Source organism: Homarus americanus, unplaced genomic scaffold (genome assembly GCF_018991925.1).
Source record: "Homarus americanus isolate GMGI-L3 unplaced genomic scaffold, GMGI_Hamer_2.0 scaffold14393, whole genome shotgun sequence".
NCBI classification, from domain to species: Eukaryota; Metazoa; Arthropoda; class Malacostraca; order Decapoda; family Nephropidae; genus Homarus; species Homarus americanus.
In genome coordinates, this window is record NW_024730271.1 from 504284 (window position 1) to 576372 (window position 72089).

The 72089-nt window shown below is 43.8% G+C and overlaps 1 protein-coding gene across 1 annotated transcript; it reads left to right on the top strand.

The window, feature by feature from the left end:
• Positions 1-3109: 3109 nt before the first annotated feature.
• On the top strand, positions 3110-53203 carry LOC121866935 (melanopsin-like). The gene is made up of 9 exons (XM_042366685.1): positions 3110-3653; positions 10739-10930; positions 24531-24633; positions 30411-30498; positions 36617-36740; positions 40799-40986; positions 41749-41848; positions 51356-51535; positions 52304-53203. Exons 1-9 carry the CDS (start codon positions 3233-3235, stop codon positions 52921-52923), a joined length of 2016 nt encoding a protein of 671 aa, XP_042222619.1. The 5' UTR covers positions 3110-3232; the 3' UTR covers positions 52924-53203.
• The last annotated feature ends 18886 nt before the right edge of the window (positions 53204-72089 follow it).

Genomic DNA, 72089 nt, shown 5'->3' on the forward strand with positions numbered 1-72089 from the left:
AATGCATATGCTACCGTTGGATCCTACAGACGCTTAGTGTTAAAACCTCTTCTAGAGGCTTGCTGCCTTCGCCGTTTTTGAGAGTTTGGCTCTGACGAGCCGAAGGTCGGTGTCTCAGTGGTCTGAGCCATGCATAGCACGGGTGATGAGGACATCACGGCAATCTGTTTCTCTGACAATGATGTAGTCAATGAGATGCCAGTGTTTGGATCGAGGGTGTTACCTCGAACCCTTGAACTTGTCGGCTTGCCTAAACAAAATATTGGTGATACTGAGGTTGTGTGCAGCACACTTGCTGAGGAGGAGTAGGCCGTTGGGATTACAATTGCATAGTCCATTTCTCCCTATGGTTCCCTGCCAAATGTCAGCATCTCTGCCAACTCTGGCTTTTAAGTCACCAAGGAGCACAACCTTATCTTCTCTGGGGACAGAGGTTAGCACTCTGTCGAGGTCGGCATAGAAGGCCTCCTTGATGTCATCCTCTGCACTCATTGTTGGGGCGTATGCACTGATGAAAAAGGCATGACATGAGTGATTCAGTGTGACTCGTTGATCCCAATAAGCATTTCAGTTAGCCTGTGTAGGATGCGTTGGCGGATGGCAAAGCCAACTTCTTAAATGTGGTTTTTCTCCGCAGCAGGCTTACCCTCGTTTTGTGAGTCGACCCTCATCTGGGAGCCTGGACTCACTAATGGCTGCTATGTCGATGTTATACCTCGCCAGCTCTTTTGCCACAAGGGCAGTTCTTCTTTCAGGACGCTCATTTGTGCCAGTATTCAGAAGGGTCCTGACATTTCATGCAGCGACCATAAGAGGTTGTAAAGTTTGTGTTTGTTTAGATCTGTGATTTTGATTGTGTTTTCGACCGCATAAGGATGACCTTTTATAGCCCCCTCCCCATGTAGGGTGAGCAAAGTGGCTCCTTGAAAGGGCTGCTCAGTAGCACAGATAGTACCGGGTTGCACTGCTGCCTAGATCCCAGTGCATAAACGACCATCTTATCTGTGCCGCACATGTGCAGAGTTGTGACTAGAGGCTCCCAGCAGTCATCTCTGCCTGTCCCCGTCGCCACTCGTCCGTCGCCATAGGACTTTTGAGGGTATAGGGGTTTTGATGATGACAGGTATGATGAGCTGGATGATGGCTGTGCGTGAGTTGATCTATGTGGTGAGGCAGGAGGGCAGGCTGAAACCACACATCTTGGCTCTCCCTTCTCCTGATCCAGTGGTGCAAGTGTTGCAACGACTGGGGAGAGGGAGAGTTGCAATGTACTGCCAATAGCCTAGTTTGTTGGGTTTCGCCTTCGTAGCGTGTCCAATCATGCATTTCCTTCAACCGCCGGTGTAGTCGCTGGGTTCCCATGGTGTTCACCTCTTCTGCCTATTCCACCGTTGGCGTCTTGTTGGAGCTCTGTAAGCATGTCTTCCTGATGCGGGGCTCCACCGCAGATTTTTCGTTCAGTGTTTACTCCCGTAGCCTTATACCTACCAAGGTTAATCCACAAGGCAGCGGGGCAATGGTTGGTAGGCACCAGGACCTGTCCACGTGCCAATGGGCCTATGTGCCGACCCTCTGGGTCCCACTGCTACTCTGAGATCCCCTGCTGTTCTCGCCTGGGCCGACCAGGCACCCAGTTACTGTGTGTTGCCACGAGGAGGCACAGCACACACACACACACACACACACCGTTAATTATTATTATTATTATTATTATTACACACACACACACACACACACACACACACACACACACACACACACACACACACACGTAGACACACACACACACACACGTACGTCATCATAGACTGGAGAGGGGACCCAGTTAAGTGATGTGTTGTCAGGTTGGAGGACTGAGATATCCGAACATGGAATCCCTAATACTTGAACATCTCGCAGTAGCCTCACCGCTCCTCCCAATATATCTTAATATCGATTTTTTTTTGGCTAAATTAAAGACATGTTCCACCAATAGTATTTCTCCATCGTGTACTTCTATAACGCCTGCGATTGGCTGATTGATTACACTCCCCACCAATGAAATTCTTCATTATCATCATCTTCATGTGCACTTGTGATTGGCCGAGCGTTGGTGATCGCTCTTGCTGGCGAAATTTTAATAGAGTTCTGACCTGACATGATTGTGGAACTTGTGGTGAGTTTAGTTGAGCCACCTGTTGCGTTTATGGTGTGATATAATAATAGAAGTTCACTGCTGTTTTAGAACACTTAACTCGAAATACTAGATTCACTGCCAATACCTTCCAGTATAACTAACTAGCAACAGTGTTTAAGACCTGTCAAGAGATGTGTGTTGCTACATCAGCCATGAGTTGTCTTATTGTTTATCACTGTTGAGGCAGTCGTGGAAATCAACAGTAAATAGAAGTTAATTTACTACAAAAAGTTTCACAAAATCTGCTTTTTGTTCAGGGAAGGTGAATATTTTTCCCTAAAGTGTAGATGAAAACAACTAGTGGGTTGTTCTTGGTTACTTAGTTAAACATTACATAATATGGTCCTTCGGTAAATGTCATTCAACATGGTCCAACAGGTTCTGCGCTGACCACGAGATGTGATGTTGGTGATGATCTGAGGACCAACCGTGACCTTTGATCCAGCAGCCGCTACCATGAGCAGAAAGGGGATGCCCATGGACTCCCCGTACCCTACATTGGGCTTAACACCCACCTCTCTGAGTTCAACATCCACGAACCTCAGCTCAACATCCACTTCCTTGGATTCAAGATTGGTCTCCTTGAGTACAACTTCCACGCCTCTGGTCTTAACATCGACAACTTCCGGTGCATCATCCATTCACCCGATCCCGACAACCACATCCACAAGCACACCACCAGCCTCCACCATCTCAACATCCATTAACATGAGCTCCATCAACCACTCGAGCCTGGCCACCTCTACCATGCTTTCCGCGCCCACACATGAGTCTCTTTCCACGCCCACACATGAGTCTCTTTCCACGCCCACACATGAGTCTCTTTCCACGCCCATGCCTGAGTCTCTTTCCACGCCCATGCCTGAGTATCTTTCCACGCCCACACATGAGTCTCTTTCCCCGCCCACACATGAGTCTCTTTCCACGCCCACGCCCACACATGAGTCTCTCTTCACGCCCACACATGAGTCTCTCTCCACGCCCACACACGAGTCTTTTTCCACGCCCACACACGAGTCTCTCTCCACGACCATACACGAGCCATTCTCCACGCCCATGCATGAGTTATCCTCCACGCCCACACATGAGTCTCTCTCCACGCCCACACACGAGTCTCTCTCCACGCCCACACATGAGTCTCTCTCCGCATCCATGCACGAATCATTCTCCACGCCCATGCTCGAGTCATTCTCCTCTCCCACACCTTCTGTACATAAAAATTGCACTCGCAGAGGCTGCCTCGTCCAGGAAATACACTTGTTACCCACACTGCAACATCCTCTCCTGCCGGATGTGGAGAATTCTCTGGACTACAGTGCCTCCAGTAACGTCCTCAGTCACTTCCTCCCTGTGGAGGTGTCGGCGGCACCCACCACCACGTCCCATGTGACGCCTTCTATGACGTCTCCGGCCGTGTCACCGCCAGCAGATCAGCCTATAGTCAATTCCTTGGTGGCCGCCTATCTGATTGTTGTAGGTGAGTGAAGGAAACTTTCTTACCTTAAGCAAAGTGATTTAACCCCTTGAGTACGATGTCTTGTTGATTAGGAGAATATTCCACCGCTCGTACTCAAAGAGTTACAATTTTATCAAACACGTACACGTTATAGGATCAGGGACGGGTGAGTTTGTTTGTTTAGGGATGCTGCTGCCTCCTGGTGACATCTTTTACATCTAATTCTTTTTGTGGTCTTCAGTTAATGGTTTCTCTTGTATGACTTCTGATGAACCTTACCCAGAACTACCCATACAACGGGCTGCCATTGTCAAAGTCATCTTTGGGTCTTGGGGCATTCCTTGGGCTATCTAATTCAAAGATTTCTCCCCAATAACAAACAGTGAACCTCGTCAGGTTTCTCGATATAGACACGACCCCTCAGCCTTTGTGTTTTTTTCCCTCGTTGGGAGCCTCTACACGGGTGCCCTCCTACAGGCAGGGAGCGTCGAAGCGGGGATTGATGCGACCAAGGTGCTGTAGATGAACTTCTTAAACCACCACCACCCACAGTAATTCCACCGTGACGACACGGGTACTGGTAGATGACTCTGATGTGTGAGAGAGAGAGAGAGACTTAATTCCATACACACACACACACACACACACACACACCTCACAGGTGAGTGAGGAGAAGAAATGGGAAGTTATTCGGCAGGTATAAAACTTAGCAAGGAGCGATGCATTTCGGAATATATTCATACACCCAGATCGCATGATAATGCAGAGCGAACAGCACAAAAAACACCTACGGTACTTGAGGAACGGGATCGGACGTACATGGGCTATATACAAGGGGAAGGTAGTGAGGCAAGCAGGCCAATACAGAGCCAGGGAACAGAGGCACACCCCCACCCGTTCTACCTCACACCCGGGAGGAGGCGAGTGCCATGTAAACAATGTCATCTGTGACCACACCCCACAAAATACAATGAATTTAGCAAACGCTGCAGCTGCTGAGAATGGAGGGAGGTCGGAGTCACTACCAAGATCAGAGACATTACCGAGAAAAAATTCCGGCTTGAAATTCATGCACACTAATACTGACACGTTCCTTGAGAGAGCAGAGTTTGAAACACCACTGAAGGTACATCAACCCGATATAGTAGGTGTTGTAGAACTGTTGAACAAGAGAATTGAGCCGGAAGAATGTGAGTTAAATGTACTCGGATATGACTCATTTACGAACCTTTCTCAAGCAACTTGCAAGAGGGGTGTGCATATCTATGCTAGGCAAGACCTTAGAGTCAGCCAGGCGAGGGTACTGGGGAAGGATGTTTTTGAAGAATCAAAGTGGTGTAAAATGAATCTAAATGGGAGAGATTTACTTATTGTCGGGTGTATCTACAGATCCCCAAACTGTAGCGTATTAAACCAAAGGAACTTAAGAGCCTAAATAGACAATACAAAGGTGCTCAGCCCTAGCCACCTGCTTGTCATGGGGGAATTTAATTATCGACTGGAGAAATAAAACCACGCCATATGACTTAAATAACCCCTCTACTCTTTTTGTAGAAACTCTGAGAGACAATTTTCTATTCCAACATGTTAGAGACCTGACTTATTACAGAGGGGAGCAAACACCCAAGCCTCTGGACCTCATCATAACTTACGAGGAGGGTATGGTGGCCAAGCTGGAACAACTATCTCCCGTCGGCACCAGTCGCCACATATCGTTGTCCTTCAGATTTAACTGTTACTTGGTTCATAACAAAACCAGGCAAAGGATCAAATTTTACAAGGGTAATTACGACGGGATGAGGGAGGAGATGAGGGGTATCCATTGGCCTGACTTGGGTATAAATATATACCCAAGACCAGACCCAGTGCCTTCAGGAATACAAGAAGACCGCTACGCATGAACCATGTGGCGGTCAACAAAGTTAAGAAAACCCAGAAATTGAAGACGTGGGTTAGGACAAACGATGAGCAGGACAGGAGGATGTATGCCAGATCCAGGAACCAAATAAAGTCAGAGTGTAAAAGGGCTGAAAAAGAGTTCCAGAGGCGGATTGCGAATGAGGTCAAGTCAAACCCAACAGCGTTTTACCGCTACGCAATATCGAAATTAAAAACGCGAGTAGGCGATTCGGACCTGTGGCTTGAAGATGGTATTTATGCTGATTCTGACCAGGACAAGGCAGAAGCGCTGAACAGTTTCTTTTCCTCGGTGTTCACAAGAGAGGATGCGAACAATCTTCTGCGTTTGAGGACAAATGGTTTGACACAGCGCTGACCCATATTATGTTCTCAGAAGAGGGTATAAGAAATAAATTGTCAAAGCTAAAGGTTCATAAGAGTCCCGGCCCTGGCATGGTGCATCCCAAAGTGTTTAGAGAGTTGTGCAATGAGCTTGCTGAGCACCTGAAGATCTTGTTCAGTAAATGCCTGCATGAGCAAAAGGTTCCCAGCGATTGGAAAATGGCTTATGTGAGTCCTATTTTCAAGAAGGGAATTCGTCACTCTACGAATAACTATAGACCAGTGAGCCTGACCAGCATAGTATGTAAAGTAATAGAGTATTATAAGAGATGTCACGATGGAACATCTACTATAAAACAACCTTGCAAACAATTGCCAACACGGTATTATGCCGGGACTCTCCTGCTTAACACAATTACTCAAGGTACTGGATGTTTGGACCCAAATTCCGGAACAGGGTGGTAATATCGACAATATATACCTAGATTTTGCCAAGGCTTTCGACAGTGTACCCCATGAAAGGCTGAGAATTAAACTGGAAGGGTACTGGATTTGGGGGAAGTGTCTTAACGTGGATCAGAGACTTTCTGCATGATCGCAAACAGTGTTTGGTGATTAATGGTACAAAATCGTTATGTATACCCGTGACAAGCATGGTACCACAAGGTGTGAAGGCAGTGCATTGGGCCCGTTGTTGTTGCTTTGTTTCACAAATGACATGCAAGAAGCTATACACTTCTCCATACAAATGTTTACGAACGATGGCAAGTTATTTAGGGAAATACGAACCAAACAGACTGTGAAGAGCTGCAGAAAGATCTCTGAGCTTCAAGAATGGTCGAAGAAAAATGGCTGCTAAGATTCATTGTCGCGAAGTGTAAGAGGTTGCACTTGGGATGAACCAACGGTAATGAGGCATATCATATGTTCCAACGGGATGAAGAAACTGCATTAATAGAGACTGAATTAACTCTTATAAGAAGGTCGTTCAAGATTGAGGTACTTCCCCACCTGGAGTGTCAGTTGATTGAAAATGTCCTAAGGAGGGCCACCAGACTGGTGTCTACATTTTGGCACCTTAGCTATCCAGAGAGATTAGAGCGCCTGCAACTGCCAAGCTTATACTACAGACGGACAAGGCGGGACCTAATTGAGGTGTATAAACATCTCAAAGGGCACTACACAGTCGAGTGTCCATACCTGGAGCTGGCAGGCACAAGGGGTCACAGCTCGAGGTTAAAGAAGCCACAAGTCCAGAAAATTTTGAGGGCAAATTTTTTCGGCGTTAGAGTCGTTAACTCTTGGAACAATCTGTCGGAGAATGTCCATCTCCCAGTCAGTCTTAACACAGCTTATATCAGTCTGTCTTAACACAGTCCATCTCTCAGTCAGTCTTAACACAGTAGGGTGTGTCATACGGAGGCGAATTTTTTTTTTGAGTTTGAAAAATCGGCCCATGGTATTAATGATGTAGTTCTATGTGCAGAATCATGTGATATCTTCAGATTTGAAAAGTTTTCATTTTTTGCTAGGTAAATTTTAACTTGAAACCTTATGAAAATTCAGTATTCCCACCCTTTTACCAACACCACTAAATAGCTTATTTAAAGTAAATAAATGTATCAGGTTAATTTATTAGGATGAAAATGATCCAGAATAGTGAAAAATGATCTTATTTATTAAATTTAATATTCCTTTAGAAAACAAAATCATCAAATACAAAAACCGGTTTTACTACTACGACCCGGTGTTGCTGCACACCATAGAGAACATGTCTTTCTTGCTTCTGTTTCTACTCATCATCTCCCTGCTGACCACCTGAGCTCGGATGTAGCCTTCCCTCCTCTCCTGGCTGTACACGTGACTGCTGGCCTCGCTCACTTGCTGTACACAACGCTCTATACTCTGGGTGTGCGAGGGCCAGGCAGGGACATGCATGGGGTTGTCCAGGAAAGCTCTGACTTGAACATTGGTGAGGCTGCAGGTAAGAGGGGCTCACTGCCAGCCTGGATGTTATCCAGATCTATGAGATCAGTGAGGGTCTTGGCACCTAGATTGACTTCAGGAGTCTTCCTGACCCTGAAGGAATCGTCACCAACTGATTCGTCATGCCCAGATCCTCTCATAAGTCTCATATCCAAGATCTTTTTGACTGCCACTCTTCTCTCCTCCTCATCCTTACTGCAGAGCATTGTCTGCAGAACTGCCTCAGGATGAGCATACCAGGAAAGATCTCCTCACAGTCTGCTCCACAATCTGAACAACCTTCCTTGGCTGACTCCTCAGGAGCTCAAGCTGGAAGAACATATGCCTCGGACCTTCGGAGAATGATGACTTGACCTTGGTGTTGAACCAATTTGGCAAAAAGACACTCACGATGAATTGGACAATAAGTCTCAGGTTGTGAAGCTGGTTCCCTTTCAGTTTATGATGAGCGACCCAAATTCTGCAGAACCTGAGAGCCGTTGTGAGCCCCCTAGAATGTGAGACTGGACCTATCTGCAGGTAAGCAAGTCTATCAGGCATGACCCCAGTTTTGATGGCACTGCAAATCATGTAACCATAGTACTGGTCAGTACTCAGGTCGTCAATGACAGTATATGCAAGCTCAACGAGTGGAGGGCCAACTGTGATTTTTTCAAAGCTCGGATTTATTTCTAACTCAGTGGCAGAATCCAGCATCTTGCCATGAGGACCAGACCATCTGTTGTTTGAAAGAGTCTTGCCATCCAGCTCCTGGATCAGATGTCTGAGTGGCAACTCGTTGGTGTGGAGGTCACAAACAATCCAGACCAGCTTCCTCCCAATCTTCCGCTCTATCCACTGTATGACCCCCCCCTTGCCACCCTGTGTTCGTGTTGGTGCTGTCCTCCAATGGCCTGCAGGGTCTGGTCTACGTTCCTCTCTGAGCCAGTTCACAATGTTATCTGCCACTATCTCAGCTGGTTTCCTGATGTCATCTTTCTCTGGAGTGCAATGCCACAAATACTTCCCTCCTGGTTCACTGCAGCAGGAGTAGTGTTCCTCTTCCTTTCTACCAAGTGGCAGGGAACAACTTGTCAGAATCTCCAACTTTCTGCGAACACTTTAGTGTCATCCCTTCTCCCATCAAAGAAATGTCACCATTCCATTTTCTTATCCCTTATCAAACCTCTAGGTTACTGACAAGCTTCCTGAGCTCTCCTTACTTTGTTATGATCTATCACCAGGTGAACATCATCAGGTGTTATCAAACCACCGCCAATCCAGGCAGTTGCTGCTGGCCTCCTGCAGTTTCTCTGAGACCAGTGGTGTCGTATGCTGGCTGAGCCATGCCTGGATATCTTTCCCATTTCTGAATCTTATGCCTGAAGGTTTGGGATCATTATTTTCTGCTAGGAATAAAGCCTATTCTCCTGGCTGCACCGATCAGCCATGGGAAGTCACAACCCCTGAATCAGCGACCCAATCATCGGCCTTTTTACTCCACCCTGGGCCTCAAGTCTCTTTCCTCGGCAACCCTCTTCTCTTCTGTCTCTGTGGCAGCCTCCGTCCTGACTCGAACATCTTGCTAAAAATCATGAGAGCCCCTATACTGCCGCTGGGGCCTTCTGTGCTTTGACAAATGCCAGTTCGATCACAGAAATCTTCAGTTCACGCCTGTAAATACAGGAGATGTGGGCCTCGGATTTACAGCTCACGATCGCATCCTAAACTCAGGACAGAGGAACAATTGCACTTGCAAGTAATTATGTCAAATAACTGGTCCAGTTGTTTGGCAAAGTTGTCCTAACTGCAAAAGTTTTCCTCCCAAGAGAGAGAGATATCTTGCTCTTTTCCCAACTGGCGCAGTCTCTCACTAATCTTTCTCTTCTGACTTGTTATGACTGGGAGGCTTGAACTGAGCGTTAGCCAGAGTGTACTGTGCCAAGACAGCTTTTGGTCATATCACTGGTAATGTCTTTGTTTGTGTGTTCTTTTTTTTGGTTCTTTTCACCGGATTTGCCTGATTAGCACCGTATCTCAAAGCATCTTCGTAGGCAACTCCGACTTCAGGAGCTCTCCTTAATTCAAAGATAAGTGGACTGATGGCTGATTTGGTTCCTCGTCCTGACACAAGCAGTCATCGCAAATATTATCAACTTATAAATGCATCAGAATCTGAAAACAGAAAAAAATATTGTTAGTTGGGTTGTTAAAGAATGAAGTCAGAAAGCAATGTTCACTATTTAATTGTAATGCACTAATGCAGCTGTACGTTAGATTTTCGATAAATTTCACGCTAAAATTTACCAAGCAAAAGGTTGCAAAATATTGAAACTGAAATTATTTTCTGTTTATATACACTAAAATCTACCAAAAAAGTGATGGGCCATTAGTTTTAGCTGAGCTTCCCTCCTATGACACACCCTATTAACACAGTCCATCTCCCAGTCAGTCTTAACACAGTCCATCTCTCAGTCAGTCTTAACACAGTCCATCTCCCAGTCAGTCTTAACACAGTCCATCTCCCGGTCAGTCTTAACACAGTCCATCTCCCAGTCAGTCTTAACACAGCTTATATCAGTCTGTCTTAACACAGTCCATCTTCCAGTCAGTCTTAACACAGTCCGTCTCCCAGTCAGTCTTAACACAGTTCATCTCCCAGTCAGTCTTAACACAGTCCATCTCCCAGTCAGTCTTAACACAGTCCATCTCTCAGTCAGTCTTAACACAGTCCATCTCCCAGTCAGTCTTAACACAGTCCACCTCTCAGTCAGTTTTAACACAGTCCATCTCCCAGTCAGTCTTAACACAGTCCACCTCTCAGTCAGTCTTAACAGCCCATCTCCCAGTCAGTCTTAGCAGTCCATCTAACAGTCTACTAACAGTCAGGTCCTCCTCAGTGGTGGTGTCAGTGGTTGCCAACATCGTGGTCGTGGTGGTACGTGTCTGTGGGAGGCGTCGTCGCGTCCGCAGTGGCCACTTGTGTACCCTGAGCCTGGCCGTGTCTGACGTGGCCTTCAGCTTGCTGGTACACACACTTATGATCCTGGCCGCTTTGGGGGTCGACCCTGTCATTCTCTTCAGTACGGCAGGTGAGTCAACTGCTGGCCTAACCTAACTAAATCCATAACCTAACCTAACCTAACCTTAACCTAACCTAACCTAGCTTAACCTAATTCTAGCTTGTTCCTCAACACGACAAGCAAGTCTTTTAAGTGAGAGTAAGAGGGATGTAGGATGAGGGAAGAGGGAGGTATTCATGCAAAACACTCACTCGGTATGGGACCTTGTATCTCCTGGTACTTACGACTTCAGGTACCACCCACAAGCTATGACCTGGTATCTCTGGTATGATCAGCAACTCTCTAAAAATCTGAGAATAGTGGAGTGATCTTACAGTGTTGCCTCGCCAGCGTTTCCCACCCAACGTGAACAATAGCGTAGCGTTTTTAGGTCGAAGTTCCTGACTTGCATAATATTTCTCTATGGCGGTTAGTCTTTTCCGTAAATAAAAATAATTAAAATAAATAAATTAAACAGGTAAATTATACAAATTAATTCTAAACCTGAAAAAAATAACTTAATGAAATAAAATAGATTAAAAAAAATACGTATTGAAGTGCACTGAGATTAGCTTAACTCGATACGTTCAGTTAGTTCCAGTTGAAGTTATATTTTTCAGTCTTTTATTTTCTTGTCTATTAACAGGAAAAGAGAGGAGGAAGATTTAGGAATAAAGAAGGGAGATAGGAATGTGGATAAGTCAGTACTAGGTTCCGGAGTTAAAGAACGAGAGTAAGTAATAAAACCTGAAGACCATTATAAAGGACTGAAATAACACAGGGATGAAGAGCACGGAGGCTATGACAGAGATTAAGGAGGAAGGGGGAAGGAGAGTACAGGAGAGGAAGGAAGGAAGGAAGGAAGGAAGGAAGGAAGATTAAACCAAATAATCGCCTTTGTTGTAATGGAGACACAAATACTATACGCTTCACCTAGACTACAACACCACCATAAGTCACACCCAGAAATCATTACCATGCTTAGGGCGGATGTTCGGCCATCTTTCCTCTCCAATACTTCATTCTTACGTGTCCTACACTTCTTGCTGGCATGGTTCATAAGTCTTGGAGGAAATACTGAGGTCAATCTTGAACGAAGCCCTGTGTGACTTGGTGTGGATTAGCTATTGTGTGGTGAGTGTATTGTGGACGAGATGTACCATAAGTAATTAATAAAGAAAAGCAGAAAAAAAAGAGACGTGCTCGATTACCTCCTCGCCTCTTCCGCCCTCAACATGTGCATAATCAGCAAAAATGTCTGAAGGAGGTGATGAAGAGGCTCACACCAGGGCCGGGATACTCAGAGGATCGGAGTCTTAGTTTGTTTTCTCCATAAATGTGAAGGTGAAATGTATCTCTGGCTCAACTAACATACAACAAGAAGTTGGGTACATTGCTACATCATAAGTTACGAAGAAGATTGGTTGTGTGAGCCTCAGTGGACGCTCGCTTGATGTAAACACCGTATCATTTTCTGTCATGATGTACAGTTTCCCCAGTTCGTGTACTTTGAGAGGCAGTTTGTCAGGTCAAGAAGCGTTTTTCTGCAGCTCTCTAAGCTTATTCAGTCGCGGTCTGACCACGTAAGGGGACAGACGTGTGCTCATAGGTGCTCCTGTCCTCCCAATCGTCACACAAAGGCCACCTCAGCCTCCACCTACCCCTTCGCCGGCAAGTGTTGCCAGCGATGAGGAGGCGGGGTCGACGTATGCGCCCAGAAGAGGTGTCCCCTCTCTCATGGATACAGACATTTCTGAGACAGATAGTCATAGTGCATCCCACACCCTGCAAGAGTCAGACCTCAGTGATAGTGACAGTAACAGTAATGTTCTATGGGAAACACTTGCCGGAGTGGCAACACCAATGCCAAGGGCAGTTCTCCCTTCGCCACCCACCCCTCTGCCAACCAACCAAGTAAATTACATCTGCACTTCCCCAAGGACTTATTGAAAACTGTCGAGGAACAGTTTAATTGGACAACAAAGTATTGGAGATATCACGGTCTCACCATTCAATTCCAAAAAGGTAAGAACCGTAACTTTATCAAGTGTCAGACACCCGAGGTCTATGAAACACTTAGTCCTGTTGGATTTGACGGCGTTGTCCTCGTGCCTCCACCTGCTGACGCAACGGAATGTTGCCACATCCTAGTTCAACAGTTCCCCCAATACCTGAAGTCGAAGATGCTCGACTTTATTCCACGTATACTCAGTATACGTCGACACTACCGAGGGAAGACCCCACAAGCAGCTGTCATAGTTAAATGGAAGGGGAGGGAGTGCCCAGCCACTGTTGATGCCCACCCAGTCCTCCCCCCACTGTACGCTGAACCCTATCACCCCGGGCCTGCTTTTTATGTCATCTGCTCCCATTGGGGTCACACCTTCACCGCCTGCTGCCGACGATAGTGATCGTCCCAGATGTCGCTTCTGTTCACGTAACCACCACTCCTCCGTCTGTGCCCAAAAAATCAAAGACCACCTCAATGGGGGTGGTGTGGGCTATATTGTTGACCCCAGGTGTTGTAATTGTGGTGGCTGGCACAATGCTGACTCACGGCAATGCCCCAAACGTCCGCCTGTCCCAGGAGAAAAGCCCCTCGAAGGCTGCGTCAATCTCAACCTCTCCCCCAGCCTACCGAGCCTTCTTCAACAACACAGGCCCCTGCCTGGCCTCACCTGGCTGCAACACAGCAGTCCCGGCCGTCTCCTCACTCAACTACTACTGGGCCTCCTCCCCGTCTCTACTCAGACGCTGTCAGACCTTGTGCCCCCCATAACCCCCCCTCCGGTGACACGACACAGATCATATCCCTCTTACACGAATTTACCAACCGTATTGAAAGACTCTTTGATACACTCTGTACTGCCATCTCCAACCTACACAGACTACCCCTGCCTCCAGCTGCTACCCAGTCACCCCCCTCTTCTGGTTTGACACAACCTGGTAGCCCCCCCGTGTGCCCCTCATGCTCACGGCTTACTCCACCGCCGCCTGGCATCACTGCTGGCGTCCACGCTTCCGAGCCTGCCCCGGTGTGCCCGGCTGCCCCCGTCCACCCACCGCGCGCTCGTGGACCGGAGGACACCACCCTCTGCTCCCCGTCCTCCACTCGCATGCCGGCACCTGGGGCTCATCCACTCCAGTTCTCCACATCAATTGACCACCATGCGGACGTGCTAGTGCACTACATATCTATGCCAAGAAGGACGTCCCTTACCAACCTCTCGACGTCCCCCTTGAAGCGTACACTACCGACGTACACGCCATCACAATCACACTAAAAGGTATGTCCCTCAATACTGTCAATGCCTATGGCTATGGCCTGGCACTTGACACTATTATGGACCTGCCACACTGCCATAAACAGATAAATTGTACCGGGAAATTTCCCCCCACACACTCATCATTCTGTCACTTTATGCAACTTGCTGACAAATCCCATGACCCTTCAGGCCTTTACGCCCTATAATGAATGAGTCATAAAAGCAAGCATGAACTCCGCATGCTTCCCAGATGGACGCTGTAAACGCTTCTGCGCTTCACCCTGCACAGGACGTAAGAGGGTGCCCAATAAACTAGCCCCCTCAGGGGCAATCTAAAAAAAATCTAAAACTAAGCTTATTAATGTACTTTTTATTCTGGAGTATTTTATTATTTTAATTAAATCCGTTTGAGTATGTTACTGCCTCGATGTTTACTGTTGAGTGAAAGACTTATACTATACTTCATGTAATCTAAGTATTTTCCAGGATTTTCTGAGAACGTTGAGACATTTTCAGTGTTCTAACGCCAAGTGATGAGTGAAATTATACCATATTTAGACATGAGGATCCCAGAAAATTATCACAAACATGAGTGTGGTTAGGTTAGGTTAGCTCGATCTTTAACCGCTGAATGCCAAAGATAAATAACCTAAAACATTTATCATAGATGGCAAAATTCACCCTTGCCTCGTTGTCAGCCTGTAATTCTGCTGAACAAAATCCAGACTCGGTAAGCAGCTCAGGGAATATATCATTGAAATTTGCTGCCATTTTTTGTCTGCATCCATGGGAAGTACAGAGTGCATTAAGCTGAGAGCAGTTCAGAGGTAGGAGTGTGAATTTTCTGCTGCGTAACGTGTCACCAGCGTTCGCTTCCCCTGGACTGACCAGACTTGACACAAGGAAAGTAACTGTATTATTCCCTTGACCATAATTTATGGTCCCGACTTAACGAGGCAGCACCTGTCGGCCACGTCCTTCAGTCCTTGACACCTGGACTATGACCTCTATGGGACCCCTTATGAAGCATCCCGCTACCCCGTGTTTGGGAACCACTGATTCTTCACTGGAATTACTGAGTCATCTGAAGAGTCACCGCCCTCCCCTCCCCCACCACAGTTTATTTCACCTGAAGAATAACCACCCTAGCCAAACAATACTTAGGAGGGTTAGGTTAAGGTAGATTAGGTTAAGTAATGTCCTAGGTTACGTCCCGAGTACCCGGAGCAGCCCAGGACCAGTAGTGGACACCTAGAGAGGTAGGTAGGGTTGAGGTGATGGAGGTAGATGGTGATGGAGGTAGATAGATGATGGAGGTAGATAGATGATGGATCAAGTAGATGGTGATAGGATCAAGGTCAGGACTGGTAGTGTGTGCATGGCCTCAATAATGTGTCGCGTCTTCCTCCCGCCCCTCCCGTAATGCTTACACCTTCGCTCTACTGTAATGATCTAAGATAAGTCACAACTGGCCAGCGGATATGTGATGATTGTGGCCTATAGTGGCTTCTTCTTCTTCTTTTTCTTCTTGTTATTTTTCTTCTTGTTCTTTTTGTTCTTTTTCTTCGCTCTTTTTCTTTTTTTCTTCTTTTCCTCCTCTTCTTCTCCTCTATGCTCCGCAAAACTTTTCATAAATTGTATTAAATTTCAACCTGTCCTAATGTTTTTTTAATTGATAAATAAATGAATTGGTAAAAAATAAATAAATGGATAATTAATTAAAATAAATATATATATAATAAAGGGAAATAGGTTAATAAATTAGTAAAAAAAAATATAGGTCTGGCGGGCAACTTTTCCTGTCTTCGTCTTTCTCTCGGTGAATAACATAATGAGATAACACTTATCAGTCTGCAATCACTCGCCCGCTACGTAACGCTCATCTGCCCTCCTCTGCCGTCTGGACACAGTTTTAATTTTGTGACAGCGCCGACATAGGCAATCAAGAGCGCCTGACGTGGGTTTCCCTTCAAAATGATAAGCTTTCGGTAATAGCGTAAGCACTTAGTCCCTATTCTATATGTACACCTGATTTTGTTAATGCTTTTGATTTTTATGATAATTACGACAAATATCATTTTGTTAGACGAATATAAAACATCTGGTTAAAATTGTATTCCCACGTACTAACCATCAACAAGACAATTTTTTCGCTAATTATCATAAACAAACCTGATAATTTGTCCATAAGATGTTGAAATTATCACAAAGAGTTTAAAATAATTGAAATGAGATTTTGCTTATTTTGTTTAAGTTCTTATATTGTTTAGTGTCGTAGTATCTGTGTTTGCCATGGTACTTTGTCTACATTGTTAACACTTCCCCATCTCTACGGTAGGTGAAGAGGAGCCATTGTTTGACCCGGAACGATCACCTTGATAAGAGACGTCGCCTGTGTGAAGTGTTTGGTTGTGGATATTAGTGTATCCGTTGTCTCCTGTAGGTCCACCTTCGAGTATAACCTTTGAGAAATAAGGACGTTATGGTGTGCGGTGGCTGAATAGGTACAGTTTACTCTTCTGTCCCAAGGGTTCGCTGTATCACTGGTTCGCCGGAAGTGAAGGCTATCGAGTGCAGTTGCCGGCCATGCTGCCTCCTTGTATCCCAGTGAGCTGCATCCGCCAGGCCTATGGGACCCACTTACACAACTCTCTCTTAAAACCCGAGAAATAGTATCCCCCAGCCAGCCTGGGGTGCCACACACTCGTACAACACATTAACGCTCAGCCTCCCTCCATCCCCCATCCCCTGGGGGCGCCGCCGTCACTATGGTCGAGGAAACTGTCAAAGTGCACAGCGTCTGAGATCATTCAGCCAACTTTAAACTTATTACTTCAAGCTGTCAGATTAGATTATATATATACAGATATTTCCAAAGGCTTGTACGATGGGTATTTCTCGTAAGTGAAGAACTAAGACTATACCTTTTTGGTTAACTTAAGTTAAACCACAAAAGCGTCCCAAAATAATAACATCACTTGAACTAAATGCGTTACTTTATCACCAGTTACAAACAAAGTGAAGGTACAGGATATTGTCTAGTTTATCTACCTTTATGCTGTCGCCTTAACTGGTGTTTAATGAATACACCGAGTTAATTAAAGGATTGCCAGTACAATGTTGAACTTGTTGTTGTGCCTTACCAGGAACACACATCGTGGGAACACTTCTAAACTGAGTACAGTAAGGTACACCAAATGTCACCCTGGAGATGTTTCGTTTGTGTCTACTCATAAATCTTACTCGTGGCTCCCTCCTTCTTTCCCTTCTTTCTCTCTCTTCCTCCCTCCCTTCTTCCTTCCTTCCTCCTTACCTTCCTTCCCTCCAACTTCCCTCCCTTCCCCTTTCCCTTTCTTCTTTCTCTTCCTCCCTCCCTCCCTCCCAATCTCCTATTTCCTTTCCTTCTTCCTCCCTCCTTCTTTCCTTTCCTCACCCTTCCTCCTTCCTCCCCTTCCTCCTTCCCCTTTTTCTTCCCTCCTTCCTCCTTCCCTCCCCTTCCTCCTTCCCTCCCCCTTCCTCCTTCCCCCTCCCCTTCCTCCCTTCCTCCTCCTCCCCTTCCTCCTTCCCTCCCTCTTCCTCCTTCCCTCCCCGGTCCTCCTTCCCTCTCCCCTTTCTCCTTCCCTCCCCTTCCTCCTTCTCTTCCTTCCCTCCCCATTTTTACTAACAAACACAACATGAAAACACTTGACTCCTCAAGTTAATGACGTTCTTGCCCCCACCCCCCACCCCCAGACGCACAGTACAACTATCGTAGACCAACACTGTGTGGCGGACACTTCATTTCACCTCTAACTTCTTCCACTTCACTCTACCTTTTCCACTTTCCCCAACATTAACAGCCGTGTGAACTATGTCCCAGGCAAGAACCAGTTACCTCTTAAGGACGCTGTATCCACTCGGCCACGGCACTCTCCACTACTACTACATTGCTGTCACTCGGATTCAAGTATGACGATCGTCTAGCTATGATACAATGATATGAGTTATTGAGTTATTAAGGATGTCATCTTCGTTGGTGAGCTCTGAGGTGACTCGCCTTTCCGGCGTTGGCGCTTGTCTGCCTAGGTTTGCAGTCGGGATAACTCGAAAGTATTGACACCTCATGTGGTGCTCCTCTCCTCCAAGCGTTACGGTGTGGCGTAATCGTCTCCCAGGTGAGGGGGGTCGATTTGGTACTTTTTCAGGTTTGTCTTAAGACTATCCTTATACCCTTTCAGTTGTCCGCCAGCGTTACATTTACTATTCGTTAGGTGACTGTAAAGTAGCTGCTTTGGCAGTCTACTGTCGTCCATGCGGGTAACATGGCCAGTCCAACGTAGTTGTTCATGGATGATGGTAACCTCGATGCTCTTACAGTTGGCGTCAGCATAAACAACATGACGCAAATGCCACACTATATTATAGAGCGGAGGGTAGCGCGGCTTAACACATACTTAAAGTGGAAATTTTTTCCCCGAGAGTCACTTGTGTAAGGGAGGAAATAGTTAAATAGGAATTTGAGGATGATTGAATAAGTGATGGTGATGTAATAAAGGAGGATGGAATAAAGATTGGTGGTAACTGTGTAAGTAACTGTCTTGGCCAGTTTTTTCCTTCTAGTGAGTGTGTTGGGCAGTTTTCTTCCTTCTAGTGAGTGTGTTGGGCAGCTTTCTTCCTTCTAGTGAGTGTGTTGGGCAGCTTTCTTCCTTCTAGTGAGTGTGTTTTTCTTCCTTCTAGTGAGTGTGTTGGGCAGCTTTCTTCCTTCTAGTGAGTGTGTTACAGTTTTCCTTCTAGTGAGTGTGTTGGGCAGTTTTCCTTCTCTAGTGAGTGTGTTGCAGTTTTCTTCCTTTTAGTGAGTGTGTTACAGTTTTCTTCCTTCTAGTGAGTGTGTGTTGAGTTTTCTTCCTTCTAGTGAGTGTGTTGCAGTTTCTTCCTTCTAGTGAGTGTGTTAGCAGTTTCTTCTAGAGTTAGGCAGCTTTCTTCCTTCTAGTGAGTGTGTTGGGCAGTTTTCTTCCTTCTAGTGAGTGTTAGGCAGCTTCTTCCTTCTAGTGAGTGTGTTGCAGTTTCTCCAGTGAGTGTGTTGGCAGTTTTCTTCCTTCTAGTGAGTGTGTCAGTTTTCTCCTTCTATTGAGTGTGTTACAGTTCTCTAGTGAGTGTTGCAGGTTTCTTCCTCTAGTGAGTGTGTTGCGTCTTCCCTTCCTCGTGAGTGTGTTAGGCGCTTTCTCCTCTAGTGAGTGTGTGACAGTCCATCTAGTGAGTGTTGGGCAGCTTTCTCCTCTATTGAGTGTTACAGTTTCTTTCTTCTAGTGATGTGTTGAGCAGCCTTCTAGTGAGTGTGTTAGGCAGTCTTCATTCTAGTGAGTGTGTTGGGCATTTCTTCATCTAGTGAGTGTTGGGCAGTTTTTTTCCTTCTAGTGAGTGTGGGCAGTTTTCTTCCATCTAGTGAATGTGTTGGCAGTTTTCCTTCTAGTGAGTGTGTTGGCAGCTTTCTTCCTTCTAGTGAGTGTGTTGGCAACTTTCTTTCCTTCTAGTGAGTGTTGGACAGTTTTCTTCCATTTAGTGAGTGTGTTGGCAGCTTTCACCTTCTAGTGAGTGTGTTGGGCAGCTTTCTTCCTTCTAGTGATTGTGTTAGGACCTTTCTTCCTAGTGAGTGTGTTGGCAGTTTTCTTCATTTAGTGAGTGTGTTGGGCAGTTTTCTTCATTTAGTGAGAGGTGTTGGGCAGTTTTCTTCCATCTAGTGAATGTGTTGGGCAGTTTTCTTCCTTCTAGTGAGTGTGTTAAGCTCCATCTAGTGAATGTGTTAAGGTTTTCTTCCTTCTAGTGGTGTTGGCAGCTTTTCCTTCTAGTGATTGTGTTAGCACCTTTCTTCCTTCTAGTGAGTGTGTTGGCAGTTTCTTCCATTTAGTGAATGTGTTGGGCAGTTTTCTTCTAGTGAGTGTGTAATTAGCCCATCTAGTAAGTGTGTTGGGCAGTTTCTCTATTTAGTGAGTGTGTTGCAGCTTTCTTCCTTCTAGTGAGGTGTTAGGCAGTTTCTTCCTTCTAGTGAGTGTGTTGCTAGTTTTCTTCCTTCTAGTGAGTGTGTTCTTCCTTCTAGTGGATTTAGTAGTGTTGGCAGCTCTTCTAGTGAGTGTTGGCAGCCTTCTAGTGAGTAGTGTGTTGGGCAGTTTATCTAGTGAGTGTGTTGGCAGCTTTTTCAGAGTGTTAGGCAGTTTTTCTCTAGTGAGTGTGTTGGGGCGTTTCTCCATCTAGTGATGTGTTGGGTCATTTCTTTCTTCCCTTGTATGTATAGTCAGTGAGTGTTACAGTTTTCTCCCTCTAGTGATGACAGCCTCTAGTGAGTGTGTTGCAGCCCTCTAGTGAGTGTGTTGCTTTCTCCTCTAAGTGAGCGTTTTTATTTTCTTAGTGAGTGTGTTGGGCAGCTCCTCTAGGAGTGTATGTTTCTCTAAGGAGTGTGTCTTCCCTAGTGAGTGTCTTCTAGGGTAGTTTTTCTTCTAGTGAGTCGTTAGGCAGCTCCTTCTAGTGAGGTATAAGGCTCTTTTTAGTGAGTGTGTTGGCAGTTTTCCCTTCTAGTGAGTGTGTTGCAGTCTTTCTAGTGAGTGTGTTGGGCAGTTTTCTTCCTTTAGAATATACAATTTTCCATCTAGTGAGTAGGCATGTTTCTTCCTTCTATAGTGTAATAGTTTTCCTCTAGGAGTGCGTTAGCAATCTTCATCTAGTGAGGTTACATGTCTTCTAGTGAGGTTAGGCAGTTTTCTTCCCTAGTGAGTGTTATGTTTTTCTCTCTAGTGAGAGTTTTGGGCAGTTTTATCTCCTCTAGTGAGTGTGTGTTAGGCAGTTTTCCTCTTCTAGTGAGTTGGGCAGTTTTATCTTCTAGTGAGGCAAGAAGTCTTCCATCTAGTGTGTGTTGGGCAGTTTTATTCCATTCAGTGAGGCAGTTCTTTTCTAGGAGAGAGGTGTTGTATTTTTCCATCTTGTGAGTGTGTTAGGTGCTTTTCTGAGAGGGCAAGTTTCTTCCTTCTAGTGAGTGTGTTGGACAGTTTTCCTTCAGTGAGTGTGTTGACAGTTTTCCTCTAGAGGGTTGGGGTAAGCCTCCTTCTAGTGAGTGTTGGACAGTTTCTTCCTTCTAGTGAGGTGTTGGGCAGTTCCTTCTAGGAGTGTATAGTTTTCCTTCTAGTGAGTGTGTTGGCAGTTTCTTCCTTCTAGTGAGTGTGTTGGGCAGTTTCTCTCCTCTAGTGAGTGTGGGACAGTTTTATTCCATCTAGTGAGTGTGTTAAGGCTTTCTTCCTTCTAGTGAGTGGTTGGGCATTTTCTTCCATCTTGTGAGGTGTGTTGGGCAGTTTTCTCCTTCTGAGAGGTAAGAGAGTGTGTTGATGCTTCTAGTGAGGTGGACAGTTTCTTCCTTCTAGTGGGAGGCAGCTTTCTTCCTTCTAGTGAGTGTGTTGGGCAGTTTTCTCCATCTAGTGAGTGTGTTGGGCTTTTCCTTCTAGTGAGGTATGCATTTTCCATCTTGTGAGTGTGTTGGGCAGTTTTCTCAAGGGTAAGTTTCTTCCTAGTGAGGTTGATAGTTTTTCCTTCTAGTGAGTGTGTTGGACAGTTTCTTCCTTCTAGTGAGTGTGTTAAGTGTTTTCCTTCTAGTGAGTGTGTTGACAGTTTTTCCTTCTGTGAGGTGTTACAGTTTCCTTCTAGTGAGGTCAGTTTTAGTGGGGCAGTTTTCTTCCTTCTAGAGAGTGTTCATCAGTGTTTCAGCTTCTAGTGAGTGTGTTGGGCAGTTTCTTCCCAGAGGTGTTGGCAGTTTTTCAAGTGAAGGCAGCTTTTTTCCTTCTAGTGAGTGTGTTACAGCCTTCTAGTGAGTGTGTTGGACAGTTTTCCTTCTAGTGAGGTGTTGACAGTTTTCCTTCTAGTGAGTAAGCAGTTTTCTTCCTTCTAGTGAGTGTGTTGGGCAGCTCCTTCTAGTGAGTGTGTGTGTTGGATTAGTTTCTCTCTAGTGAGTGTGTTGGGAAGTTTCTTCCTCTAGTGAGGTATAAGGCTTTCCTTCAGTGAGTGTTGGACAGTTTCTCCCTCTCTAGTGAGTGTGTTGGATTCTTCCTTCTAGTGAGTGTTGGGCAGTTTTCCTCTAGTGAGGTGGTTAAGCCTTCCTTAGGAGGTGTTGGGCAGCCCTTCCCTAGTGAGTGTGCGCAGCTTCTCGTGAGGTAAGGTTTTTTTCCTTCTAGTGAGTGTGTTAGGCGCTTTCTTCCTTCCTCAGAGGCAGCTTCCTTCTAGTGAGGAAGGCAGTTTTCCTTCTAGTGAGGCGTTAAATGAAGACTAGGATCAGGAAGGCAACACACTTAGCTGACGCTTTCTCTCCTTCACCTCTCCTCCCCCCTCTTCCTTCCCCTCTCCACCCCCACCCATCTACCTCCTCCTCCCCCTTCCTCCTTCCCTCTCCCTACCCATCTACTCCTCCTCTCCTCTCACCCATCTACCTCCTGTCCCCCTTCCTCCCTCCATCTACCTCCTCCTGTCCCCCTCCTCTTACCCATCTATTTCCTCCTCCTCTCTTCCCCTCTCTCCTCACTCCCTTTTTTCTCTCCTCTCCACCCTCCGTCGTCCTCACCTCAGCTACTCAGGTATCAAGTGTTTATTGATTCTCCTCAGGGAGAGAGAGAGAGAGAGAGACTTACAGACTGTACAGGGAGTTTATATACAGTATATATGTCCTCAGTATTGTATAATGGACCCATTTACGTTAAGTCCGTCCTTATGTTTGAATCAATATTAATTCCCTGTTTTAGTGTTCTTTGTTCACCAGTGTTCTTTTGTTCACCAGTGTTCTTTTGTTCACCAGTGTTCTTTGTTCACCGTGTTCTTTTGTTCACCAGTGCTTTTTATTCACCGTGTTCTTTTGTTCACCAGTGTTCTTTTATTCACCAGTGTTCTTGTTCACCAGTGTTCTTTTGTTCACCAGTGTTTGTTCTTTTTGTTCACCAGTGTTCTTTGTTCACCAGTGTCTTTTGTTCACGTGTTTTTTTGTTCAATTTTTGTTCACCAGTGTTCTTTTGTTCACCAGTGTTTTTTTTGTTCACCAGTGTTCTTTTTATTCACCAGTGTTTTATTCACCAGTGTTCTTTATTCACCAGTGTTCTTTTGTTCACCAGTGTTCTTTTTATTCACCAGTATCTTTTGTTCACCAGTGTTCTTTTTTCACCAGTGTTCTTTTATTCACCAGTGTTCTTTATCACCAGTGTTCTTTATTCACCAGTGTTCTTTGTTCACCAATGTTCTTTGTTCACCAGTGTTCTTTATTCACCTTTTTTTGTTCACCAGTGTTCTTTTGTTCACCAATGTTCTTTTGTTCACCAGTGTTCTTTATTCACCAGTGTCTTTTTATTCACCAGTGTTCTTTTATTCACCAGTGTTCTTTGTTCACCAGTGTTCTTTGTTCACCAGTGTTCTTTTTATTCACCAGTGTTCTTTATTCACCAGTGTTTTTTATTCACCAGTGCCTGTTCACCAGTTCTTTTTTACCACAGTGGTCTCTTTGTTCACCAGTGTTCTTTTGTTCACCAGTGTTCTTTATTCACCAGTGTTCTTTTGTTCACCAGTGTTCTTGTTCACCAGTGTTATTTTATTCACCAGTCTTGTTCAGTGTTTTTTATTCACCAGTGTTCTTTTATTCACCAGTGTTCTTTTACCAGTGTTCTTTGTTCACCAGTGTCTTTTTACCACGTGTTCTTTTGTTCACCAGCTTTGTTCACCAGTGTTCTTTTGTTCACCAGTGTTCTTTTTATTCACCAGTGTTCTTTTGTTCACTAGTGCTTTTGTTCACCAGTGTTACTTTATTCACCAGTGTTCTTTTGTTCAGCTTTGCATTCTTTTTATTCACCAGTGTTCTTTTTATTCAAGTGTTCTTTTATTCACCAGTGTTCTTTTGTTCACCAGTGTTCTTTGTTCACCAGTGTTCTTTTTTTATTCACCAGTGTTCTTTTGTTCACCAGTGTTCTTTTTGTCCAGTGTCTTTTTATTCACCAATGTTCTTTGTTCACCAGTGTTCTTTTGTTCAGTGCTGTTCGTGTTCTTTTTTACACTATGCCTTTTGTTCACCAGTGTTCTTTTGTTCATCAGTGTCTTTATCCACCAGTGTTCTTTATTCACCAGTGTTCTTTATCACCAGTGTTCTTTGTTCACCAGTGTTCTTTATTCACTGTTCATTTTTGTTCACCAGTGTTCTTGTTCAGTGTTCTTTGTTCACCAGTGTTCTTTTATTCACCAGTGTTCTTTGTTCACTTGTTCTTTGTTCATCAGTGTTTTTTATCCACCAGTGTTTTTTATTCACCAGTATTCTTTTATTCACCAGGTCTTTTTATTCACCAGGTCTTTTTGTTCATCAATGTTCATTTGTTCACCAGGTTGTAACTACTACGGGTTCTGTGCAATGTCGCACGTTCTCCATGGTCATCCACGCTTGTGTCAGCCTCATCCGCTACATCAACATCTGTCATCCAGAGAAGGGTGAGTCATCCACGACCTCCCCTGTGTGGTGGTGAATTGAATTTTGCTGTAGACGCGGCTAGTTTATTGTACACCCCCCATACTCATCCTGTGAGCTGTAGTGCAAAATGGAGGTCACAAGGGTGATAATAGAAACCAGTGGTCATATGGCAATGATTGTTAGAGTATTACCAGTGCAGTACATGGTTTGTTTAGTGCTGTACGATGGGGTTGACTTGTTGACAGCAGCGTGAGGACCAGAGTGTGGAACCTTTATTGTATCAGTAATTATAAGGAAAACTCATCGCCGGAACTTGTGATCATCAGGACAAAAGCGCGACTAAGAATACCTCTGATAGCATGGCCTCACCTATCCCCACTCCCTGTTGTCATCTCACCTGTCCCACCCTCCCTCACTCCCTGTTGTCACCTCACCCATCTACCTGTCCCCACTCCCTGTTGTCATCTCACCTGTCCCCACTCCCTGTTGTCATCTTACCTGTCCCCACTCCCTGTTGTCATCTCACCTGTCCCCACCCCTGTTGTCATCTCACCTGTTCAATCCTGTTGTCACCTCTACCTGTCCCCACTCCCCTGTCATCTCACCTGTCCCCACTCCCCTGTTGTCATCTCACCTGTCCCCACTCCTGTTGTCATCTCACCTGTCCCTCCCTGTTATCCCACCTGTCCCCACTCCCTGTTGTCATCTCACTGGTCCCACTCCTGTTGTCATCTCTCACCTGTCCCCACTCCCTGTTGTCATCTCACCTGTCCCCACTCCCTGTTGTCATCTCACCTGTCCCACCCTGCCACCACTGTGCAGGACGCCTCAGGACACTCACAAGATGCTCACCAGCGCGACAACTACCCCGTCTGAGAAATAATTGTGCTGGATCCAGGAACACCTTTGATAACCTTTAGAGCTGTGATGTTTTTCTTGTAAATTGTTTAAGCCCATGACTGTGTGTTCAATTTTATTATTATTATTATTATTATTATTATTATTATTATTATTATTATTATTACGAGAGCTCAGTACAAATGAAAAGGGGAAAACCGCAATACAGTAGAAACATGGACTAAAGTAAACCTAACTCAGCTGTAAGGGAGGTCAAACCCGGTCATAACCTGGGATAAATGTGTAGACTGGAACTCCTAAAGGTCAGAGCCTCAGGGAGTCTTCAACACTACCAAGTAAAGGTTATTAGGTTAGTTAGTCACTCTTAGATAATACCTTACTAGATGTCATAAGGTTGTGTTTACAGTTAGAACTCTACCTTATTGATGGATGGTTGGTTGGGTTGATGGATAGATGGATGAATGAATGAATGAATGATGGATGGATTTTGTTGGTTGTTGATGTTGATGGATGGATGAATGGTTGGGTTGATGGAAAGGTGAATGAATGAATGATGAATGGATGGATGGATGGATGGATGGATGGTTGGGTTGATGGATGGATGGATGTACTTAGGTCCTTCTACTGTTGAATAGATAGGTAGATGGATGGATGGGTGGATGGGTTACATTATAGTCCTCAAAGGGGTTAAATTAATCACTTTTAAGCGGTTAAAACAAAATCATGTAGACGAAATCTCGTTTATATTTTGTGTGGATATTCTACCTCATTAAACCACTCGATACTTTTTTTCATAACTCAGGAATCGCGAACGCAAAGATGTCATATTATATTGTGCTCTCATCAGTAGCTCTCGCCTAAACGGTTTATTGAAGGCTGAAAATACACTGGACATAAAATGACTTATATACATTGGTAGTTTAAAGCCTTCTATAGAAATGTAAAGGAACATACAGTGAACATACAGATTAATGTATTGAACAGCAAACACGTAGTGTAGTAACTCTCCCAGATGGTGTTAGAGGGACCTCACGTGGTGTAGTTCTCTCACAGATGTAGGAGGCACCTGACGTGGTGGCACAGGATGGGACCTGTGTGTAGTTCTCACAGGAGGGACACGTGGTGTAGTAATTTCACATATGGTGTTGTGGCATCACGTGGTGTAGTACCTCATAGATGGTGTGTGAGACCTCGTGGAGTAGTAATTTCACAGATGGTGTTATGAGGTCCTGACATGGTGTATTAATTCCTCACAGATGGTGTTATATGGGGCCTCACGAGGTAGTAACCCTCACAGATGGTGTTATGAGGGCATCATGGTGTAGTAATTTCACCATGGTGATGAGGACCACGTGTAATTCCTCACAGATGGTGTTATTAGGGACCTGACGTGGTGTAGTAATTCCCCGGATGGTGTTATTTGAGTGAGGTGTGGTCCCAGGCCTTCCTATCGTAGGAAACACATCGCTGGTTGTTGTTGGGTCTCACTGGCAGTTATCACTGGGGACCTGTGACTCTCACTGTGTGAAGGCAACTTGAGTACGACTCGGCTGTTACTGTTGAGTTGTTCTCACTGACTTAAGCACTGTTCACCACTGTTCACATCTGTTCAACACTGGTTTCATCTCTTCCTAAATGAGATTGTGACTTCTGGCGAGAACTTGTTGATATTCCGGTGTGTGTGTGTGTGTGTGTGTTTGTGTGTAAATAATAATGATAATAATAATAATCAATAAATAATTATCGGTTTATTGAAAAAGTTTTGCCCAAGGCTGAAATTATTAATTAGACAAAAATGACTTTACATACAAAGACATGGGGTGGGTGGATCGTTTAACAAAATCTTTAATTACTAAAAGGAAAAAGAACGTGAATTAAACATACAAATTATTATAGTTTGCAGTTGATGGACCGGGCTGGTCTCTTGCCATACTGTGTGAGATCACGTAGGCCACGTGGTTCAATAACTCGTCCGTAGATGTTGACATGAAGGACCTCACGTGGTCATGGAGACACTGGGTGGTGTGGTGTTCATGTGATGCAGTAACTCGTCCTCGGGTGTTGATATGAAGGACCTCATGTATCATAGAGACACTGGGTGGTGTGGTATCCATGTGGTGCAGTAACTCGTCCGTAATTGTTGATATGAAGGACCTCACGTGGTCATAGAGACACTGGGTGGTGTGGTGTCCATGTGGTGCAGTAACTCGTCCGTAATTATTGATATGAAGGACCTCATGTGTGTGTGTGTGTGTGTGTGTGTGTGGTGTCCTCGTGATGAACAGGGAAGCAACTTGGCGTAAGTCCTCCCCTGCCGGTACACAGCCTCTTCACCATCAAGACTCTTGCTGGGCCTCCTCGTGGCAATACACGGTAGCTGGATGCCTCGTGGGCCCAGGCTAAACCAGCAGGGGATCTTGGAGCAGTAATAGGCCCAGAGAGACGGCGCATAAGCCCGCCGGCATGTCGACATGCTCTGGTGCCTACCAACCACTGCGGTGGAGCCCCGTATCAGGCAGACATGTTTACAGAGTTCCAGGGAGACTCCAACGGCGGAATAGGCGTAAGAGGTGACCACCATGGGAACCCAACGACTAGACCGGCGGATGAAGGCAGTGCAAGATGAACAGGCTAATAAGGCGAAACCCATCAAACGGCTATCAGCAGTCCATTGCAACTTCTCCCCCCCAGTCGCTGCAGCTACCTGCACCACTGGATCAGGAAAAGGGAGAGCCAAGATGTGGTTTGCAGCCTGCGCTTCTGCCTCACCACATAAATCAATTAGCACAGCCATCATCCAGTACATCATCATCAAAACCCCCATACCCCCAAAAGTCATATGGCGACAGACGAGTGGCGACGGAAACAGGCAGAGATGACTGCCGGGAGTCTCTAGTCACAACTCTGCACATGGGCGGCACAGATAAGATGGTCGTTTATTTACTGGGATCTTGGCAGCAGTGCAATCCGATCTTGTCTGTGCGACTGAGCAGCCCTTTCCAGGAGCCCTTCTGCTCACCCCACGGGAGGGGGCCACAAAAGGTGCCCAATCATAGCCTGCCTAAAAAAAAAAAATGATCAACCACCCAGTAAGGTCACCCTTATGCAGTAGAAAACATAATCATAATCACAGGCCAAAGCAAAAACAAACTATACAACCTTTTATGGTCGCTGCATGGGATGTCAGGACCCTTCTGGATACTGTCACAAATGGCGTCCTGAAAGAAGAACTGCCCTTGTGTAAAAAGAGCTAGGCATAACATCGACATAGTAGCCATTAATGAGTCCCGGCTCCCAGGCGAGGGTCAACTCACAGAACGGGAGTTTGGATATACCGTCTTTTGGAAGGATAAGCCTGCTGCACAGAGAAACTGCATTTATGGATTTTTCTTTGCTATCTGCCAATGCATCCTTTCACAGACTAACTGAAATGCCTGTTGGGATCAACGAGCACCTCATGACGCTCCGATTCCCAGTGAATCACTCACGTCATGCCTTCTTCATCAGTGCATATGCCCCAACACTGGATGCATAGGATGACATCAACGGGCTTTATGCCGACCGCGACAGAGTGCTAATCTCTATCCCCAAAGAAGATAAGGTTGTGCTCCTTGGTGACTTCAATGCCAGAGTTGCCAGAGATGCTGACATTTGGCAGGGAACCATAGGGAGAAATGGAGGCAAGTGTAATCCCAATGGCCTACCCCTCCTCAGCAAGTGTGCTACACACAACCTCACTTTCATCACACTTAATTAGGCAGGCCAACAAGTTCAAGGGTTGTTGGCAACACCCACGATCTAAACATTGGCATCTCATTGACAACATCATTGTCATAGAAAGAGTTCGTCGAGATATCCTCATCACCCGAATCATGCCTGGCTCAGACCACTGTGACACAGATCATCGGCTCATCCAAACTCTCCCTTCACTTCACCCTAAAATGGCAAAGGCAACAAGCCTCCAGAAGAGGTTTTAACACCAAGCGTCTGTAGAATCCAGTTGTCCCACATGCTTTCAGAGAGCACCTCGAGGATGAACTGGTAAACAACCCGACAACAAACAACGCAAACCCGAGTGCTGAATGGGATATCCTCAATACTGTCAGACCAAAAACCTGCAGAGAGATCCTCGGCCAGATCGAAAGAATACACCAGGACTGGTTTGCTGAAGATGACCCGGTAATCAATGTACTCGTCCATGGTAAACGTTCTGCTTTAACGACAGGCAGAACAACCCTCAGTCTCGGACCAAAGTTGATATCTTCCACAGGCGTGCCAATTTTGCACTCTAATGAATGAATGGTAAGAAAATAAAGCATGTGAAATGCAAAAATTTGCAAGATGCATGAATTTTTCAATTCCATTAAAACACTTTATGGCTCAGTTAATCATGGTACAGCCCCCATCTGCTCATCCGACAGTACTCCCTAATTAAAGATAAAGAAGGCATCCGTCAGTGCTAGAATGAGCACTACCATTCACTACTCAACCAAAACACCGCTGTGGATCTCCTGACTACCCAACAGGTCCCTCAGTGCCCAGAGCTGACCCACCTCAGCCATCCTCCATCCCTGGAGGAGGTAGCTACTGCCACCAAACAGATGAAAAATAACAAACCCGCAGAGCCTGGTGGAATCCCAGCCGAGGTATATAAAGCAGATGAACCTCTGCTTTGGTCTCTCTCCTGGAGAATATATGGGAAAAGGAGGAAATCCCCCAAGCTCTTAAGGATAGCATGAGGATCTTGTCTGTAGCTGCAAGTTTATTGCCAGAGTCCTCCTAAACAGACTTCTTCCTGAGGCGTAAAACTTCTTCCTAGAATTTCGATGTGGCTTTAGACCGTCACCACTGACATGATCTTTGCTGCCCGTCAGATTCAGGAAAAGTGCAGAGTATAGCCTCGTGACTTGTACATGGCCTTAATCGACCTTACCCCCAGTCGTTTTGGCTGCCCATCACAACTCTTCGCCATTGTGAATAGGAATGCACTGATTAATCAGTATCGGTATGATGATGGTCGCGGTCAAGTTAGTATCGGCCGATACCGATACTGGTATTGTACATACAGTATTTGCCCTGTAAGTTAGAGTGAAAATAAGAATTGTTTTGACCATGCTAAGCTAAACTCCAAATTTTGCAGCAATACTGTACAGCTCTAACATATAGCATATTCTTAATATCCTGTTTGGACCAATCTGGACTGGTCCAACTTCGTCTTTTGGGCTGGTGGTATTAATTATTAATATTCTTATGGGGTTAATTGACACGCCAGAACAGCCATGGGACCAGTCTGGACCAGTGTGAGATTATAGTGAAAACAATCTCAGTAGTAAGTAACTTTTCCCCTATAAGATCAGATTCGAGTAAAAGATTATACTTAAGACTGGAATAAGTATATAAGGAGTATTGGTATCAGTATCGACCGATAAATCGTCATAATCGATTCCGAGTGACAACAAAGTAGTGTGTGTGTGTGTGTGTGTGTGTGTGTGTGTGTGTGTGTGTCAACAGGTAAAGTTATGAAGCGTCTTGTCTCTGTAGACTGTAACGACGGAGGCTCCTGGACCTTACGTGATCACTTTCTCGTCTTATGGGCTCATTTATATAATTAACTCAACATAATCCAGTTTTGTAAGTATCTCAGGTTATACTACAAAAGAGACAATTATGTGACCTGGAACTAAGTAAATAGTGGCTAGGTTATGCTACTAAAAACACAATTATGTGACATGGAAATAGTATTGGCTGTGTTGGCTATCTTGATGGAATTATTGATTACCATCGTATGTTTACCTGCAGTGACTATGTATTTTCTGAATGAATGTGAAACTTGTATGGTGAATTTACTTAATAATTAAATATATGTATTTCTGGCGTGGGTAGTAATGAGTAAAACAGATGACCTGGTTGATAGCGAGGAAACACGGTGACTGGGTAACCTCCTGTGTGTCTCCTGACGAACTAGACACATCCTTCACCCGGAGACAAAATATTGGAATTCACGACGACAGACATTAGAGGTGAAAAACATAATTGAGTAAAATACGACTTCATTTTCTTGTTTTCTTTTTCAACTAGATATATATGTGTGTGTGTGTGTGTGTGTGTGTGTGTGTGTGTGTGTGTGTGTGTGTGTGTCTACATGTCTCGGCTGTAACGGATAACCATTACATATATAGCCAGTTAATTAAAGCGACTATTTTCCTAGTGTGATTTTTCTCTTTGTATAATTTTTAAAACTGTAAGATTCTGTTACTTTTGTATTTTTCTTATTAAATGTTGAGGTAATGTTTCCGCCGGTACACAGATTTCCAGCTAAAAATACAATATTTAATGTATTTTTTTGTGTGTGTCTACTGTAAGTGCTTCTTGTTACATTACACTTATGTAAATACCACTTTGATATACATTTCACCTTGTGTGCGTGTGTGGAGGGGGTAGGGGGGTCTATATTTTTGTTCACATTGACTACAAAGTTTGTTGACGTGTAAATTATTGTGTAATAGTGTGAATTCATATATAGCAATTATTAGTTTACTATCTGCATACTGTACGTGTTGAACCGATAACAACTTGTATGACTGAATAGATGTCTTTTAGCTCTATGCACATATTCGTCTCTCTATCTACCTGTCTATCTGTCTCTATCTACCTGTCTATCTCTGTCTCTATCTACCTGTCTATCTGTCTCTATACCTACCTGTCTATCTGTCTCTATCTACCTGTCTATCTCTCTCTATCTACCTGTCTATCTGTCTCTATCTACCTGTCTATCTTCTTCTATCTACCTGTCTATTTGTCTCTATATCTACCTGTCTATCTGTCTCTATATCTACCTGTCTATCTGTCTCTATCTACCTGTCTATCTGTCTCTATCTACCTGTCTATCTGTCTCTCTATCTACCTGTCTATCTATCTCTATACCTGTCTATCTGTCTCTATCTACCTGTCTATCTGTCTCTATCTACCTCTATCTGTCTCTATCTACCTGTCTATCTGTCTCTATATCTACCTGTCTATCTGTCCCCATCTCACCTGTCCATCTCTGTCTCATCTCACCTGTCCATCTGTCTCCCCATCTACCCGTCCATCTCTCCCCATCTACCCTGTCTACATTCATCTCTCATCTCCCTGTTCATTCTCTCCCCATCTACCCCTATCTGTCTCATCCACCCGTCCATCTGTCTCTCATCTACCTGTCTATCTGCCTCTATCTACCTGTCTATCTGTCTCCCCATCTACCTGTCTATCTGCCTCATCTACCCGTCTATCTGTCTCTACATCTACCTGTCTATCTGTCTCTACTCCACCTGTTCATCTGTCTTCCATCTACCCATCTATCTGCCTCTCTCATCTACCTGTCTATCTGTCTCTTATCTACCTGTCTATCTGTCCCCATCTACCCTTCATCTGTCCCCATCTACCTTCCATCTGCCCTCCATCTACCCGTCCATCTGTCTCCCCATCTACCCGTTCATCTGTCTCATATCCACCTGTCCATCTGTCTCACATCTACCCGGTCATCTGTCTCCATCTCACCTGTCCATCTGTCTCTTCCATCTACCCATCCATCTGCCCCCCATCTACCCGTCCATCTGTCCCCATCCACCCGTCTATCTGTCTCATCTACCCGTCCATCTGTCTCATCTTCACCTTCTATCTGCCTCTATCTACCTGTTCATCTGTCCCCATCTCACCTGTCTATCTGCCCCATCTACCTGTCTCATCTGTCTCCATCCACCTGTCCATCCGTCTCTCATCCACCCCCATCCGCCCCCATCTACCCGTCTATCTGTCCCCCATCTACCCGTCCATCTGCCCCCATCTACCCGTTCATCTGTCCCATCTACCCCCATCTGTCCCCTACATCCACCTGTCTATCCGTCCCCATCTCATCGTTCATCCCCCCCATCTACCCCCATCTGTCCCCCATCTCACCCTGTTCATCCGGCCCCTATCTACCTCGTCTATCCGTCCCCATCTACCCTTCCTATCTGTCCCTCTATCTACCCGTTCATCTCGTCCCCATCTACCCGTTCATCTGCCCCATCTACCCGTCTATCTGCCTCCCCATCCACCCGTCATCTGCTGTCTCATCTACCCATCCATCTGCCCCCATCCACCCTTCATCTGTCCCTATCTACCTGTCTATCTGTCCCCCATCTACCCTGTCTGTCCCCATCTACCCTCTCATCTGCCCCCATCTACCTGTCTATCTGTCCCCATCTACCCTGTCCATCCGCCCCCATCTACCCGTTCATCTGTCCCCATCCACCTGTCCATCTGTCCCCATCTACCTTTCCATCCGCCCCCATCCACCCGTCCATCTGTCCCCATCTACCCGTTCATCTGCTCCCCATCCACCTGGTTCATCTGTCTCTACTCTACCTGTCTATCTGTCCCACATCTACCTGTTCATCTGTCTCATCTACCCGTCTATCTGTCTCCCCATTCACCTTCTATCTGTCTCTATTCACCCTGTCTATCTGTCTCCATCTACCGTTCATCTGTCTCTCATCTACCCGTTCATCTGTCTCCATTCACCTTCTATCTGTCTCTCATTCATACGTTCTATCTGTCTCTCATCTACCTGTCTATCTGTCTCTATCTACCTGTCTATCTGTCTCTCATCTCACCTGTCTATCTGTCTCTATCTACCCTGTCTATCTGCCTTCATCTACCCTTCATCTGTCTCCTATCTACCTGTCTATCTGTCCTATATCTACCTGTCTATCTGTCTCTCATCTACCTGTCTATCTGTCTCTCTCATCTACCCGTCTCATCTGTCCCCCATCTACCTTCTATCTGTCTCCCATTCACCCGTTCATCTGTCCTCCATCTACCCTTTCATCTGTCCCCCATCTACCCGTTCATCTGTCTCCCCATCCACCCGTCTATCTGTCTCCCTATCTACCCGTCCATCTGTCCCCTCATCTCACCTGTCTATCTGTCTCTCATCTCATTCCGGTTCATCTGTCTCATCTACCCTTCATCTGTCTCTCCCCATCTACCCGTCTATCCTGTCTCTCATCTACATGTCTATCTGTCTCTATCTACCTGTTTATCTGTCTCTCATCTACCTGTTCATCTGTCTCTCTCATCTACCTGTCTATCTGTCCCCATCTACCTGTCTATCCTGTCTCCATCTACCTGTCTATCTGTCTCCCTATCCACCTGTCTATCTGTCCCCATCTACCTTCATCGCCTCCATCTACCTGTCTATCTGTCTCTCCATCTACCTGTTCATCTGTCTCTATCCACCTGTCCATCTGTCCCCATCCACCTGTCCATCCGTCTCCCCCATCTCACCCTTTCATCTGTCTCCATCTACCTGTCCATCTGTCTCCCCATCTGCCCGTCTATCTGTCTCTCATCTACCCGTTCATCTGCCCCCATCTACCCGTTCATCTGTCTCCCATTCACCGTTCATCTGTCTCTCTCATCTACCTGTCTATCTGTCTCTCTATCTACCTGTCTATCTGTCTCATTTACCCTTCATCTGTCCCCATCTAATCTGTTTATCAGCCCCCATCTACCCGTCTATCTGTCTGCATCTACCCTGTCCATCCGGTCTCCCCATCCACCCTGCCCATCCGTCCCCATCTCACCCCCATCTGCCCCCATCTACCCGTCTATCCGTCCCATTTCACCCTGTCCATCTGTCCCCCATTCACCCGTCCATCTGTCCCCACATCCACCCTGTCCATCTGCCCCCATCCACCCGTCCATCTGTCCCCATCTCACCTTCCCATCCGCCCCATCCACCATCCTGTCTCTATTCCACCTGTCCATCTGTCCCCATCTCACCCCCATCTGTCCCCTCATCTCACCCTTACATCCGTCCCCATCTACCTTCTATTTGTCCTATCCACCTGTTCATCTGCCCCCATCTACCGTGTTCAGTCCATCCATCTGTCCACCTCCATCTGCTCATCTTCCCCATCTCACCTGTCACCTGTCCACAGTGCCCTCCCAGTGAACTCTGACCACTCCACCTACCAGTGACTCCTTGATAGTTACTGTCGATACTTCTCTCTTGTGTGTATCCACACGTGAGTAAATTTCTGCCAGTTTCAGCTCTTGAGAGTTTTCCGACAGAAAAACTCTGTGATAGTCCACCCGAACTAGAGCTACACGCTATAGTGACTCTCAGTCAGTCGGTAGCAATGGCTAGAACACAGACAGGAAGTTTGCTGCGGCAGTTATAGTCGCGCTGATGATTGAAAAGAAAATAAAGTGTTGGGTAAAGCAGTTGGTGGAACGACGAGTTGAATTGGTTGCTAATAAGTCTTGTGAAGAACTGCTACTTCCACTCTTCCTCTTTTCCAGCTTATTAAGTTCTTGCGAGACCTTAAAAAATATTTTATATGATAGGCCTACAGTATATTTAAAGTGTGGTAAGTTATCGGTGCATTGGTACTTTTAAAAAACAACATTTCATTGTTGTCGTGATTAGTATTCAAAAAATCTTTGGCTTTATTTAGTATTTCTGTTGTTGTTTCAGTCATTACCAATTATATTTTTATTAAACAAATGCCATACCTGATTTCTTAAATTTTCTGATCCTGCAACTTTTTCCTCTGGAGTCCCACTTTGAACTCCATGTCCACTTGTCGACAGCACTTACTCTGAGGTGACACGTGCCTTTACTGCCCCCTCTTTTGGTGCCGGGGAGGAGGGTAATGAGGAACGTCCCTCCTTCTGTGAGCAAGCCGGCCTTCTATACAAGCTTTTATCTATTTATTTTTTTTTTTTATTTTTTTATTTTTTTAATTATATTTTTTTTTTTACTTTTCTTTTTTTTTTTTCTTTTTTATTTTTTTTTTATTATCTATTTTTTTATTATTTATTTTTATTTATATTTCTTCAACTTTATCACAATCAATCAAACTCTTTCAACTTTGATCTCCTGCTGAAGTATGTATACAGTCCCATCTCAGGCTGTGCTGTGTACCTGGTGTGGGCCTATAAATCTCTCTCCAGGACCTCAATAACTCGAGTAATAACTTGAGTGACCCTCCAGTCACCTTCCAGGTCACCTCCAGGTTCTCAGTAACTTTCAGTCACCTTTCAGTAATCTTGAGTCACCCTCCAGATTCTCAACTCACCTCCAGGTTCCTCAGTACAGCTTGAGTCACCCTCCAGGTCCGCTCTTCAACTGGGGATGAGACCTTTGAGTTCGGGTGTACTCTTGCCTTCTCCGACCCGACCCGCAGCGGCCGCTCTTTCGTCACCTGTGCCTTCGTCTTCGTCCTCCTCCTACCCTTGGGTGAGTCTTCCTCCCTCTGCTCTTGCCCCTGGGTGAGTCTTCTTCCTCCCCCCTGGAGTCTCTTCTGCCCCTGGGTGAGTCTTCTTCCTCCTGCCCCCAGGGAATCTCCTGCCCCTGGGTGAGTCCTCTTCCTCCTGCCCCAGGGAGGCCTTCCTCCTGCCCCCTGGGTGAGTCCTCTTCCTCCTGCCCCTGGGTGAGTCCTTCTCCTGTCCCTGGGTGAGTCCTTCCTCCTGCTCCCCTGGGCGAATCTTTCCTCCTGCCCCTGGGTGAGTCCTCTTCCTCCTGCCCCTGGTGAGTCCTCTCCTCCTGCCCCTGGTAGTCCCCCTCCTGCCCTAGGGTGGACTTTCTTCCTCCCAAGTTCCCCATGAGTCTTCTTCCCTCCTGCCCCTGGGTGAGTCCCTTCCTCCTGCCCCCAGGTGAGTCTTCTTCCTCCCGTCCTCCCAAGGACTTCTTCTTCCTCCTGCCCTGGGTGAGTCCTCTTCCTCTGCCCCTGGTGAGTCCCTCTTCCCTCCTGCCCCTGGTGAGTCCTCCCTCCTGCCCCCATGAGTCTTCCTCCTCTGCCCCTGGTGATTCTTCTTCCTGCCCCTGGGTGAGTCTCCTCCTCCTGCCCCCTGGGTGAGTCTCTTCCTCCTGCCCCTGAGTGAGTCTTCTTCCTCCTGCCCCTGGGTGAGTCCTCCTCCTGCCCTGGGTGAGTCCTTCTCCTGCCCCTGGGTGAGTCCCTCCTTCTGCCCCTAGGTGAGTCCTCTTCTTCCTGTCTCCCCTAGGGAGTCCTTCTTCTTCCTGCCCCTAGGTGAGTCTTCTTCCCTCCTGCCCCCAGGGTGAGTCCCTCCTCCTGCCCCTGGTGAGTCCCTCTTCTTCCCTGCCCCTAGGTGAGTCCCTCTTCCCCTGCCCCTGGTGAGTCCTTCTTCCTGCCCCAGGTGAGTCCTTCCTCCTGCCCCTAGGTGATCCTCTTCCCCGCCCCAGGTGAGTCCCCTCTTCCTGCCCCTGGGTGAGTCTTCTTTCCTGCCCCTAGGTGAGTCCTTTCTTCCTGCCCCTAGGTGAGTCCTTCCTGCCCCCAGGTGAGTCCTTCTTCCCTCTCCCTAGGTGAGTCCTCTTCTCCCCTCTGTCCCTGGTGAGTCTTCTTTCTTCCTGCCCCCAGGTGAGTCCCTCTTCTTCCTGCCCCCAGGTGAGTCCCTCTTCCTGGGTCCGGAGTCCCTTCCTCCTGCCCCCAGGTGAGTCCCTTCTTCCTGCCCCTAGGGTGAGTCCTCTTCTGCCCCCTGGGTGAGTCTTCCTTCTGCCCCTAGGTGAGTCCCTTCTTCCTGCCCCTGGGTGAGTCCTTCTCCTGCCCCTAGGTGAGTCCCTTCTTCCTGCCCCCTGGTGAGTCCTCTTCTTTCCTGCCCCTAGGTGAGTCCTTTCTTCCCTGCCCCCTGGAGTCTCTTCTTCCTTCTGCCTCCCTGGGTGAGTCTTCTTCCTTCTGTCCCTAGGTGAGTCCTCTTCTTCCTGCCCTAGGTGAGTCCTCTTCTTCCTGCCCCCAGGTGAGTCCCTCTCTCTCTCCCTGCCCCTGGGTGAGTCCTCTTCCTCCTGCCCCTAGGTGAGTCCTCTTCTTCCCCTGCCCTGGGTGAGTCTCCTCCCGCCCCTGGGTGAGTCCTCTTCCTTCTGCCCCTGGTGAGTCCTCTTCTTCCTGCCCTAGGTGAGTCCTCTTCTTCCTGCCCCTAGGTGAGTCCTCTTCTTCCTGCCCTAGGTGAGTCTCCTTCTTCCTGCCCTAGGTGAGTCTCCTCTTCTTCCTGCCCCTAGGTGAGGTCTCTTCTTCCTGCCCCTAGGTGAGTCCTCTTCTTCCTGCCCTGGGTGAGTCTTCTTCCTCCTGCCCTAGGTGAGTCCTCTTCTTCTTCCTGCCCCTAGGTGAGTCTTCTTCTTCCTGCCCTGGGTGATTCTTCTTCTTCCTGCCCCTAGGTGAGTCTCTTCTTCCTGCCCTAGGTGGTCCTCTTCTTCCTGCCCCTAGGTGAGTCCTCTTCTTCCTGCTCCTGGGTGAGTCTTCCTCCTTCTGCCCCTGGGTGATTCTTCTTCTTCGCCCTGGGTGATTCTTCTTCTTCCTCTGCCCCTGGGTGATTCTTCTTCTTCCTGCCCCTAGGTGAGGTCCTCTTCTTCCTGCCCCTAGGTGAGTCCTCTTCTTCCTGCCCCTGGGTGGTCTTCTTCTTCCTGCCCCTAGGTGAGTCTCTTCTTCCTGCCCCTAGGTGAGTCCTCTTCTTCCGCCCCTGGGTGAGTCTTCTTCTTCCTGCCCCTAGGTGAGTCCTCTTCTTCCTGCCCTAGGTGAGTCCTCTTCTTCTGCCCTGGGTGATTCTTCTTCTTCTGCCCCTGGTGAGTCCTCTTCTTCCTGCCCCTAGGTGGTCCTCTTCTTCCTGCCCTAGGTGAGTCCTCTTCTTCCTGCCCCTGGGTGAGTCTTCTTCCTCCCTGCCCCTGGGTGAGTCCTCTTCTTCCTGCCCCTGGGTGAGTCTTCTTCTTCCTGCCCCTGGGTGATTCTTCGTCTTCCTGCCCCTAGGTGAGTCCTCTTCTTCCCTGCCCCTAGGTGAGTCCTCTTCTTCCTGCCCCTAGGTGAGTCCTCTTCTTCCTGCCCCTAGGTGAGGTCTCTTCCTGCTCCTGGGTGAGTCTTCCTCCTTCTGCCCCTGGGTGATTCTTCTTCTTCCTGCCCCTGGGTGATTCTTCTTCTTCCTGCCCCTGGGTGATTCTTCTTCCTGCCCTAGGTGAGTCCTCTTCTTCCTGCCCCTGGGTGAGTCTTCCTCCTTCTGCCCCTGGGTGATTCTTCTTCTTCCTGCCCCTAGGTGAGTCTCTTCCCTGCCCCAGGTGAGTCCTCTTCTTCTGCCCCTAGGTGAGTCCTCTTCTTCCTGCCCCTGGGTGGTCTTCCTCCTTCTGTCCCTGGGTGAGTCTTCTTCCTCCTGCCCTGGGTGAGTCCTCTTCCTCCTGCCCCTGGGTGAGTCTTCCTCCTTCTGCCCTAGGTGAGTCTTCTTCTTCTGCCCCTAGGTGAGTCCTCTTCTTCCTGCCCCTGGGTGATCTTCCTTCCTGCCCTGGGTGATTCTTCTTCCTGTCCCTGGGTGAGTCCTCTTCCTCCTGCTAGGTGAGTCCTCTTCTTCCTGCCCCTAGGTGGTCCTCTTCTTCCTGCCCCTGGGTGAGTCTTCCTCCTTCTGTCCCTGGGTGAGTCTTCTTCCTCCTGCCCCTGGGTGAGTCCTCTTCTTTCTGCCCCTGGGTGAGTCTTCCTCCTTCTGTCCCTGGGTGAGTCTTCTTCCTCCTGCCCTGGGTGGTCTTCCTCCTTCTGTCCTGGGTGAGTCTTCTTCCTCCTGCCCCTAGGTGAGTCCTCTTCCTCCTGCCTGGGTGAGTCTTCCCTCCTTCTGCCCAGTCCTCTTCCTCCTGCCCCTGGGTGAGTCCTCTTCCTCCTGCCCCTGGGTGAGTCTTCCTCCTTCTGCCCCTAGGTGGTCCTCTTCTTCCTGCCCCTGGGTGAGTCTTCCTCCTTCTGCCCCTGGGTGAGTCCTCTTCTTCCTGCCCCTGGGTGAGTCTTCCTCCTTCTGTCCTGGGTGAGTCTTCTTCCTCCTGCCCTGGGTGAGTCCTCTTCTCTGCCCCTGGGTGAGTCTTCCTCCTTCTGCCCCTGTGGGTGCTTCTTCCTCCTGCCCCTGGGTGAGTCCTCTTCCTCCTGCCCCTGGGTGAGTCTTCCTCCTTCTGCCCCTAGGTGAGTCCTCTTCCTCCTGCCCCTAGGTGAGTCTCCGTTAATCTTCTTGGGTGTCAGTGTGTGTGGTTTCTGATGGGTGTTGAAGAGCGTCCAGCGAATGGTTAAACCATCATTCTTAAAGGGTTAAACGTTTAAGGATGATGGTTTAACCCCTGAAAGCAATTGATTAAATCATCGTCCATAGGTTAAACCATCTTTAGAGGGCTACGTCATCGTCCTCAAAGGGTTAAAAGTTTATCCCTTTGAGAACGACGACTTAACTCTTTGAGGATGATGATTTAACTCTTTGAGAACGTTGGTGTAACCACCAAACCATCGCCCTCAAAGGATTGTAACAACCTTGTGTTTTCCAATACCTGGGCAGGTGTGATGGTGACCTGCTATTCCCTCATCATCATCCAGGCCCACAAGTATCGTCGAGAGATGAGCCGCATCGCTGACAACGGGACCACCACCACCCTGATGGAGAGGGAGGGCGGGTCACTCTTAGGACAAGTTGGCTCTCTCCGTAAGACACAGCGTTCACTTAGGCTGCAGAACAAACTAGTCAGAGTAAGTTGTGTCAGAGAGAGAGAGACACACACACACACACACACACCTCCACTAAAGCTCGTTTCATACTACTCTGTTTTTGCCCATCTCTGACGTAGTATAGCCATCGATGACGTCACGGAAATGGGGGGGCCCGTTCACACAAGGGAGTTCAAATGTAAATGGACGATGACAACCGTTGCTAGGCCTTCTTCCTCGCAGATACACACGGGTGCTCTTGTCTTGTCTCTAACAAAGATAAAAGATCAATACTCCTTATCTGAAGGGCAGGACCTGAACCCTTAGTCACGGAGACCCTTTTGTGGTTACACTCTCCGGCCTCATTAGTCTTAATCAACACTCGGGCTGCCTCCGGGTGTCTTTAGGGGTTCTGTTTTGTGGTTGCGCCTCAAGAGGTTCAAGCTAAAAATAAAGTTAACGATTTTCTTGAGAATTTCTTTTATCGTATTAAACTTGACCGTGAGTGACCTGTTATTTTGACCGTTTGGAGTCTTTGTCTCTATCCTTTCATATATCTTCCCGCTACGGTACAGAGTATCTGGAGTCAAGGGCAAATATGGAGTATCTCCCTCCCTCTACCTTCTTTCCCTGTCATTCATTCATCCTCACTACTGTAACAGGTAATTCTTATAATCCTCCCCTTCCATAACAAGGCCCCAAATATCTAACTGTTTTTATCTCTCTTAACACAGCGTAGGTTAAGCACAACTTGATGAATCACTCCAGTATGTATTGGTTACTCACGTGTGTTGTGTTGTGTAGATGTCGATGGTGGTGGCAGGTGGGTATGTCCTGGGCTGGCTTCCCTACGCTGTGGTCTGCATGTGGGCCACTTACGGCGACTACAGCGCCATACCCATAGGTTCCCCTCAACATGGTGTTAATAATGGTAGTAGTAGTAGTAGTAGTAGTAGTAGTTGTTGTAATTACAGTAGATGTAGTAGTAGTAGTAAGAATAACAATGTTTAATAATAATAATAATAATAATAATAATAATAATAATAATAATAATAATAATAATAATAATAATATAATACAAATATTATAATAAGTAAATTAGTATCATACTTATGCTGTAAGTATACAAAAATTCATTTGTATTGTATCATCGTTTATTCATAAGAGACTACAGCCACTGTATTCTTTAACTCAGAGATTTATTTTATTTTATACCAGCATTTTCATTACACACCTAAAGCTTCGCATCCTTTCCCTGCCAACTCCACTCTGTCAACCTCACCGCCAACCCCACTCTGTCAATCTCACCCTGCCAACACATCTTATCTCCAGCGACACAAACAACAGAGTGATGCATTATATTGTCATCTTAGTGCTTTAAAATAGGACCCAATTCTTCGTAAACACCTCATCCAGGGCAGGAGTAGCGACTAACACGGTATTATTGGCGGGAAGAATGTGACGTACAGGCCATTATAGTTTATATTTAGATTCAGTTTAAGAGTCTGGGAGTCATAACCTAATCTCCTACGTGGCCAACCGACTTACCTTTACCCAAACATCCATAAGAGGTCCCAGAATTATTTTTTTAGTTTCTATGTAAACATATATATGATATGTATTTCCTTTATTTCGGTATTTAAGCAAACAAACAATTTTTTTTTCTTGCGGTGTATGGACAAGTAAATCAAAATTTTTATTTTTATTTTTATTTATTTTTGGTGGGGAGGGGGTTCGTTGGTTTGATAGTACAAGTAAACATACATTGTGTTTCGCGTTTTATTTCAGGTCGAGTTAAGAAAATTATCTCCCACGCGGCTCTTTAGCTTATAAAACAAATCCATATATTAACCTTTTCTGGGATCAGGAGAAAGAAAATGAAGCCCTCGGTGTGTAAGGTTGACCTACACAGCAAACTTGAGGATCTATATAGCATGGTGATGGGGTCCCTGAGCCCCCCCCACATCACGCTGCCTCAATTGGAACAACACTCATCTGATCAAGTTCAAGGTCCTTGTTGAGGTTATTCTTGGGTCGAGAGCGAGGTGATTAGTTTTAGTTTAACAAATTTATTGACAAATCCTGGAGTACAGTTTGCCTATTCCGAGTAATTCAGTCAGGTCTTGACACTTCTCAATGCCACACAGGTCAGAGGTTCATACACAAAGAAATACATCGTATTCATTGACAGCATACACACACATATATATACTTATATATATATGTAATATCCAGAAATTTCAAGTAATTTCAAATGCCCCGCCATGAGTGATACTGAGCGTTCAAAGGTCATCTGAGGGGAGGGCGCTGCCTGCTCGTAGCGAGACTGCAGAACTAGGCCTATGATATTCAATCCTTAAATTTGCAGATTAATAATGATGCGATTCATGAAGTTAAGGGACTATTATTGAATTTGAAATTATTATAGATCGTTTAGCAGTCTGAATAATGTTGCAGGTGTCCCAAGGTTATTGATTAGGCGGTAAATATGTCACGTAGGACCAAGCTAACGCCTTGAGGAGACGCGACGCTGGCTGAGCCCAGTCGGAGAGCATTCACACAGACAAGACGTTCCCGCGCGTCCATCGAAATAGTCACGTGGCCTGATCACCTGTGCTGCGCTATTGCAGTATAACAAGTAAGTCTCATTCGATCTCAGACAGGGTTAGATAGGGCAGTGATAAGTAAACTAGAGCTAACAGTGAGTTCATTTCAGGGTTTCCGTCAAGAACCCACTTGACTGGAGTTGATTGGAGTTGACTGGAGTTGATTGGAGTTGACTGGAGTTGATTGGAGTTGACCGGAGTTGACTGGAGTTGACCGGAGTTGACTGCAGAGATCAGAGCACCGTTGATGATTGAGGGGTGGCGATTGTCGCCGTGGACCACCGATCTAGTCCAAGCCAAGGCCTGTCACTGTTTAGCGGGGTAACCATCTTGAGTGAACAGGTGCTCCCGACAACTAACACGACACGGGACCAGCATCAGCAGTGGGTGATCAGTTCTTACCACTCCGGTGCACAACCCCATCCCGAGCAGCTAGTGAGAGCCCTCTTGCTTAACGAGGCTAAAGTTTCTCTCAACTGCACAAAGGTCTGATTGGCTCACTCTCTTCCTGCCCATGGACACTGGGGGTACACTGAGGCTATCTGAGGCCTGTGTGGTCACACACACTGAGACCCAGAGGTCTAGGACTCTAGGAGATACCAAGAAGACATTTTATCTTCCCTTATCACAGGTGTAGTTAACACCATTCCTCAGACTGATATTATCTTGGCGTGTGTAGTTTAATATTTCTTAAATAATTTTGATAGTAGTGTTTTTTTGAATGTTTGTGTGCCATTAAGTGGAACCAGATGATACTGTGATTTGATTCTTTTAATGCCTCTAATTCTTCATAATTCTGATCTCAGGTATAACCTTGTTCCCCAGAGCAGTGAATTAAGGAGTTAGGTTAGGAGTGTACACCTGTTGGGGTGCTTATAATTTTGTTGACTGATATTATTTTGTTGAAAACCCTTAAGGCCTATTCATTGTGGAGTATTTAATTTCTTATTTTTTAGTACCATTTCCTAAGTGACTGATATTATTTTGTGAAAGCCCTTAAGGCCTGTTCATGTGTGCAATTAACATTTCTTAATACTTCAAATTTATTGTTGCCTGTGTTTCTAATAATGTCTATGTCATGTATAACTTTTATTCCCCAGAGTAGTGTTTAAAGTTTAAGTTAAGAGGTGCGCATATTGGTGTACCATTATTTGATTGTGTTTGTAGTGTTGGAGGGAATATAAGTGTCTAAATTTTACAGTGTGTCTCATTCATCCCAGTCACAGACGCTATCCTTCCACGGGTCACGGACAGTTCATTTTGTGTAGTAGATTTAAGTGTTCTTGTGCTGGTTCGGGATTTTTCTCAAAGGGGCGCTTCCACTGCCTTTGCCATCTATTAAATTTTAATAAACCCCAAGTCAAGTGAGAAATTAAAGTCCAATAGATTCCGACCGGTTACAAATGGTAGCAGAGCGTAGTTTTTAATGTCGTGACTGATAGTACTGTGGTTGGGATAATGAACGCCATCATGTGTTGGTTAGCAATGGTAGGGATTGAACTCGCACTGATGCTCATCCTTGTGCCCGGACTGAGTTGGTTAGGCTTGACAATAGAGATGTGTATGGGGAGGAAGAGAGACGGCCGCGGGACCTTGGTACAGCTGAGAGAGGAGTTCGGAGACCTAAAGAGGGATTATCAAGCACAGGTAAACAGGTTCAAGTGGGAGTCTCAGGCACACATTCAACGGTTCAGGGAGGAAACAAGGGGTGAATGTCAGGCACACGTCCAGCAGTCAAGGAAGTGTGAGGTCCAAGTGGGAAATATAGGGGTACGTAAGTAGTTCAGAGAGGTTGATCGAGCCCTCCAGCTGAGAGACAAGACGAAGCCGACCGATTACAGTTTAGGGTGCATGGTAATGAGAAAAGGCAGGTTGTAGGGGGTGAGTTGGAGGAGTTGTGAGTAGGGCAGAGGGGATTGGAGAGATGGTTAGGTCAGAGATGTGCGTTGAGTAGTGGTTGCTGTCATGAGCGGGATTGAGTTGCTGTCATGAGCGGGATTGAGTTGCTGTCATGAGCGGGATTGAGAGTACGGTTGTAATGTCCAGGGCCTCACTAAGATGGACTGGTACATTGTCAGAGGGTTGGTCTGCCGGCATGAGGTTCGGAGACGTGGACTGAGTATTGTTTTGACACTGGTTCCTCTTAGCTCAAGGGCCAGGCAAAAGGAGAGCATGCTTGTTTTGGACTGTGTATTTTTTTTGACACTGGTTCCTCTTAGTTCAAGGGCCAGGCCAAAGGAGAGCATGTTTGTTTTGGGCTGGTATTAATTTTGACATTGGTTCTCTAGTTAAGGGCCAGGCAAAAGGGGAGCGTGATGTTCTGGTTGGTATTGAGTTGGGCTAGGAAGAGATGGAGTTGCTAGCTGCGAGTGGAATAGTACAGAGTTGAAGGTGGGTTTTAAGTTGTTCTCTCAGCACATGAGGGCAGTGCTGTCTTTTTTAGGGGGGTCGAGTGTTAGCGGGAGAGAAAAGGAGAGAAGAGAAGACGGGAATGCTGCATTTAGCAAAAGGGGTGAGGTGCAGTCCTTAGAACAAAATTTTAGGGGGGTCGTATGCATGTTTTCTCAGCACATGAGGACAGTGCTGTCTTTTTTTAGGGGGGTCGATTGTAATATTCAGAAATTTCAGAGTAATTTCAAATGCCCCGCCATGAGTGATACTGAGCGTTCAAGGTCATCTGAGGGGAGGGAGCGCTGCCTGCTCGTAGCGAGAGACTGCGGAACTAGGCCTATATGATATTAAATGTAATTTACCGAATTAATAATGATGCGATTCATGAAGTTAAGGGACTATTATTGAATTTGAAATTATTATAGATCGTTTAGCAGTCTGAATAATGTTACGGGTGTCCCAAGGAGTTATTAGTTAGGCGGTAAATATATCACGTAGGACCAAGCTAACGCCTTGAGGAGACGCGACGCTGGCTAGGCCCAGTCCCGGAGAGCACTCACACAGACAAGACGTTCCGCGCGTCCATCAGAAATAGTCACGTGGCCTAGTCACCTGTGCTGCGCTATTGCAGTATAACAAGTAAGTCTCATTCGATCTCAGGCAGGGTTAGATAGGGCAGTGATAAAGTAAACTAGAGCTAACAGTGAGTTCATTTCAGGGTTTCCGTCAGAACCCACTTGACTGGAGTTGACCGGAGTTGACTGGAGTTGATTGGAGTTGACTGGAGTTGATTGAGTTGACGGAGTTGACTGGAGTTGACCGGAGTTGACTGCAAGAGATTGACTGCCGTTGATGATTGAGGGTGGCGATTGTCGCCATTGGACCGATCAGTGTAGGCCTGTCACTGTTTAGCGGGGTAGCAAAGGATCTCTTGAGTGAACGAGTGCTCCCGACAACTAAAACGACACGGGACCAGCATCAGCAGTGGGTGATCAGTTCTTACCCCTCCGGTGCACAACCCCACATGTCCCGAGCAGCTAGTGAAACCCTCTTGCTAACGGGAAGCTAAAGTTTCTCTCAACTGCGCAAGGTCTGATTGGCTCACTCTCTTCCTGCCCATGGACGCACTGGGAGTACACTGAGGCTATCTGAGTATATTAATGGTCACACACTGAGACCGTGAGTCTAGGACTCTAGGAGATACCTAGAGGAACATTTTATCTTCCTTATCACGGGTGTAGTTAACACCATTCCTCAGACTGATATTATCTTGACGTGTGTAGTTTAATATTTCTTAAATAATTTTGATAGTAGTGTTGTTTTGAATGTTTGTGCCATTAAGTGGAACCAGAGTGATACTGTGATTTGATTCTTTTAATGCCTCTAATTCTTCATAATTCTGATCTCAGGTATAACCTTGTTCCCCAGAGCAGTGGTTAGGTTAGGTTAGGAAGTGTACACCTGTTGGGGTGCTATAATTTTGTTGAGTGATATTATTTTGTTGAAGACCCTTAAGGCCTATTCATTGTGGAGTATTTAATTTCTTATTTTTTAGTACCATTTCCTAAGTGACTGATATTATTTTGTGAAAGCCCTTAAGGCCTGTTCATATGTGCAATTAACATTTCTTAATACTTTAAATTTATTGTTGCCTGTGTTTCTAATAATTTCTATGTCATGTATAACTTTTATTCCCCAGAGTATTGGTTAAAGTTTAAGTTAAGAGGTGCGCATATTGGTGTACCATTATTTGATTGTGTTTGTAGTGTTGGAGGGAATATAAGTGTCTAAATTTTACAGTGTGTCTCATTCATCCCAGTCACAGACGCTATCCTTCCACGGGTCACGGACAGTTCATTTTGTGTAGTAGATTTAAGTGTTCTTGTGCTGGTTCGGGATTTTTCTCAAAGGGGCGCTTCCACTGCCTTTACCATCTATTAAATTTTAATAAACCCCAAGTCAAGTGAGAAATTAAAGTCCAGCAAATTCCGACCGGTTACATATATATATATATATATATATATATATATATATATATATATATATATATATATATCTTGATAAAAATCCTGCGGAAAATGGGAAACAACGGAGCACTATGGCTCGTGTGATTTTATCAAGATTTATCTTATCCACGTTTCGTGGTGATTTACATGAAATATATATATATATATATATATATATATATATATAATATATATATATATATATATATATATATATATATATATATATATATATATATATATATATATATACACACACACTTACCCGTGTGATTTTATCAAGATTTATCTTATCCACGTTTTCATTGTGGATCTACATGAAATATATATATATATATATATATATATATATATATATATATATATATATATATATATATATATATATATATATATATATATATATATTATATATATCAGTTGCTTCAAGATGTCTTGAATAAGACGAAAGCTAAGGTGCTCCGTTGTTTCCATTTTCCCGTGTGATTTTATAATATATATATATATATATATATATATATATATATATATATATATATATATATATATATATATATATATATATATATATATATATATATATATATATATATATATATATATATATATATATATATATATATATATATATATATATATATATATATACTATATATATACATATAGATCAGATTCATGTGGGTAATGTCACTGTTCACTGCCACGCAGGACAGAGGTTCGTACACAAAGAGTACATCATATTCATTGACAGTACATATAGGTCAGAGTCAGATTAGATTGCCCCGGAGAACTAGTTTATTGGGCACCCCATTACATCCTGTGCAAGGTGAAGCGCAGAAGCGTTTACAGCGCCCATCTGGGAAGCAAGCAGAGTTCATGCTTGCCTTTATGACTCGTGCATTAAGGGCGTAAAAGCCTGAAGGGTCATGGGTTTTGTTGTAAGTTACATAAAGTGACAGAATGATGAGTGTTGGTGGGAAATTTCGGTACAATTTATCTGTTTATGGCAAAGTGTGAGTCCCTAATAATGTCAAGTGCCAGGCCTTGGTGTGAACATACCTTTTAGTGTGATTGTGATGGCGTGTACGTCGGTAGTGTACGCTTCAAGGGGCGTCGAGAGGTTGGTAGGGACGCCCTTCTTGGCGTGAATACGTAGTCCACTAGCATGTCCGCATGGTGGTCAATTGATGTGGAGAACTGGTGGATGGGCCCAAGTGCCGGCATGCCGGTGGGGGCGGGGAGCAGGGTGGTGTCCTCGGGTCCATGAGCAGGCGTGGCTTGCGGTGGGTGGATGAGGGCAGCCGGGCACACGGGGCAGGTTCGGTAGCGTGGACGCCAGCAGTGATGCCAGGTGGAGGTGGGTAGGCCGTGAGCATGAGGGGCACACGGGGTTACCAGGTTGTGTCAAACCAGAAGAGGGTGACTGGGCAGCTGGAGCAGGGGTAGTCTGTGTAGGTTGGAGATGGCAGTACAGAGTGTATCAAAGAGTCTTTCAATACGGTTGATAAATTCGTGTAAGAGGGATATGATCTGTGTCGTGTCACCGGAGGGGTTGGAGAGGGGGGTTATGGGGGGCACAAGGTCTGACAGCGTCTGAGTAGAGACGGGGAAGAGGCCTAGTTGTAGTTGAATGAGGAGCCGGCCGGGACTGCTGTGTTGCAGGGGGAGGAGGCGGAGAAGAGTGTGAGGATAGAATAGAGCGAGGTTTAGGAAGGGGGCATAAAAGGAAGGGATGAAAGGGAGGAGACGAGAGGGAGGGAAGAGGGCAGAGACAAAAAGGGGAAAAGGTGGAGGAATAAGGATAAGAGGAGGTGGGGGTAGAGGAAGAGGGAAGGAAGATAAGGAAGATGGGGGAGGAGGAGATAGAAGAGGAAACAAAAATACAATGAAGAAAGAAACAAGGAAAGATAAGATAAAAAATGGTTAAGTTATTTCAGCAATTTCCTTTGTTTTGGTTCTCTTCTTCTATTTCTTTATACCAGACATGAAACAATGATTGTACATTTATTCACTAATCACAGTGTACATATATACAATCTGTTTACTGGTGTTTTGCATTTATTTATTATTCATTTCTTTATTTATTCATATCTTTTTAGGGTCTTAAGGGGCTTATATAGATATGTCACAATTGGAAAGGTCAATAAACACTGCCCTCTTCACTCTTAACAAACATACCGTACACTGGTGACACCTGTCGATCAGTCTGTCAATTATACTTCCCTCACACAGGAGTCAGTGTCACTAGGCTACAGAGCGGTTCCGTGATCATTGTTCCTCGCATTTTTATTATGGGATTAGCCCATCAGTGACCCACATCAGGGCTTGGGGGCGAAACTATAATAATAATAATAATAATAAATAAAAATTAATAAAAACATTAAAAAATATTAAATAGAAATATAATTAATATAATATAATTAATGCAATATACACTACAACAGTAAAGGACACTAAAAAATAAAAAGATCAATAGTGAGAAACGATAAAATTACGTACAGTATGTTATGTTGTCAAAGTGAGAGAAACAATTGAGACCTGCAATTGTGCGTAAATAAGGCAGAAAGTCAGATCAGCAACCTGGGACTTGGTCACAATTTTTATGAAGCCATATGACAGCAGAGTCTACCATTAGACAACACCAAATTTACACTATAAAACTGGACTTAACTATATACGCACGTTCACTGAAGACATAAATGTCGACATAAGTTAAAATTCTAGGTGTAATTTAATTGTTATTATTGGACTTTAGTTTTATACATTAGCTCAAGTCAATCAATCAAGTACATTCTCACAGCTTCATTTACGGGATCATTTGTTCCGTCGTAGAAACGCAAGAAGGCGGAGTGCTGTACTGTACTGTGTTGTACTGTCCTGTCCTGTACTGTATTGTACTGTCCTGTCCTGTACTGTATTGTACTGTCCTGTCCTGTACTGTATTGTACTGTCCTGTCCTGTACTGTATTGCACTGTCCTGTCCTGTCCTGTCCTGTACTGTATTGTACTGTCCTGTCCTGTACTGTATTGCACTGTCCTGTCCTGTACTGTACTGGGTCAATTGAAGTATCACACTGAACTGTTGTGGCAATTCATTTCTTACGAGTCAAAAACTAATCCTCAAATATTATTGGAAATGGTCATGTAACAACTACTAAGAGATAATTATTTCAGTAATTATGTGTTAGACTCATCTTATGAAATTTGAACTTTCTTCAAAAATATACTCCTGACTAAAATCACAATAAGATTTACCATCACCATCACTGCCTTAGCGAATCACTGTCTCACTAATTTGATATACTATAACTGAATGACTAACACTTTACCACCATCATCAATAATCCTCATTACCACAATCACTGTATCTACTGTGTCACTGAACCAAGTCATGTATCACCCGGCCAGAGGTTCGCCTGGCGGCATCACTCATTTGTAAGTCAGCCACGGCTTACAACCCCTTCATCTACTACTTCATGAGTGAGGGGTTCAGGGCAGACCTGCGGTGGCTGGGACGTCGCGTCGGCCTCATCAAACACCCCATCAACGGTAGCACCTTCCACCCCTCCTACAGGAGCTTCACCAGGAGTAAGTGATTCGTAAATGACTTAGGTGGGATGTGTCAGGTTACCTCAAGATTAGGTTACGGTTTGGCGCCGTTTGACAACATCCACAACTATACGTTCTAGGTACAGGGTAGATGTAGACAACTGGCTTGATTATACGTATATTTTCAGCGCGATTAATTGTTTTAGGTAACTAACAACTCTCGTGCTGACATTATGGACATTATGGTGCTAGATGTTTTATACAGACAGCATCTCGATCTCATCACAGTCATGCTTTGTCTGCTTATACCGCACGTGATTTACACTCTGATAGCCACCTCCCTTGGCATACATCTATTGTTGAAGAGTCCATAAATGTTCACAAACCCAACCTGAATACCTTCAGGAGGCAACATTAGGATAGTTAGTGTTGTGTACAGAGCTTTAGGAAACTTCCTATTATAATAGTACATGCAGTAAGACTTTTTCTTGTTAAGGCGGAATATGGCAAGATGTTGAACACTGAACCGCAGAGTCGTGAGACCAGGACCTAGATAACCCCACGTCTTTATGTAATATTATGAATAACTTATATGTACTGAACCACTACACATTATATTTCTTTGTTAGTCCTCAGCATACAGTATAACGTAAACTCAAATTTTTGGTGAAATCTCTTACTCATGGTGTTAAAAAACAGATATTTTACAATTTTACAATTTATCATCCTACTGCTAATCTGGCTGGCTTAAGAGTTGCTGTTTGTGGTTCGCGAGACATAAGATTAAGGCGAGGACCTCCTCCACAGGTAGCATCAAGAAGTCAAGGGACCGGACGAGGGAGAACTCCATGCAGACTAATGCTAGCCGCAAGGACTCCAACTCCACCTGTCTGACTTCACCCAACCTGGGGACGCCATCAACACCCCTCTCTCCCTTCACCAGCCCAGACACTGGTGATGACCCTCCTGTACACTTACTCTCCAATCCTATATCCATCTCCAGTAGCCCCAGGATAAGCAACAGCTGCCTCCGCCTCTCTAGTTCTAGTCTCCAACAAATGGAGTTCATAAAATCACAGTCACAAATTACCAGACAAAGAAAGACTGAGAAACCATTGTCAGCCACGGATTTTCTTACTGACAAGGAAATCCTTAAGAATTTTAACCCTAGACGAAGGATTGTGAACATGACTTGTGATGTAGATCCTTTGCAGTACCCCTGCAGGAGATCCGTGTCCTTCTCCATGACTCCAGAAGCATCATTACATGTTGTCCCCACTTCTCCAGATCCTACTGACAAAGTTGAAGAAAAACCCAAGAGGACTCTTCGATCACATTCCCTGTACGGCTCCAGGAGTGGCAAAATAATCAAGACTTACCCAAGAAGAAAGCCCTTAAGAGATTCTTTTATGAATACAAGAGTATAATTTTGTTTGTAGATGATAACGTGCATATCCTAATTCATATATTTTATTCTACTGTATGTTAACAAATCACTTGAGGTTGTCCACTGTCCAGTATCCTATTAGATTGTTTAATAAAACAATTATGACTGTTTAGTATCGTCAAAAATTTGGTTAGATTTTATAATGAATACAATAGATCAATATTTTCATATATGTGTAGATCTGTCTGTATAGATGCCTGCATGATTGTCAGTTGTATGTGGACCATTATACTGTAGTAAATGTTTCTTGTGCACAGTTTATATTTTATTCCTGCAATGACATGAGATGTTTGATGACCGAAACAAAGGTGAACTTGTTGAGGCGGAGGTATTGGCCATGTAAATCGTATTACAACTATAATTACTAAATCTATTTTTCTTCATAAGACAAAAACAAACTTAGATTATTCTAATCAACACTAATGTAATGATCTTAAAATCGGTTTTGAGTAGGTAAGATTGGATCTAATAACTAGATCCAATCTTACCTACTCAAAACCGATAAACAGCATAACTAACTTGATTCTAGTTAGTTTATGCAGTTTATCTTCAAGCAAAAAAACGAAATGGTTTAGCTGTCCTGTCCGTGGTAATTCTCCGACATCTACTGTTACCGCCAGACCACCGTTCGCCGCATTCGGCCCATTAGTTGTCTTACTGGAAGCAGGTAAGGAGTTGCTGTATCATTTCCATCGATTTTCTTCGTTCCTTAATATTAATTTTTGACTTCGTGTCGAAATTTTGAGTGAATTTATAATTTTACACCGTATTACAGAATGGATATAGAATCCTTGGAAAGAATTCAGAGGAGAATGACACGACAAATCTCGGGCATTAGGAACCTGAGTACAGAGACAGGTTAACGGTTAAAGCATCTTAATTTGCACTGCCTCGAGAGACGTAGAGTGAGGGGCGATATGATGAATAAATGGAAGTCAGGGCTGAACAAAGGGGACATTACCAAGGTAATCAAACTATCCAACCAGGAGCGAACTCGTAACAATGGTTTTGAATTAGACAAATTTAGATTTAGGCGCGAAATTGGTAAGCGTTGGTTTCAGATTCAGATTCAGATTTGCCCTCGAGGGGGCTAGTTTATTGGGCACCCCCTTACATCCTGTGCAAGGTGAAGCGCAGAAGCGTTTACAGCGCCCAACAGGGAAGTATGAAAAGTTCATACTTGCCTTTATGACTCGTACATTAAGGGCGTAAAAGCCTGAAGGGTCATAGGTTCTGTCAAGTTACATAAAGTGAGAGAATGATGAGTGTGTGGGGGGAAAGTTCCCGGTACATTTTATCTGTTTATGGCAAAGAGTGGCAGGTCCCTAATAATGTCAAATGCCAGGCCTGTGACTAGGAGGAGGGATATCTGGTCTGGGAGGGAAGAGGTGTTGGTAACGGCTGGGGACCTATAGGAGGAGGTCATAGGGCAAGTGAGGATGTAGTGAGAGAGGGTGTGAGAGTCGGGAAGCGTTGGTTTGGAAATAAAGTAGTGGACGAGTAGAACAAGTTACCAAATATCATCATTAACTCGAATACGCTGGATAGCATCAAATATAGGTTGGATGGATATATGAGCAATAGGGTTTGGGTGTAAATGGGACTGCCCAGTATGGGCCAATAGGCCCGCTGCAGTTTCCTCAATTCTTATGTTCTTTATTTCACTGTTATTAATGTGTATCTCGTAATGTTTACACAATTCTAAGACAATTTTCATCTATGATATTTCCACCCGAAATTAAGGATAACAGATATATTAATTTTCAAGATTATTACTTTCGCTCAGTCACAGGTGTCGCCATGATTTGTTTACTTATGGCGGAGGTGGTCTCGCTCCAGGCCTCCGTCTTCCCTCTTTAAGCGTCTAGAACGCATGTGCGCGGGGGTGGGGGGGGGGGCTTTTTTAATTGGCGATAGCAAAAGGAGTATTTTTATTGGGCAAGATTTTGTTTTGTTTTAGCCAATGAGGGAAGATTTGAAGTTTTAGTAGGAGATATGGCTGAACCGGTAGAAGAGCTGTGCAGAAATTGTGAGAAAGATTATTTTGCTACAATTGCCGATTTTTTTCATAAATCACGGTGCATTACCGAGTATAGTACTTTGTCCAAACTGTAATAACCAGTGTGCACTGCGTGAAGAACAACATATTTGGCAGTGTCACAATAGTTTTAGTCAGCCCAAAAGTAAAAAAAAAAACGGAAAAGGATGGCGAACTCGATGAACTTGGAATTCACTGGTGTCGTCAGGTGATCCTGTGTGGTCACATAGGTTAATGCACCTTGGAGCTGGTAGATCTCTTGGAGTTGATTGAGTATGGCAGGTCAAATGGTTGGCTGTACCAGTTGTAGCTGGTTCCACAAAAAATTACAACACTGTTTTTACAAACCACAGAAACACTTAGTTAAACAACTTGGGATGTCTAACGTATTTCTGTCAACTATGCCTTGGGCACAGAGTTGTACTGTAGCTGTATGGGTTGGTTGATCTTTGAGAAGGGGAAAAATGTACAGTCAGCGTCTCCACAACACTTCAACAGTTTTCACCACCGAAAATTTAAACATGATACCCGAGGCACCGACTCTATTCAGAGATAGTGAAGAAAACAAATTAAGTGAGATAGTAGTGACTAGTAACGATGTTAGTAAGCAAATAGACAAACTAAAGCCTAATAAGTCACCTGGTCCCGATGAGATATTTGCCAGAGTATTAAAGGAATGTAAGGAAGAGCTTAGTATGCCCTTAGCAAAGTTGTTTAACATGTCCTTAAAAACAGGTGTAGTACCAGAATCCTGGAGGATAGCGAATGTAATACCGATTTTCAAGAAGGGGGATAGATCACTATCCTCTAACTACCGCCCAATCAGTCTAACATCAATAGTAGGCAAATTACTGGAAGCAATCATTTCAAACTCTATTCGAAATCACCTGGAGAAGCACCGATTGATCAATGATTCCCAGCATGGCTTCACAAGCGACGTTCTGCCTAACTAATCTATTAACATTCTTTTCATCAGTTTTCGAATCAGTGGACGAGGGGCACAATTATGATGTGGTATATCTCGACTTTAGCAAAGCCTTCGACAGAGTCCCCACGAAAGACTAATTAGAAAGGTAGAAGCTCATGGCATCAAAGGTGACATCCTTAAATGGATTAGGGCGTGGTTACAGGACAGGAAACAGCAAGTGAGCATTAACGGCACTAAGTCCCATTGGAGCAACGTCACAAGTGGAGTTCCCCAAGGCTCAGTACTTGGACCATTATTGTTTATTATATACATAAACGACATAGATATCGGCATAGACAGCAACATAAGTAAATTTGCTGATGACACTAAAATAGGACGTGTTATCAAATCTGACGAGGACTCGGCAAAACTACAGGAAGATCTAAACAAATTTTTCCAATGGTCTGAAAAATGGCAGATGAAATTCAATGTCGACAAATGTAAAGTACTCAGTATAGGAGATGTAAACAGGGAAACCAGATACCAGATGAACAACGATGCCATAGAGAAATCCGACTGCGAGAGAGATTTAGGAGTAATGATAAGTAGGAACCTTAAGCCAAGTAAACAATGTGTTTTTGCTCGAAACAAGGCTAATAAAGTACTTGGGTTCATACAAAGGAGTGTTAGTTACAAGACTAGCGAGGTCATCCTAAAACTGTATCTTGCTCTTGTGAGACCACACCTGGATTACGCAGTTCAGTTCTGGTCACCGTATTACAGAATGGATATAGAATCCTTGGAAAGAATTCAGAGGAGAATGACAAGACTAATCCCGGGCATTAGGAACCTTGAATACAGAGACAGGTTAAAGCATCTTAATTTGCACTCCTCGAGAGACGTAGAGCGAGGGGCGACCAAATAGAGGTGTATAAGTGGAAGACAGGGCTAAACAAAGGGGACATTACAAAGGTACTCAAATTATCCAACCAGGAGCGAACTCGTAACAATGGTTTTAAATTAGACAAATTTAGATTTAGGCGTGAAATAGGTAAACACTGGTTTGGAAACAGAGTAGTGGATGAATGGAACAAGTTACCAAATATCATCATTAACTCGAATTCGCTGAATTGCTTCAAACATAGGTTGGATGCTCATATGAGCAATAGGGGTTGGGTGTAAACGGAACTGCCCAGTATGGGCCAATAGGCCCGCTGCAGTTTCCTCCATTCTTATGTTCTTATGTTCTTAACACTTGAGAGTTGGGGACGGTGGGGTGTCTAAGACGTTGAAGTCTTTGTAGTGATGGATACTCCACACGGCAGGTTAAGGGAATATACTGGATCACGTCCACTTGAGATGGGGACTCGGTCGTAGGTCTTTTCCTCGGTACAGGGTGTTGCCACTACAGTGAATATTGTTAATTCACTTATTAAATGTTATTGAGAAAATATTTTTTTGTATGTCGATCTGGGATGACATTTAAATATATCACTTGACATATTACGTTGCTCACGAGAATATATATGGTATATAGTCTCAGTCTGTTGCCTTGGAGAATGACACTTAGAAAATTTCACTGTTACTTGGGGTACAGTGACGTCGGTTCCTTGCACAGTGAGTTACACTGCTTCACTGGTTCAGTTAATGGATCTATATTTTTGCTGCTACCTTTATATATAAGCTTTGGGTAGAGTTCCCTTAACTTGGCTTATATATAAATATGCTGAGGGGTTAAGTTACAAACCCAAAATGGTCTCTTCTCCATTTATTGGTAAGACTATATTGGTCACAGTCTATTTGTAGATGCACCGTAATTAACACTGTAAGCTGTGAGTGTTAGTTAAGGGCGGGGGCTCAGCTTGACTGAGTTAGGTCACCCGTCCGATTCTCGTGTGACTTAAGTCAAGACTAGTGCCTGTGAGGGGACACTGAAGGAGATGCCGGGTTAAGCCTACAATCTCAAGGTCAGCCTACTGATAAAAGAATTTCCCCTCACGTGAACAGCACATGGCACCTCACAGCTTATGGAAAATTACAGTAGGGTGATTGGATTATATAAACTAAATGTATTAACCCAAATTTATATAATTGTTATTGCCATGAGACAGGGGCTAATACAAGTGATTATTAATGATCATTGGATTCATTAACCGATGAAGGTAAGATATGGGGTTGGTTGGTAATATTATGTTATTTATTCAGAAAAAAATCAAACTTTTTCCGTTATGATTGTTGGATAGGGTGATATCTAAAAAACACGTGATTTCCGGTGGAAATGAATATAAAATTCGTTCGAAGCTCATCAAAATACATAGGAAAAACCTATTTTTAATATCGAATTAAAAACCGGTATGATACTATAAAGTGACCAGCATTTTTAATAAGAGACATTAATAGATGTTTGAAACGTAGCAGTATTGTCAATTTTTGCAATGGTCAGTACCTATGTGATGAATTATTAACGTTGGCGAACACTCCTTTACTTACGACGCAACGGTTTTTGACATACCTAGATACACCTCAGTGGCCTCAGTCCAATACAGAGTCCCAGCCTAATCATAAGTATTCGGTTTCTTTGAGATTAGGGTTCCCTTGGGATTGGGCCTCACTCCTAATGATGAATTTAGATTCGGTTGGGACTTGGTATTGTATATAGGTCGTGTCATTGAGTATCATCTCTATGCCATGAACCACCGACTACTGTATATCAAACAAGATTCCAAACAGACTGGATTTTCCCCACAGACGATAAAATATAGAAAACGGCGTCTCTTCCATCCAGCAACGAGGCTGTTTTTGTAGAGGCGCTTTTGTGCTGTATGTACTGCACTGGTGTTAACCGTTTCTTGTGCATATGATTCGTTTTTGTTTGGTGTTCATTTTCGCAGATTCTGCATAGTTTCCATGTTACAATACATTAAAGATGTTGTATTGTAGTGGATTTCTCCCCTACAACTGCGTATCCGCATTCCAATGCAACAGTATCCTAGCAACCAGCGAGCTGCTCAGGGGTGGGGGGGGGGAGTCGCCACCTGCTACGTCTACCCTAGCAACGGAGTCCAGCAACAGGCGAGTTCCCACGGGTTTACTTCCGGCTGCTGTGTATATAAGCTCTGTCTCTCTATTGAGATTCATTCTGCCCTACGTTCCTGAACACGCAACACCTCCTCCAAGCAAGTTCCTCGCTGTCCAGCTCTCATTCAACCTGGAGGACAGCAACACGCAACACCTCCTCTAACGAAGCTCCTGCACAGATGCCTCCTAAAACACGCTTCTCACTGAACGTGTCTTCTGAGCAAGCTCCTCACCACACGGCATCTCCAGCACCAGAATGTCATGTATATAATATATTTTATATAAGAAAACCACCACCTAGAGTTTCCATCCATCCATCCTGAGTGCTAGACAACATAACTAAACGTAACCCTACAGTATTAATGAGAGTGAATTTTAAGTGAAACCCCCGTAGGTTTTTGTAATCATTTATTCACAGATCTCTACAGTGTGACTCCTCTTTGCTGCAACCTAAAGGAAATGTTCAAAGTTGCCCCCTTCTGCCTCAATGCAGGCCTGTACACGTCGTACCATTGATTGTCTGACGCGTTCCAGAATGCCTGGACTATGTTTAATTTGCTCGCACCTGTCACGAACACGTGGGCATATGGAGAATCTGGCATTTTACCATAGAGACATTGTGGTTTAAAATTATCCAAGGATTTCATCCACCAATTTAATGTACTCTTTGCTGAATCACCCTGTAGTAGCACCAAGCAGTTTATTTTATTTAATATTTCTATTTTTTATTAATTATTATTGTTATTATTATTATTATTATTATTATTATTATTATGATTATGATTATTATTATTATTATTATTAGTCTCGTAAAAAATGCTTCAAGTTTGTGGGGGTATGAGATATTGGTTCACATTCAGGACGGGATGGAGAAAGGAAACTCACAATGTGCTCTCTATATACATATTGTATTGGATGTACAATGCAGCTTGTTGCTGGGTAGGTAGCATGGTAAAAAGCGTTGAGTAGAGAGAGCTGGGTGGTGAGGATGCCCAGAGTGAGGGCACGTGGCTTGAGGGACGCCAAGGTCGCTGGCGGGAGCGGCAGCCGCAAGGCTGGCGCGGAGGAGGTGTTGCTTGCTGGTGGCACTGTAGAAAAAGAGTGGTCACAGCGGTGTCAGGTCTTATAAGGCGGGGGTAGGCGTGGGTAGATAGTTGACCCCCGCTCCGTGGGCGGCGCTGGAGGCGTAGGCTGGGGAATTCGAGAAGGTTCGGTGCTTGTAGGGGAGGAATCCACTACAAGTTCTCAAACGCACTCAAAATGCAAGTTGCATATTTGGGCATTTTCGGCATTTATAAAGTCTTTCCTCTTGAACATGTGAATCCATCTTCTCATTTCTTTACCCTTCGGAAACCGATGGAACCAAAAAGTGGTTAACTGAGCAATGCTCGGCATGGTTGTTGTTGTTGAGTGTTAGCGGTGACGTCACACCTCCTAGAGGTTCCGTTTTCTTTGATGCGTCAGCATTGTCTTATTACACTTCATTACATTACAAACACCTGTAATTGTACCGAATCCCCGTATTGGTATCATTACATTACAAACCCTGAACTAGTACCGAATCCCGTATTGTTACCGAATTCCCGTACTGGTACCGAATCCCCGTACTTGTTCCGAACCCCAGTACTAGTATTGAATCCCAATTTAGTAACGAACCCTTGTACTAGTACCGAATCCCCGTACTATACCGAACCCCCTGTACTAGTACCAAATCTCCGTACCATCACGTAGGAAATAAACGATTTTATAGTCTCGAAGTAATGAACTAAAAAAATATACTTTATATAAATACATTAAATATGACTCAATAATCCATATGCAAGTATATGTTAAAATAATTAAATTCGGGTGAATTTAGTTAGCGGTAGTTACATGAATCCTCTATGTCGTTTAATAAAAGGCACATACTGTACAGTACTGTGTAGTTCACTCTTGAAAGCAGAAATTTTCAGATTTGTTATCCCTGAAAGGTGAAGATGGATTTTTCTTTTTCTTTTTAGATAAGAAGTACAATTAATTGTCATGAATTGTCTTAAAAATTTAATTTCATATCTTTGAATTATGGCAGTTATTTTAGGAGGTAGTGCCAGAGGGGTTCGGGGGTTCAGCACAGGGTGTCGAACTCAAAGTTGACTGTCGGTGGACACTGCTCGTATTACATCAGCCAAGTAAAAGCAAAGTCAGAGTACATGAGAAGGAAACTGTCAGCTAAGGGTGAGTTGTGAATTAAAATCTTTGTAAAGTCTTGATCATCATAATAAGAACTGTATCGTAATTTTGTTGCATTTTTAGGTTTAAAATGTATAAAAAATGACATGATTTGCTGGCCACTTCACTTGGATGGCTTGCTACTTTCATTTAAAGCAACCTGTATTTTTGGATGTTTAGTAGGACGTATTAATAAGCTATCATGTGCTCTGTGAATAATAGTCTGTATTCTGAAAACACTGATTATCAAATTTTTATATGATTGGAAAAATGCATAAATGTAATCAAAAGCACTGAATGACTGCTTGCAAACCCGAAGGATGTGTAAGCTTTGGGATTTATCATTAAAGCCTTTGTTTTAATGAGGTACTTCCAAATCCATTGGTGGAACAAAAAAGATAAATAAAATATTGATCTTCTTGAAGCAACAAGCAGGCTGTGTGCCTCTATAAACAAGACAGGTTGGCCAGTTGGTAATTATTATTAGGCTGTGAATATTTGTCTGGTTGTCGGTTAGTTAGGTTTTTTTTAGACTAACACCAGAAGGATTTGATAGAATTGGACTAAACTTTTTCGAAACGTTATTTACTATCGATCAAAAGATAAATGGAAACGAGAATGCACAGATCCCTATCAAAACTTTACCTAACCAACTTAACCTAAAGTAACCTACCTAACCCAATCTAACATCAGAAAACCTTTTAAAACATACCTAACGACACTGAAATGATTCTCTTATCTATTCACATTTCCACAAAGTTTTGTCTATCAACTCCTCCTGTTAGTAAAAATAAACCTACATACCCTACAACTGGTCAAATATCTACTGCTTTATTATTATTATTACGGTCCGACTAATTACCTAAATGTACCCAAATGTAGCCGCAATTAAGTCAAATAATGGTCCTACATGAATAAATCGGACTGCCAATCACTTCTCGATTATAATCGAGAAGTGATTCACAGCCCGATTTACGCTCGTAGGACTATCATTTGACTTCATTGCGACTACATTTGGGTAATTACTCGCTCCTTCGGTACATACACGCGATCTATTAACTCAGATTAAAGTAAGTTTTCCATTTTTTTTTACTTTGTGACACCAAATACTAGTCGAGGTTAGGTTAGGTTCATGCACTCGATCTATTAACTCAGATTAAATTAAGTTTACCAATTTTTTGTGACTTCATGACACCAAATACCAGTCGAGAAGTGATTGGCAGTCCGATTTATTCATGTAGGACCATCATTTGACTTCATTGCGGCTACATTTGGGTACATTTGGGTAATTACTCGCTCCCTCGGTACATGCACGCGATCTATTAACTCAGATTAAATTACGTTTTCCAATTTTTTTTTACTTTGTGACACCAAATACTAGTCGAGAAGTGATTGGCAGTCCGATTTATTCATGTAGGACCATTATTTGACTTAATTGCGGCTACATTTGGGTAATTAGTCGGACCCTTATTATTAGGCTGTGGTTATTTGTCTACTAATCTTTACTTCCTTCCACTATTTGTCCGGCATTTGTTCTGAGTGATAAAGGCTCATGATGCTTATCTTGTAATATTAAATTTTGTCTTTTGAAAACAGGATAATTATTCCACAAGCACAAAGGTGGGCAGGGCATGGAAGCAGAGAAAATGTGGATCTAAAAACATAACTAAAATAACCTAACTTAACCTAACCTGGTCATTGTACTTACTCGGTAATTATTCCATAAATACTGGCATACAATTTAGGCTTGTAACCTGACACCAGCATGTGATTTAGGCTAATTTGCCAGGTTTTGCAGAATATTACCTCACATAATCTAACCAACTTCATTTAACCACCCTAATTTAGCCTGCCTAATCATGTTTACAAGTGATCAAATTCAGTAATCTCCGGACCACTTCACTGTAAAGCTCTTGCTACCATTTGTTGAGTATGATTGCAATAAATCAAAATCTAATTTTTAATTGACAATCACTAATCAAAAAGCAACTGTGATTTAAGGTCAACATTGAAAATCCATCATTCTCAGATTTGTATAATTCACACGAGCATCACAATCACCAGACTGGTTTTAATACCAAGTGATTTGTATACAAAAAGCTGGAGCTGCAAAATCAATGTATTTTTATTCATATCTAGACTCCTCCATGTCTATATTTGTTGACTTATGACTATTTTAAACATTTACATCACCTAGTTTATAAATTGAAACTGTCAAACCTATTAGCCTGAAATCTGTAAATAGCAGTAAAGTTATTGTAAACCACACAGTGTTAAATATGTACTTGAAGTGCAATGTTTGTGTGACAAAATAAGATTCTTATGTAATGAGATGCAACCATTTTAAAGCTCTGCATTACATTTCACTAATTCAGTGCACTTTCCTACAAGATTTACGTAATTTTTTTTTGTATCCATAGATAAAGCTAAAATTTTATATAACTCTTCCAAACTGTCTCTTAAATTCAATGATATTTTTATTTCGTTCGGGGGGGCCCCCCTTGCCTGAGAGGGCCTAGGGCACTTGCCCCCTGTGCCCTTCCCTTATTCCGGTCCTGAATAGTTGGTAATAAGCTATAATAATGCTGTAACAGCAGCTACCTATGCATGGTATATAAACTTATAGGTATGGGTTATCTCTTGAATTGGGTGCAAGTAATCTTGGGTACGAGTTAACTTTTTTGAGTACGGTTTATCTTGGGTGTGAGTTGTCTTGGGTACGAGATGACCCTAACCCCAACCAATTGGAACAAATGCCAGACAAATAGTGGGTGTAAGTAAGGCCAGTGAACATGGTCAAATAGCTTCATTATTATTATTCTTAACATAAGAAAGAATGATTTATCATCTAAAAAATTTTGTGGAGATACTGCTGGTGCTTCTGTCATTTCTTATTAGTGAGTATGGAAAAGTGTACTGTAGTGTTATTAGTAATTATTGATGTCTGTGAAATGTTCCAATTATGAGTAGTCTTGGCAAGCCCAGATGTTGGGCAGCAATGCAAGTACTGTAGTGGAACAGATGCAAGGGCAGATCCAGGTGGGAGGGGGGTTCCTGGGGGTCTGGATCCCCTTTTCATCAGAAAATTTGAATACTTTTTCTTTAATGCAGTATTGTACTCTGGCATTTTTGTATAGTAAAAAGTAATTACTATTGACATCAGAATATCTCCATAATACTGGAAAGATTTAAAAAATAAGGGGGGCTTGCAGGTCCCCCAAAAAACCCCAGCTGAGTGGGCTCATCATGTTCCCCCACCCACAACTTCTTTTGATATTCCTGGATCTGCCCCTGAGATGGGATTTCGGGAGAACTACTTAATACAAGCCATTGGGCAGCTCAGACTCACTGTGAAGCCCTGCACCAACCAAGTGTTTGTAGAAGATTTGAAAAATACTGATCATCTTCCTGGCTCTGTCCATAACAACTTGAATGCTATGAACCATAGCCTTGAGTTACTCCATGTACCATATGCCAGTGGTCTGATGCTCGTGGTGGGGGAGTTGCTCACAGGTTAGAGCCTGCCACCAAACATACAGGAAATTTACTGATAAATCTTAAATATTTCACTTTGATATAGTCTATACAGTACAGTCTATTCTTATGAATTGCTATGTTTTATATATTTCCAATTTTGTTTTGTTTCAAGGATTTGTTATAGAATAATAAAGTTGTAATAATTTGCTGAGAGGAATTTTAGTCATAAAGAAAAATTTAACTTTTGTTGACTGGTTGATGGAAACTTTAACTTATAAATTTTAATAAATTATTTAATTTCCTTTTAAATCCGGATCTCTTACACATCATCATCATTGTTGTTTTGAGGCCATTTCCTACACTTGCATCAGTTAGCCATAATTTCCTAATACAGTGGTCCCTTGGTTAACGAGCACAATCCGTTCCAGCAGGTTGCTCGTTAACCGAAAATCTTGTTAACCGAAACCATTGTTTCAATGGGTTTTTGGGTAATTTGTTCCAGCTCACCGAAAATTGCCTAAATTCAACAAAAATTTTAGAAATTGACACTTACCTTGAGGTGTGTATGTAGAAGGTTCCTGAATGATGATGCTGATGTGAATTTGAAGTGAGAGGTGGAGGAGGAGAAGGGAGAAGAAAAGGAAGTGGAGGTGGAGGAGAAGCATTTTACTGCTTCTTGGAAGGTGAGTCACCTTCCATGAAAATGTCAGGAACCTCTGGACTGACATTTTCTCCACCATGAACATCCTCTCTCGTTCTTGAAGTGGAAGGATGAGGGCTAGCATCATCCTCTCTCCTTCTTGAAGTGGAAGGCTGAGGGATAGCATCTTGTTCCCTCTGCCTTTTACTGAAGAAAGTGTTAATTGTGGTCTGTGGGGCATCTCTCCTCACCATTAACTTATGTTTAAAGAAGGAGACCATTGAGTCTTCAACATGACACAAAGTTAGTTCAGTTTTTTCCACATCTGGGTGCTTTGAAGCCAGTTCCCTGAACTTCTCCCAGTGGTAAATCACATCTTTCAACTCTTTAGTTGACATATGGTCATCACTTTCCTTTTCCTCCTCACCACTGTCAGCCTCTAACATCTCATCCAGTTGCTTCAAGTCATCAGGAGTACGTTCCTCCCCATGAGACATCACAAGCTCTTCGATATCATCCTCTTCCACTTCAAGGCCCAATGACTGGCCAATGAACACAATCTCCTGGTCCAACTCTGTTTCTTCCTCAAATCCCTCAAAATCATAGGACTACTGATGGCCACAGTGCTTTTCATGAAGAATTAGGGGATCTAGTGGAGACTTCTTGCCATGATGACACAATCAATTTTACAGCCTCCAGGATGTTGAATTGTGTCTTCCAGAACTGTTTCAGTGTTAGTTCAGGATCATTGGAAGTTGCCTGATGACACCTCCTAAACATTTTCTTCATGTACAACTTCTTGAAGTTGCTGATCATATTCTGGTCCATTGGCTGTATGATTGATATGGTGTTGGGAGGCAAAAACAACACTTTCTCAAAGTCAAATTGATACTCCAAAGTTCTGGCAAGTTCAGGGTCATGACCAGGAGCATTATCCATGAGGAGAAGAGCCTTTAAAGGGAGTTTATTGGTGCTTAGGTAGCTCTTGACAGAAGGGCAAAACACATCAACAGCCCATTCATTAAAGAGCTGTCTTGTCACCCATGCCTTACGGTTGGACTTCCAATAAACTCCAAGCTTTGTTCTTAACACTTTCTGTTGCTTGAACACCCTGGGGTTTTCAGAGTGGTAGACAAGCATAGGCTTCAGTCGGAAATCCCCTGAAGCATTGGCACCAAGCAATAGAGTGAGACGGTCTTTCATGGGTTTATGCCCAGGTAAAGAGGCTTCATCTCTGGTGATGAATGTTCTTTTGGGCATCTTTTTCCTGAACAGCCCAGTTTTGTCCACATTGAACACTTGCTGTGGAAGATAATTTTCTTCTTCTATCAGTTCTTTAAATTCCACTAAAAACTTTGCTGCCCCTTCCTTATCAGCACTAGCAGCTCCACCATTCCTAACAACACTGAAAATGTTTAAATTTTTTGAACCAGCCTTTGCTGGCCCGAAAATCTTCAAATTCTGTGCCTGAAGAACCAGGTTGATCTGTCTTTAAATGTTCGTAAATCTCCCTGGCTCTTTCACAAATGAATTCAGTAGAAACTGAATCACCTTTCATTTGTTTTTCCCTAATCCAGATGAGGAGTAACCTCTCAGTTTCTGCAATTAGGGATCTACTTTTAAACACTGGTAGATTTGTCTCTCACTTTCACTTCTTTAAATTTGTCTTTCCGTGCAAGAATTGTCGACACAGTTGATGTCGACATGCCATATTCTTTGCATAGCGCATTTGTTCTAATGCCTTCTTCATGTTTTTTTATAATTTCCTGCTTGGTTTGGATTGAAATCGCTTTTCTTGATCTTTTAGGCCCCATGGTGGATTCAAACAATGTCAACACGTGATCTTTTAAGTTTAAACTACTGTAGCTGTAAATAAAGAATATTTTCTTTAAAATAACACTGCACTGCGCTCTATATTGTCAATATGTAAAATAAATTTCAAAATGACCAATAAAATAATTTGCTTGTAAACACAGAAAAAAGCATTTAGTTGAAGAGAGTCTCAAGCAAGATGTTACCTCCACTGAAAACAGAAAGAGACTAACGCTTGTTTGGTGTGTTAAAAGGCTGGATGGCGCGCATGAAACTAGTGACTCTACCTTCAATTATGTTCAATAATTGTTAAAATGACTAAAAAATTTATTATTAAACTTTTGAAATTATTGAATAGTATAAACTTCTTGATATTTACTAAAATAGTAAGGAATTTAAGCCCTAGAACTGATTACTGTATTGGCTGACTAATACTACAGCTGGTTGACCGCCAAGTGCAAGCTAAAACATGTTGAGGTCGGCTCGTAAGAAACTCCTTAACCGAGGGATTGCTGGTTAACCGAAGTTAAGAATCTTATGGGAGGTAACTCGTTAACCAAAATCTTGTTAACCGAGGCGCTTGTTAACCGAGGGATCACTGTACCAGGTCTCCAGGCTACACAATCTCTTGCATCTTCTTTCATCAGATGCTTCCCTTATTTCTCAGTACTGTACAGGTATATATTTGCTACACCACTGTGGAAGACGCACCTGTAACTCAGAAGTGAATACGTCTAGTAAAATATATTTGAAGCAGTCATGAGTCGCAACTATCAAATCTTACTTTGGCTTTTATCTTAAATTACCTTATAACTGTAATAACAATTCCACGATGGTTTTTCTTCCCTAAGGAACAATTATCATTGAATTGGACATTTTTGTCCATTTTTGGAAGGGTTGTCATGAGGTCATAGTTATAAAAATTCACCAAATAATAACACAATGAATGCATGTGACCATTGCTTGTATCTATCAATTGCATATGTTTTCTACTCATCTGAACACTCGCTAAGACTGTGACTACAGTGTTAACACATACTGTACTGTCCAGAATACGGTATTGTATTATAAAAAAAAATCAAATACAAATGCAGCACCTATATTCGTTTTATACACAAGAAAAGTATTCTAGTTGACCAGTAAATATTCAGTGGCTCAGTGTTTATGCATATACAGTATCTCTCACCAATATCTCTCACGAGAAGGGTGTTATAGACCAGTGAGCCTGATCAGCATAGTGTGTTAAATACTAGAGAGCTTTATAAGAGATGCCATGATGGAACATCTACGTACTACGAAACAACCTTGTAAAGGACTGCCGGGATGCTCCTGCTTAACACAATTACTCAAGGTCTTGGATGTTTGGACTCAAATTGTAGAACAAGGTGGAAGTATCGACAATATATTCCTAGATTTTGCCAAGGCTTTCGACAGTGTACCCCCATGTAAGGCTGCAAATTAAACTGGAAGGGTACTGGGTTCGGGGAAATGTCCTAGTGTGGATTGGAGACTTTCTTCACGATCGCAAGCAGTGTGTGGTGATTAACGGTATGAAATCGTGTGTACCTGTGACAAGTGGGGTACCACAAGGCAGTGTATTGGGCCCTATGTTGTTTGTTTGCTTCATAAATGACATGCCAGAAGCTATACAGTACATTTCTCCATACAAATGTTTGTGGACGATGCCAAGTTATTTATGGATATTAAGAACCAAACAGACTGTAAAGAGCTACAGAAAGATCTCTGTGAGCTTCAAGAGTAGTCGAAGAAATGATTGCTAATATTCAATGTCACGAAGTACAAGAAGATGCACCTTGGTTGCATCAACAGTAAGGTGGCGTATCACATGTCCCAACAGGCCAAAGAAACTGCATTAATTGAGACTGAATGTGAGAAGTTCCTGGGTGTTTATGTCGACAAGGAACTTAGATTCTCGGACCATTGTGAGAAAAAGGTGAATCAAGCAACAAAACTAGTAGGTCTTATAAGAAGGTCGTTTAGATATCTGGATGGTCCATCGCTCGTCACGATCTTCAAGAGAGGTGCTTCCCTCTCTGTAGTACTGTCACCCCATCTGGTCCCTGAGATATGCTAGAGACCATCAATCGATTGAAAATGTCCAAAGGAGGGCCACCAGACTGGTGCCTGCTCTAATGAACCTCAGCTACCTAGAGAGATTAGAACGCCTGCAGCTGCCTAGCTTATACTACAGACGGGCAAGGGGCGCCCCGACCTATTCGAAGTGTATAATCATCTCAGAGGGTACTACTCTGTCAAATATACGATCTCGTTCAAGATTCTTCGAACACTGTTGGAGACACCTGGCAACTCAAGGCCGTTTGTTTACCATAGTACGGAGTAAAAATTATGAATGAATGTAAAAGGTTATTGGTGATTGGTTACTTTGTTCCCTGTTTCTTAATTCATGGTTGGGATTTGTTGTTTCGTATTACAGTATATTATACTACGTACTATAATAAACAAACAGCCTTGAGTTGCCAGCTGTCTCCAGCAGTGTTTGAAGAATCTTGAACGAGACTGTGTATACACTAATTTGTACCTGGAGTTGGCGGACGCCTGCCTCACAAGGGGTCACAGTTCAAGGTTAAAGAAGCCACAAGTCCAGAAAACAGTGAGGGCAAATTTTTTCGGAGTGACAATTGTGAACTCTTGTAATAATCTGCCAGTGAGTGTTGTGAAAGCACTGAGTGTGAGCTCTTTCAAGGCCAGACTTGACCAACACTGGAGCAGATTCCGATATATTTAGGAGCCAGTTCATACCCAGTACTTGCCAACAGTGTGCAACAGAGATGTGACCGACTGCCCAAGTGGCCAACAGGCTGATCAGTGACAAAGAGGATAAAGTAAGTAAAGTGGAGTGTTAAAAGTTTGTTTTACAGTATAATGCTCTATTCTCTGAGTTATTATAAATCTCCTTTGCATTTGTAATTGTATAAATGTAAAGTAAACAGGTACTTTTTGTGATACATTGGCTCCACTCCTGCATTTACCACTTAGCGTTGCCAATCCTCTCTCCCTGAGGTGTGAACCTCGAACTCTAAGAGAGCTGTACAGTAGAAGTCCAAAAATCCTGACTGCTCGGGGATTGGGTCGGTCCGAATTTTCGGATTTTCCGAATTCTCAGGCAGTACTTTTAAAATTCAAATTTAAGGAGGAATAAAGAAGAGATGAACAGGTACAATTTGATAGATTATTCATTAGCAAATACAGCATGCTTCATTTATCAAAACGAGCAGTTTTAAAGAAAAATAAAGTCAACACTTGACAAAAATGTAAACAAACATTTTTCACTACGAAAAAAGGGGCGTGTAATGTTTGAAATCATGTTTAAAAATGAACATTGTAAAAGCAAAAATACAGTAAACAAATGAAAGCAGAATTTATTTTATACAAATTGATTATTTATTTGTAGTTTATTAACGAAACATTTTCCTATAAATACAAAGTACAAAACAACAAATAAATATTTATTCGTTGATTTCCACGACTTCTATATTGTCTGCTGCACTGCTTGTGGATGGAACACTTGCAGCTTCTACTGCATCTGCTGCACTGCTTGACACTGCTTTCTTTAAATACTTTCGTAGATCACCTTATTCACGACTTTGTAATTTCTTTGTGATAAGATTATTCTGCACCATGTGTGCATGTGTGCATGCATGACGTCTTGAAGACTGAAGCTATGGTTCTGTTCCACAAATTTAATAACTGTTTCAATGCCCTTTTCTGCAGCAGTCCAAGATATCTTTTCTTCAACTTTGTCGTCTTCTTCACCAGATTCTTCTGAACAATTCTCTTCTATCTTCTCAGGAGTTGTAATGCTTTGAATGATTTCTTGATCAGTGAAAGTGGCTGCAACTTCAATATCATCGTCAATGTGTATCCACTCTTCTATGTCAGCAGCATTAAGCTTGCGTAGAGGGTTGTCTTCCAGAGATAATTTAACAGTCTCCATCAGTTCTTGCACTTCAGATCCCCTCTGCTTTATGTGGAATCCTTCAAAATCTTTGTCTTGATCACACACTAGATCTGCAAACATCACTTTTGGCTACAACTTTTGCCACGCTCTTGAAAGTGTTTCACTCGTGACTGCATTCCATGCAGTCACGAGTGAAAATATTGCATCCTTGATCGTAAAACTGTGTTGAAATTCTGTAGGGTTGACATTCTTATTCATCATTTTCGTCATAAAATCATTTTTATAGTGACATTTAAAGTTCCTAATGACTCCTTGATCCATGGGTTGAATCAATGATTTTACGTTTGGTGGCAAGTAACATGCATAAATATTCCCGCAATCAGACACTAATTTTGATTCATGCGGGTGGGCCCTACAGTTGTCGAGAAGTAGCAGGCACTTTGTATTTGCAGGCTTCCCCAATTTCCTTAAGTTCTGACGAACTGATGGAACAAAATCATGAACAAACCAATCGGGAAATATGTCTTTGTCCATTCAAGCACCCTTTTGGGCTTTATAGGTCACAGGCAAGTGCACAATTCCTTTAAAGGCCCATGGGCACTTAAATTTGCCAATCACCAAAAGCTTAATTTTATGCTGATCTGAAGCATTAGCACATACAAGAATGGTTAATCTTTCCTTATTAAGCTTAAACCCTGTTGCATTTCGTTCTTGGTTTCCAGCCAAAGTTTTTGTGGGCAAACAATTCCAGTAAACCCCTGTTTCATCAGCATTATAAATTTGATCGACTGTGAGATCATAGTCATTTACAATTTTTTCAAATGTAGCACTATATTTTGTTGCTGCTTGTGTATCAGCCGACTGTCTTTCTCCAGCAATATCTAACTGTCTAATACCATGACGAGTCTTGAAATTCCTAAGCCATCCATCACTAAATGCGCACTCTGATTCAATGTTCATTTGCTCCTTAAAAGACTTTGCTTTGGCAATAAGCATCGGCCCAGATATTGCCATACCTTCTGATCATTTTAACAAAAACCATTCAT

Bases quoted from the DNA above. Each gene is read 5' to 3' on its own strand.
- LOC121866935 (XM_042366685.1), top strand. From the start codon at position 3,233: ATGCATGAGTTATCCTCCACGCCCACACATGAGTCTCTCTCCACGCCC. The intron at 10,931-24,530 runs GTGAGTCAACTG...TTTGTTCACCAG, and splicing joins CATTCTCTTCAGTACGGCAG to GTTGTAACTACTACGGGTTC. The intron at 51,536-52,303 runs GTAAGTGATTCG...CCTCCTCCACAG, and splicing joins CTACAGGAGCTTCACCAGGA to GTAGCATCAAGAAGTCAAGG.